This window comes from Carya illinoinensis, chromosome 2, assembly GCF_018687715.1.
Source record: "Carya illinoinensis cultivar Pawnee chromosome 2, C.illinoinensisPawnee_v1, whole genome shotgun sequence".
NCBI lineage: Eukaryota > Viridiplantae > Streptophyta > Magnoliopsida > Fagales > Juglandaceae > Carya > Carya illinoinensis.
Genome location: NC_056753.1, coordinates 16236835 through 16305794, shown reverse-complemented (window position 1 = coordinate 16305794; position 68960 = coordinate 16236835). Strand labels below are relative to the sequence as shown.

General features: G+C 36.7%; 1 protein-coding gene across 2 annotated transcripts; it reads right to left on the bottom strand.

Moving 5' to 3' along the window:
- Positions 1 to 28098: 28098 nt before the first annotated feature.
- LOC122300192 (solute carrier family 35 member F1-like) lies at positions 28099 to 39486 on the bottom strand. 2 transcript variants are annotated; one of them, XM_043110680.1, is made up of 11 exons: positions 38973 to 39486; positions 37895 to 37989; positions 36773 to 36830; positions 32627 to 32821; positions 32382 to 32458; positions 31291 to 31373; positions 30877 to 30928; positions 30021 to 30089; positions 29401 to 29487; positions 29229 to 29290; positions 28099 to 28633 (listed from the first exon to the last, which is right to left on the bottom strand). In XM_043110680.1, exons 1-11 carry the CDS (start codon positions 39088 to 39090, stop codon positions 28411 to 28413), a joined length of 1119 nt encoding a protein of 372 aa, XP_042966614.1. In that variant the 5' UTR covers positions 39091 to 39486; the 3' UTR covers positions 28099 to 28410. The 2 variants fall into 2 exon arrangements, with proteins under 2 accessions (XP_042966614.1, XP_042966615.1); XM_043110681.1 differs by having other exon boundaries at positions 32627 to 32826; positions 38973 to 39021.
- Between the last annotated feature and the right edge of the window lie 29474 nt (positions 39487 to 68960).

The window sequence follows — 68960 nt, the reverse complement described above, 5'->3', positions numbered from 1 at the left end:
GTGGGGAAAAAACTACAGTTGCAATACCGGGAGGCGCTGAATCAACTATTAATCGAACACAAGGATGTGTTCGCATGGAGCCATGAGGAGATGCCAAGCATCGATAATGAAGTCGCGGAGCACAAGTTGTGTGTCAATTCGGCAATAAAAAGAGTGTGACAAAAAAGAAGAATTTTTAGTACGGAGAAATGCGCAACCATAGCTAAGGAGATTGACTGCCTTTTAGTAGTGAGGTTTATCAGGGAGGCCCATTACCCTGAATGGCTATCCAATGTTGTACTAGTCAAGAAAGCAAATGGCAAATGGCGAATGTGTGTTGATTTTATAGATTTGAACAAAGCTTGTTTGAAAGACAACTTTCCACTACCAAGGATAGACGTTATCATGGACACCACGATGGAGCATCAAGTGCTGAGCTTCATGGATGCCTATTCGAGCTACAACCTAATATGTATGGATCCTGCAGATGAAGAGAAGACGACCTTCATCACAAATAAAGGCCTCTATTGCTATTGCGTGATGCCGTTGGGTTTAAAGAATGCAGGAGCTACCTACCAAAGGCTGGTCAACCAATGTTTAAACAGCAGATTGGGAAAACAATGGAGGTGTGTGTTGATGACCTATTGGTAAAAGGCAAGGAACCTACTTAGCATCTAGCTGACTTACAAGAATCCTTTGAAATTCTCCGAAAGTATAAGATGAAGTTGAATCCAGCAAAATGCACGTTTCGAGTATACTCAAGAAGGTTCTTAGGCTTTATAGTCTTAGAACCCAAAAAAGATCAGTGCCATATTGAACATGAAGACATCGCAGAACATCAACGACATCCAATGACTGGCAGGAAGGATAGCAGCTTTAAACATTTCAAGGTCCATAGATAAGTGCCTTCCTTTCTTCATAGTCTTAAGAGAGGTCTACACATGGAATGAAGAATGCAATAAAGCTTTTGAAGAGTTGAAACAATACCTTTCTAACCCGTTGTTGTTAAAACAACCTAGCATTGGGGAAGTCTTTTACGTGTACTTAGCAGTGTCTCCATACGCTGTCTTGGCAGTACTCGTAATGGATAATGGCACCGTGTTGTGAAATTTCACAAGTGCACGAAATCGTACTAAGTAATATAATTATAAGAAAGATGTCAAAGTCGAACCCACGAGGACTATTTACCTATTAACTATAGAAATTGTTCTAATTCTAAGTTATTTGAAAATCAAGAAAAGTGGTAAATTTTGAATTAGAAAATCAGCAACAAATTAAGGCCCCACTTGGTTAACCAAAACCAAAAATCTTATCTTATCTCATCTCAATTCATTATTACAACTTTTTAAAATCCTCGTACAAAATATAATTAACAATTTAACTTTTTAAAATCTCAATACAAAAATAATATTAAAAAATTATATTATAACAATATTTTATTTATTACTATTCAAAACATCTCATCTCATCTCATCTCATTTATTAATATTTGAGAAATGAACGTTTCCTAATAAACAAGAAAATTAAATACAAACTAGCATAAAATTAAGAATAAAAGTATGATAAAACTTATATAGAAATTAAGCACGTCACGCTGCCTAAACACCAGTGTACTATGTGAGCCGCACGCTCATAGGCATTGAGGTTATATATCCAAAAATGGAATGTTGGATTTGCTTTGGTGATAGCCGCACAAAGATTACTACCATATTTCCAAGCTCATCTAGTTAAGGTATTAACTGAGCACCTCCTTAGGAAAATAGTACGGAAACTAGACTTTGCGAGAAGAATGGTTACAAGGTCTATTGAGCTCAGTGAATATGACATTGAATATGTGCCAAAGAGTGCAATCAAGGGGCAAGCCTTGGAGAATTTCCTTATTGAGTTCACAGGATTCCCAGAAAAGATTCAGGATATACCCCATCGACGACCATGGCAGGTATTTGTTGACGAGTCAACTTGTCGAGCAGGAGGTGGGATAGGGATTTACATTATTAAGGAAGTAGGAAAGGAACATTATTATATGGCGACACTCACATTCAAAGCTACCAATAATGAAGCAGAAAATGAAGCCTTAATCGTTAAACTTTCAGTGGCCAATGCGCTTCGTGCAAAATAAGAGGCAAGAGTAGATTCTCAGATAGTTGTGAACCAAGTCAACGGAGCCTACGCCACAAAAGGGGAAAAATTGAAGCTGTATTTAAATCGAGTGTGGGAGATCCATGACCAACTCACGTACTTCAAACTAGAACAAGTACCAAGAGAGAATAACCCTGTGGCAGATAGGTTGGCAAAGGCCGCCTCCTCAAAAGAAGAGATCAGCTTCCCTTGGGAGGTGCATAGAAGGGTGATAGAAGTCCCAGCGATTGGAACTCCCATCTTTCACCTGGGGTTGACAACACCAGAATGGGCAAAAGAAATCTCTGAGTAGGTAGACTTAGGTAAGCTCCCTGATGGCAAAGAAGCAACAAGGAGGGTCAAAGGGAATGCAACATGATTCATTAGATTAGATGGCACCCTCTATAGGAGAGGGTTCACAGCCCCTTTGCTAAGATGCATCTCACCAAGAAAAGTGTAGTATGTCTTGGTAGAAATATATGAAGGCGTCTATGGAAATCATTTGGGAGGAAGGTCACTTGTGAGAAAAGTGCTACGGGTAGGCTACTACTAGCCCAAAGCCCTCAGAGATGCCAAAAAAAATGTGTCAAGTGCCACGTCTACACCTCAGTCCCACACTACCCACTAGAAAAGCTATTCTCCATCACGGCCCTATGGCCATTTGCACAATGGGGGATAGACTTGGTTGGATCCCTCCCCACGGGGAAATGAGGTGTGAAATGTATTGTATTCACCGTAAATTATTTCACAAAGTGGGCAGAGGTGGAACCACTGACGACCATATCAACAAAGGTTGTTACCAGGTTTTTGTGGAAAAATATCGTGTGCAGGTTTGGGATTCCTCATAGTATAATATCAGATAATGGAAGACAGTTTCATTTGGAACACTACAGAGGATGGTGCAAGAAATTGGAGATTCAAGCCAAATATTCATCACCTGGTCATTCGCAAGCCAACAATCAGGTGGAGCCAACCAATAAGTCCTTACTGTGCATCCTAAAGTAGAAATTAGTAGATGGGAAGGGAGAATGGGAGGTAGAACTTCCAAGGGTACTATGGGCTTACAAGACAATGGTGAAAACGTCGACAGGAGAAATGCCATTCACTCTGGTGTTTGGCAACGAAGCGGTCGCGCTAGTGGAAGTAGGCATGCTTGCACACTGAGTACTCGATTTTAATCAAAAGGAGAATGAAAAAGTGCTAGAAGAGAACCTTGATCTTTTGGAGGTAAAAAGAGCATAATCTGAAGTCCAAAGCATCTTATATAAAATGAAAACAGAGCGATACTTCAACAAGAAGATTGGCGACCTTGTTCTTAGAGAAGTAGGAGTGACAACGCAGGATGAGGGAAAGTTGGGGCCATGCTAGGAAGGGCATACGTAGTCATAACCAACCACAAGCCAAGTTGTTACTGCCTCAAAGACGTCGATGGGAAGGAACTTTAGCATCCATAGAACGCTAGGCATCTAAAGAAGTTTTTTCTTAAAAGTCTTACTTTGTGTCCTCAAAATGTATTATGCTATTTGCTTTCTTTCCCAGGTTTTCATTAATTTTACAAATAAAGCAAATTGTTGGATGCCCAACTTGCATGCCCATATGATACTCATACTTAGTCACCGGTGTTGAGTCAAAGACTCGCGGTGCAAACAAACGGGCATGGAGGTCAAAAGGACCTCACGACTTTTCCATCTCAAAGACTTGTGGTGGAAGCAACTGGGCATGGAGGTCAAAAAGACCCCACGAATTTTCCATACTTAGCCACCAGTGTCAAGTCAAAGACTTTTGGTGCAAGCAAACGGGAATGGAGGTCAAAAAGACCCCACGAATTTTCCATACTTAGCCACTAGTGTCAAGTCAAAGACTTGCGGTGCAAGCAAACAGGCGTGGAGGTCAAAAAGACCCCACGAATTTTCCATACTTAGCCACTAGTGTCAAGTCAAAGACTTGCGGTGCAAGCAAACAGGCGTGGAGGTCAAAAAGACCCGATGACTTTCACACACTTAGCCACCAGTGTTGAGTCAAAGACTTACGGTGCAAGCAACCGGGAGTGGAGATAAAAAAAGACCCCATAACTTTTCCATACTTAGCCACCAGTGTCAAGTCAAAGACTCGCGATACAAGCAAATGGGCGTGGAGATCAAAAAGACCCCATGACTTTTCCATACTTAGCCACCAATGTAGAGTCAAAAACTCGCAATGCAAGCAACCAGGCATGGAGGTCAAAATGACCCCACGACTTTTCCATTCTTAGCCACTAGTGTCGAGTCAAAGACTCCCTGTGCAAGCAAATAGGCATGGAGGTCGAAAAAACCCCATGCTTAGCCACCACAATCGATTCAAAGACTCGCGATGCAAGTAAACAAGCGTGGAGGTCAAAAAGACCCCACAACTTTTCCATGCTTAGCCACTAGAATCAAGTCAAGACTCGTAGTGCAAGCAAATAGGCATGGGGATTAAAAAAGACCCCACAACTTTCCCACACTCGACCATCATACAACAAGCTAGACCTGATAGCCTGTGAACAAGCAAGGCTTAGAACATTAGCAAATATCATAGAAAAATCAAATAGAATAGCAAACATCATTAAAAAAAAAAAAAGCAAGGCATTAAAGCATCAACAAAGTTTATCACTCGGAGCCTTACAAATAAATGTGATTCCAAAAGATTTACATGTCCAAAGTATAAAGAAAAAGCAAAAAGAAAAACTCAGGAGCTGAAGAAGGTGCAGGAGATGACGAAGATGGCGGCAGGTCACAAAAGCATCAGGCATGCTCCATGACCCAAAGAATCAATAAATTGAATAGCTGCAGTGGCAGGCTTGAACTCGTCCAATATCAGGCGCTTGAGATCAGTGCAAGGGTGGGCTAACAGATAGGTTTTTAAATGAGCCAATCGAGCGCCATACCAGTACCCAAAGGCTCGGTCCCGAACACCAACAGTAGAAACCAGCTGAGGTTGCAGGCGTACTACTTCATTCCTTGAATTGGCTAGCTCAACCTCCAACTCATCAAGCCACACCTTGTGCTCCCTCACTTTCTTATCCAAATTTATCAGGGTTTGGTTTTGCCTGTATTGCTGAGCGTTGAGAGCTTCACAATTCTGCTTATAAGTGTCGAATCTCTCTCGAAGCTCCTTATAAGATCCTTTATTGTCAAACAATTAAAGCTTGATTTCCCTTTAGGCAGCTTCATGTAACACTCTAACTCGTGAGAATTCTAGGGAGAGTTGTGTATGATGCTTTTCAGCGCTAGCGCATGTTTTGAGCAACGTAGCATAGCTACTGCCAACTGCTCTTGAGAAGAACCTAGCTCCCACGTAGCATTGCTCAGTTGGGCATGAGTTGAGTAATGCTCAAATTCTGCCAAACGTAAGGCAAAGCCTTGCTTAACATTCAGGGACTCAACACGAAACATTTTGCCTCGAAGCTCAGACACCTCCTCCTAAACGAGGTCAAGCTCACACTCAAGAGATCGAATGTACCCATCAACTTGGCTAAGGTAACAGTCTAACTCAGCTTTCTTGGCCTGTAAACTCTCGAGGTAGCAGGTAAGTCTGGTCTTCTTAGACAGCAAATGAGAGATCTCCTGCCTTGCATAGAAGGCAAACTTGCACCTTTCCTTCACCTCAAACTAGACCTCAAACTCTAGTTTGAGGTGGTCATTAACGACCCAAGCCACCAAACCATCCATGCCCTACAAAAATAACTCAGAGTTAAGAAGAATAATAGACCAATGATAGAGAAGGAAGTAGTGTAAACAGATAGGGGTCATATCGATGTAAGGAATTCTCGAAGGTGCCTTGACATCTGAACCACAACCTCATCCTGTGGAAGAGTGCATGCAGAAAAGTGGCCCTCCAACCCTTCCACCTCACTGGAGCTACCCTTGGTATAAGCTCTCCTCAGGGGCTTGAGTATGAGCATGACAGGCGTAACCACAAGTTCAACCTTTGAAGAAACTTCCACCTCTGGACAAACTTCCACCTCTTGAGTGGAAGTGGCATGAGCAAAAATAGCAACCTCGAGAGTAGGAGTGGCGCGAGCAGGAATGATAACCTTTGGACTAGGAGTGGTGTGAGCAGGGATAGTAACCTCAAGAGAAGGAGTGGCATGAGAAGGAATGGCAATAAGATCCCCTTGGTCCCCATGACCGTCAGCTTCTACTTCCCCTTCCATCTCTTCATCATTCCTCAACACTTGACTGTCACCCGATGATCCATTACCCTCCCTAATGGTTGAAGCCTCCAAATCATCACCGAAAGGAGAAGGGTTAGAGGGAATAGAAACCCGATCGTTGTCCATTGATGGTGTCACTCCCCTAGAAACAATGGATCGAGGGGTATCAGGGTTACAAGTTGGGTGGTGTCAACAGACGTCACCTCACAAATCATGGCCCCAGCCATGCCCATAGAAAAGGCATTGAAGATATCAAAATTGGTTATGCCATCAAAGGGCATAGAATCTAGGAAGGATGGAAATTCAAAGGAGTCGGCAGCTTCCAACCCACCAATGAGGGATTCATGATCCAAAGTCACGGCCAAGCCAATGAGGGCTTGACTCATAAGCCCTCAAGGTCCTGCAGATAGGGGGAACCAGGCGATGATGAGGGCATTGTAGGGTTGGGCACAGTGCTAACAACAACAGTCTCATCTAAACCGTGTCAACAACCACCCTTTCCCTGACCTCAACTAAATGGCCAGCATGCGTCCTACCCCCTTCTTCTCAGATACATTTGGCAGGGGCCTTGGAAGAAGGCGGCAAAGCTTGCCCCCTTTTAGAAGAAGCTTCTTTCATAGGTTTTAATTTTTGTCCCTTTACATGGGAACAGTCAGGTACAACAAGAAATCTATCAATATTTGGCAGCGACAATAACTTGTTGGTCCATAGGGTACTCTCTTTGGTTTTGCTATCATTTCTTGTTACCCAGTTCTGAACTGCATCTATGAGTTCTAATTCATGACCAATAAGGTCAATTAGTATCTTTTTATCATCCAGAATTATTCCCCAATTAGCTTGGATGGGGAAATCAAGGATATTTCTCTCAGAGACGGGACCGTCCCCAACATGGAAGAAAAATCTCTTATTCCATGATTTGGTTGGAATGACGAGATTCAAAAGCCACCAACCGTTGACTATTTTCCCGAACACGCAATCTAAAAATGTTACCTAGTAGGCGAGTCACAACATAGAAAGAAAAAAATTCACGAGCAGTCAAGTCAGGGTACTTTTCCCTTAAGGGCTCCAACACCATATGAAATACTATGCAAGAGCATAGTAGTGCACGCCAATCATGGGGGGAGACTTGGGCAGGAGAAATCTAGAGGAAATGGAGAACATCATGCATAAGGCAGCATAATGGAAGTTGCAATCCACAGTTCAAGGCACTAGCTGTAAGAGCTATACCCCCAGAAAAACCCTCTTCGTTAATAGCACCAGTATCAGCAAGAGGGATTATGAGTTCCACCGACCTGGGAATGTGGAAATTGGTCTATAGCATGGACAGTTCCTTAGTAGAGATGGTTGAGCACCAAGTAAAACCCTCAAAGTAAAACCCTATGAGGGGTTTCCATTAAGGAGTGATTAGGAGAAATGCCATGGTGAGCCGTTTGAAAAAGTAATGCAAAGAACCACAAAGCAAAATCTAAATCTTCCTAAAAGAAAAGCTCGCTGAGGATTTCTCCTAATAAAAACAAACCAGCAAAGAAGAGAAGGCAATAAAAAAAGAAAGCAATGATAAGGTTTTGAAAGGATTTGGGGAAGTTGAGAGGTTGCTCGAGTACTGGCGATTTGAATTCTTAGAAATGAAAAAGAATGAAAGCGGGAATGGTTATGAACACATGTCATGGCCCCATAAAAGGATGCATCCAATTAAAAGTTTGAAGAAACCAACAGGGTGAATTTTAAATTTACTACTTGTCTGAGGCTAGCGGGGTAGAAAAATTTAATTTTCCATGTATACCACAAAGAAAATTAGCAAGGTAACTGGAAGGGATCTTTGTTTCCTATGGGCCCAATACCTCAAATTGACCCATTATACTCGTAAGCCCAATAGTCTATGGTGGCCCAGCTGCAAGTCATTAGCTGGATAATACTACCATTATACAAGGAAGGGATCACTCCAACTAACAAGGAAAACTGTTGGAGATATACTCATGGAGGATGGTTATCTTTTCCTTTGATGTCTTTATAAATAGCCTATAGAAGGTAACAAATACTCACTTGATTTACTTCATCTTCTACATACACTTATCCTCATATTATTCAAGCTTTGGCATTGAAGTGTCCAAAAGACAACCAGTGCCTACCCTTTGTTCGTTGTAGGTCATCAGTGTAGTTGATGGTGTGAAACACGCCCTTAACAGGAATTTTCTTGGAAAGTTTTTGGACTCTATGTGCAGATGTACTCTGTTGATTCCAGATCAAGAGAAAAGGGATGGAAAATGAAGAAGAAGCAGTTGGCCTCAAATATAGATACAAATTTTTGAAGCTTTGGAAAACAATTTCTTTGCTATTCTTGTCTTGTAGATAATTACAAAAGCAAATGGGAAAATAACTTGCTCAAATGGAAAAATAAACCTTGCAAATGTTCGAATCAGAAGACCAAATGTTGAGGAGAACTTGGGTTGAGGAAGGCCAAATTAGGGAAAGACAACTTGAGGAGAATTGGATTTGAGAAAAGGTAGGTCACAGACTTACGACGACAGGAATAGGAACATGAAGGCAAGATGTTGGGTTTAGTCATTTCCTCTCCTGCCAGGATGGAAGTGTGGCCAGTGTGTTAAAAATGATTTCTACTCGACTTACCTTGTTGTAGAGAAGGTCATTGTAACCATGAAGAACAACAACGATGAGCAATACCTCTGTGTAATCTATTTCACCATGACTAATACCTTCAAAGCAAACACAAAGCTATCCTATTGTGTAGCTTGTTCAATCGGACCAACTGGTCACAATTCTAGCTCAATCCAATGATATGCACGCAGGTGCACTTTCAATAGGGTTGCCAATGTGTTTCAACCACTATAAGTAGCTTCCAATGGATTAGGTTCAATGAGAAGAATGAGGAATAGCTTCCATTGTGTGTTTTCGATGCCAAAGAATGTGAGAGTCTAACATTCAAGGATGCTAGTGTTGACAATGATGCTGGCTTTGAACTTGTTCGTAGGGTTGCCAAAATGGGACCGAGAATTGGTGGCTTCAGAGGACTTTTCCTTCTAGGTGACTCATACCTTGTTACAGGTACAGATGGTGTGGGAACTAAACTTAAGCTTGCATTTGAAACTGGAATCCATGAAACTACTGGGATTGATCTGGTTGTGATAAGTGTTAATGACATTGTTACTTCTAGAGCAAAATCCATTATTTTTTCTCGATTATTTTGCCACTAGCCACTTTAATCTTGACCTTGCTGAAAAGGTTAGAAAGGGTATTGTTGTTGGTTGCCAACAATCGGATTGCACTCTATTAGGAGGCGAGACCACAGAGATGCCATATTTTTCTACTGATTATAATCTCAGTGGCTACACAATTGGAATGGTAGAAATGGCTGGGAGTCAACAAACAATTTTACATATTCTTTGGTTATAAAAGCTTGTGGTCAGTGATTGATTGTTGGAGAATGTGGAACGATGCAGTCATGGAATACCTTTTTGAGAATTTATGTAGCATTCAGCATGATCGGGCTTGCAAGGTGGGCGTTCGTGTAAATGACTATGAGAGATATGGTTTCTTGAAGCTCCATGATTGCAGGATATGTTGCTTACAACTTTATATTAGAGGCTTTTAATGTGTTTCGACACATGAAGCCAACAAATGAAAAGCCACACTCAGTATCTTTGGTCAGATGTGATAGAGATTTAATAGCAAAAGCGAAAAGGCACAAAGAAGTGGTGTCAAATGCTTATGAGATGCTAAGGAAATACATACACCACACATTTTGTAACCAAATTTCCTTAATGGCTTCCCAGAATTAGATGAAAAATCGTTCTCAAAAGGTTATCACACCACAAAATAGGAGGATTAGTGAGGAAAATGCCAATTTCTTTGACTAAGGATTGTAACCATAGGATTTCATAGGATGTATTGGCAACTGATTTGTACTCGACTTCAGTGAAAGACCGAGCAATAGTGGCCTGTTTCTTTCCCCAAGACACAAGATAACTGCCAAAGTAAATACAAAACCCTCCTGTTGACCTGCAGTCATCGGGACATCTAGCCCAATCCACATCAGAAAAGGCTGAAAGTTTGAAGGAGGAGGAAAGGGAAAAGTAGAGACCAAGGGAGGGAGTATGGCAAAGGTAACGAAGGATTCATTTCACTGCTTGCCAGTGTGGAATTCTAGGACTGTGCATGTATTGGCAGACTCAGTTCACGGCAAAGGAGATGTCAGGGTGTGTAAAGGCTAGATATTGGAGACTACTAACCGCACTTTGATAGAGTTGGGGATCCTCAAATGTACAGCCCTCAAGTAAAGATAGTTTAGTCAAAGATGACATTGGACTATTAATAGGTTTGGAGTTGTGCATCCGCGTTCTATGTAACAAATCATTGATGTATTTTAAGTTATTAATACCTTTAATTTCAATGGTAGTTTGGGCAGTGGAAGAGAAACAGAGATTTCTCTTAGCTCTCTCACATGGTGTTTTCAACCTCTTGAGAACTCTTGGGTTGCCACTTATGTTCTTGCCCGGGGCTCCCATCGGCCTGGAAGCCACTCAACGGTCAGAGAAAGCCACTTGAGGGTGTGGGTCTTCCAGGGAGGATGCCATACGTGACATGCTGGGCTTATGGTTTGAGATTGTTGCATGATGGGCTCACATGATTGGTAACTGTAAAGGTTGATGGACTTAAGTCTTTGAAGCATAACTGGAGACCTATGGAGTTGGGGTTAGTCTTGTTCATGGGGCTGTTTGAAAGCAAAATGGGTCTTCAATTCTAGGAATTTATAGAAGGTGGTAGTTGGCTCTGGTTCTTGGCCCCATCACTAACCAAACTCTCCCTCTTGATGTGGTCAACATCTTCTTCATCCTGTATTGCACAGGCCTCATTCTCCAAATAGCCTAAACTTTTACGGAGGTTGTTTCTAAAATATCTTATTTTTTTATGGGATATGTTTTGGAGCTTGTTGTGATTGTTCAACCAGTTCCTTAATTTTGTATAATGAAGCAAGAATCTCTTCCATAGATTTTGATAGCCTAGAGACTGGTGTCTCTTTAATGCCAATTTGTAACACATTACAAGGGTTTGAAAAAATAATCTCATTTTGAGGGTGAGAAGCTCCGGAAGAAGAAGAAGAGAATAGAGAAGAAATTTAACTTTCTAGTACTGTTTTCTTAAAAATCCTCAGAGCAAAGTTCAGTACATATAACCCTTGTAATCAGCTTAGGCTAAAAAGCAACAAGAAGATAATAAAACAACAATATGCAACTAGTTAACGCTATGAGCCTAGGCCCCCTATTTTTTCCTTTAAATTTGTTATCAATCATTTGTGTTGATATGGTGTTGGTAACAGTATATTAGCAACATTAATCATGGAATAATCAACGTTAAATGCACAAAGAGTAGGTTCAAGAGAAATCATATTTGCAGTGGTGTGCAAGTCTTGTGCACTTCATTTGTAAAAAGAGGGCAAACCTGAGACTTACATAAATTTTTTTAATGGTAGACCCTGCTTTTTCTCAAAGGAAATATGTGGGACTTGTACACCTTAAGATTGTATCTAGCACTACTCATAGGTTTCATAATTAAATTATAAGAATCAACCTATTCGAACTTCAAACCACCCAGAATGACTATTTTAGTATTTAACTCTAATTTTAATATGAATTCTCCAATGAATTTTGATCCCATCAATGCATTTAACTTAAAAGAATATCAAATTAGAAAGTGGGAAATGAAAACTAAATTTACTTGAGCTAAACAATATCTTCCAAAGAAAATAAAACTCCTCCAAGATGTTATGAGTGCATTAAAAGTTATGTTCCTCGAGCATGGGGCATAACTCTGGTGACAAATCCTAATAAATTCAGTAATCAACTAGAAAATGTTATAAGCTAAAAATGAATTCTCTATTTGTTATAAGATAAAAATGAATGCTCTATTGAGGTAGCAATTTTGGAGAAAAAGAGTCAAATCTTCCCGTGGGTTCTTGGAATGCACTAATGTAGTATTGAAAATGGACCAATACTGGACTACTACCACATTGATGGAAGGGAAATAATTTCAAAAATAGTAGTGGGGTAAATGGTTTATGCACCAGCAGTTTTGGGAGTCAATTGTATTTACTTATCAAAACAATAGTTGTAGAGTTGACGGTTTCATGAAGCATCTGTCTCATTTGGTTACTCGTGAGCTTTCGGTCTCATTAGAAAAGAAAAAAGAAACAAGGTAGATGCCCATGAAGGAACTTCTAACAATGACTTTAATTAAAAATATGCACTTAATAGTATAATGGGTTGATGGTCAAAATCCTTGATATTGAATTTCACCTTAATGTCCATATTACTAGATAATATGATTATGCATCCAATATTTTACACCAATGTCCAAATTACTTGATATTGAATTTCATCTCACTGTCTAGATTACTTGATAATATTACACTAGGGAAATGTTTAATATGTTTATTGGCAACTATCTCTAGGGAGTAAACCTCGAAGACATGACATCCAGCAGAACCATGCATTAGGTAATACTAGAGAGTTGAGAGTAATAGTTCCTTACGTGGTCGGTGGCAGCATCATCTATTGACAATGGTCTCATGCTGGGTGGTGCGGCAACAAAGCTTTACTCTAGGAAGGAAGAGAATTGGTTTTAAAGGGATGATGAGTAGGTTGACCGAGCTAGTTGCAAAGGGATGAAGAGGAGAACTGGTGGACAGAGCTAAAGAGAAATGTTAGGAACCCATGGCATTGCAAACCCTAAGGGAGAAGTAGAGAAGAAAAATAAGTTAAGTGTTCAACTGGAGATGAAGATCTTCATCTAGTCCACATGTGGCTGACTTAAGCCCTATTAGAAACACCTTCTAGCCTATTCTAATTATGACTACAGCAAACCAACGTTCCATACTCAATCCTTCCTCATTACATCAAAGCAAATTCACAATAGGGCTCTAACAAGGGAACTCAAATGGTGGAGGGAAATTCAAGTGGTGTGATTTGATTGGAACTCGGAATAGCAGAGGTATTGTCCGAGAATGCCCTAGTAGGGGCTTTTTGGTCAATAAGCATGCGTGAGCAAAGAACATGTAAGAGATGGAGAACGAGGATTTCATTTCAGGACTATATGTAGCATGGTAGCAGTTCTCATTTGTCTCTACATACAGTCACTATACATAGTCCCTGCATCCTCCACTATTTGTCTCTTGTTCATGTTAGCATAGGTTGATGACCAAAAATCCATGCTCTCATAATTACAAAAATCTAGTGCTTTCACAAAAGATTTTAGAAGTTCAATATTTAGGATTTTGTTTTGCCACTGCCTAGTCCGCACCACCCATATTTCGTTGCGCCATTCAGGTTCCTACGTCGACCTACTTAACTCCTCCACCACTATTGGCCTGTAATGTTGACCCAAAGTAATGTCTAATTTTTCACCCAGCCTAGCCCACCCCTAATAATTCCCTCTACCTACCAATCAAGTTCACACTAGCTAATCTGTCTACCGACATCAAGGTTTCCACTAGCGTTGAGGTGCTCATCTCCTCCAACATGACGAAGCCACTAACCAGGTAGTTGCTCTGCTCTCACGCATGATTTTTGTTTTGTGGATCCAGACCATGCTCTCAAGCACCACTGCCATTTATCTGGTTTTAGTTTCATGTTTGCTCTCACGCACCACCCATGTCTAGGCTCTCACGCGCCACCCATCAACTATCTAGTGAAATTACTTGTTTTGTGAATCTAGTCCTAAGAAAACTTGACCTATGTCAAGACCCTCTGGTAGTTGCAAGTATACCTCATTAATAATGCCCATTATATGTTTGATAGTTAGTCGTTGGTTATATGTGCTTAGAATTAAACTCCGTTGAATGTTTAATGATCACCTAAATGTGGACCCTAATCATAACTTTCAAGATTTTAAAAGCCTAATGCAACACAAACTATGAGTGTATTAATAGATTTGATGTTTCAATTAAAAAAAAAGTAAAGAAGTGTTATATGAAACATAGACTATAATTGTCTTTACTACTAATGGTTCATGATACATCATTATTGATAATGAATTTGCTGAAAGCTTATAGGTTGTAAATGCAGTCAAATTAATTTCTAATCTTGAATTAGCTTAAAGTTTACATAGAGGTTGGTCCATTTTTTATGGACAAGTTGATGGAGAAAGGGGAAGAAAACACAAGGCCCACCAACAATGCTACAAGGCCTACCAACACTATTGCATTCACTCAGGTATTATTCTCCTATTCGAAAGCTATGTTATTTGTGTGATTTATAATTTTGTGATAAATCATTATTCGCTATTATTTTTGAAAATATCAAGATCATTATATCCAGATTGGTCAATGTATAGCTACATGCATGGTTAACATGGGACTATGCCACCTAAATTTTTTCCACCGTTTGCACCACGTCCAAATACTAGCCCTTATCCATGGAGAAATGAGAAGATAAATTTTATTTAGGAAGTATTTATGTCTTAAGAGATGTGTCGAGGTTACATTTATGATTTTTTATTGTAAATTGCAACAACCGGCAGTGGTACCGTTTGGACCAACGATTTCCTATTCTTTTGGACAACCAATTCCCTGATCCTAAGGAGATGACATAACCCACTTCATCTACTAGCTGATCGTTATTTTCTTCTGAAAGCAGTACTTAATAGGATACCTCAAATGTGGGAGATGAATAAATTGAAAAACATGTATACCATAAATGTTTGCAATCATGTACATATTAAACCAGCATAATATATATTCAAGTTGGGTTTATACTTTTCATTCCTTGATATTATTCTTTATGGTATAATGTAAGAGGCTGATGAGATATTATTGAGAGAAACATATAGAGACGTGTACTACAATTGATTTTGTTGTGCATTCAGGGAATACTGATGTAGATAATTCCGTGGTTGAGGAATTATCATTGATCAGCCATGGGAATGATGATGATAGTGTTATAGAGTCGAGACTGGGGATGTCATTTAAAATTGAACATGAGCTCTTTGACTTCTACAAGCAATATGAGAATTCAACTATGTTTGGCGTAATGATTAAAAGAAGTAAAAGGGAAGATGATGAGAGTGTTAAATATATAACACTTACATGTGCTCTTGCTAGTAAGGGAAGAAACCATGCTTCAAATATTTCTAAACCATGCCCGACAATAAATTGAAAATTTGTAAAGCGAAGATTAATGCAATTTTGGTTGATGGGGCATTGCATGTAATTACTATTGAGAATGCATACAAGTATGGATTAAGTTCACGAAAGGCAAGATTTTTTAGATGTAATCGAGCTATTGATGATTTCGTAAAGAGGCAGCTAGACATAAGGTAGGCATAAGTACGTCTAAAATTTTCAACTCGTTAGTTGTTAAGGTAGGTGGATTCGATAATCTTCATTTGTTGAGAAAGATGTGCAGAATTATATTGACAAAGTTTGACACCTTGGGCTTAGTAAATGAGGTGTTGATGCACTTCATTAGTATTTTGAAATAATTTTGTACAAGAATGATGGGTTCTATTCTTTAATAGATTTGAATGATGGTGGAAGAGTAAATCGTGTTTATTGGGCCGATGCATGTAGCAGAGCAACATATGGGTATTTGGGGTATGTTGTGATGTTTGATATAACATACCTAACAAATATATATGACATGTCATTCCCCCTTTTGTAGGTGTTAGCCACCACGGATAATCAATAATTTTTTGAGCAGCTTTGATTTCAAGCGAAAATACTGATACCTTTGTTTGATTATTTAAGACTTGATTGAAATGTATGAATGTGAGAGCTCCAAAAGTCATCATCTTTGAGCAGGACAGAACCATGAAAAATGCTATAAAAATAGTTTTCCTAAATACTCGACATAAATTTTTTATGGCACATTATGCGAAAACTACCAGAGAAGTTGTGTTCCCATTCTGAATGCAATTTTGGTTTGAAGAGTACATTGCACAAATGTGTTTACGACTATCAGGCTTCTAATGAGTTTGAGAAGTGTTGGAAGGTGTTTCTTGATATGTATAATTTGCAAGAGCATGTATGACTTCAAAGTCTATATAGTGAGCAAATATATCAGGTTCCTGTATATTTGAAAGATACATTTTAAGTTGAGATGAGTACAACTCGATGAGAGTATGAATGCATGTTTTGATAGTTTTGTGCATTCGAAGACCATGTTAAAAGAGTTCATTGATTAATTTGATAATACACTAAGAAAGAAAGTAGAGAATGAGATGGCAACAAGCTTTCACTAATTCACCCATTTAGCTACGGAGAAGAAATTTCTGGAAGTGTATACTAATTCTAAGTTTAAGGAAGTACAGTTCAAAGTGATGAGGATTATCTATTCTCATTGTATTCTCATCAAAACAGAAGGGGCGATTTCAACACATCAAGTTAATGACCAGTTGCAACTCAAAGAGTGCATCAAACAAGTTACATATCAAGCATAATATTGATATGCTGGTACACATAATATTGTTGGACTACTTTGAAAACATAATTACACTGCAAATTATAACATAAACATTACAGGTTAGTACTCTGGTACACAATTAAGCTACATTGAAAACACTAACAAACTTAACAAAGTTTATAAACTTATTAACAACATGCAAAGAAGTCCCTAAGACAAACATAATCTTCCTTTGATCTTGATCTTAGCAAATAACTTGAGATTAGAATTGTCAGTCTCTAATATACGCAAAGTAGCATGCATGCATGGCCAATATCTTTAACTTGACTTTCAAGCTACTCCTATCTTTTTTGGATCTCTTCCATTGCATGGAGTTCTTCCTCTCTATTTTGGACTTTTTTTTCTCTCTTTTGGACTTCTTCCTCTCTCTTTTGGATGACCAGTTCTCTTTTCCTAACAACTTTTCTTTCATTTCTTCCTTCAATATATGCTCATAAAAAGTAGTTACAGTATGGCCTTCCCTACAACAAACAGCTTGTAAAGATCATTGAAGCAAACAATAGAACACATGTATTGACAACAATATATGAAATTAAAAGTAATGACCTCTTATTGTACTTTAGACAAGAAAAAATGTCTTCCTAATTTCTTGGGGTGTTCGTGAATTTGAGAGGTGATCTCAACCTGCATGAACATATTTGAGCATGATTCCAACAACGATCAACCAAAGAAGATGATGAATGCGATGAAGACATTGCAAATCGGTGAATTTCTTCCCTTCAAACAAGCAATGGTAAGAATTACAAAATGACTATAATAAAACCTGGATTGTCCCTTCTCCCAAACTACAACTGAAAGCAATAATAAATGGTTTAGAGGCTTACGAAGAACTATGGCTCACCAAAATCCTACACAGAACACAAATGAATTTTGGTATTCAAAAATGCCTCCATAAGGATTCAATTAGACATACTTTCACATTGTTATCAATAACTCATGAGTAGTGCATGATCCCATGGCATAATATTTAAACTATGCTTTGGGTGTCCATTACCAATTAAGCTCATTTGGGGGGCACCTATGGCCATATACAAACCAAGATCGATGCATAGCACAATAAATCGAACAAAGACAACACACAAGAAGTATACAATTGTCCCACCCACAATCATAGAGCATCAATCTTTAAAAATCTTTAATAATTAAAATAATTAAAAGAAAAATTCAAGAAATATCAATTAATGGTGGGAAGATGGACAACCTATCACAAGTTTGATTGTAGTGTAAATATTGTTGGCACAAGGGAGACATCATTGATAAATGGACCTTTGCAACTCAGGAAGGTGACAATGCATGATGGCGGTGGAAGGACCTCTGTAAACATGGGAAGGGGACCGCGCATGATGGGGATGAAGGACCTCTGCAGCTTAGGAATCATATGACACATGGTGGGGAAGAAGGAGGTTAGGGCTAAGGAGGTTAAGGCTCAGAAGGATGGGGATGAATCTCGATTAGGGCATAAATGTTTCATTGCTACTTAAATGAAACATTGGGTTTCATACGAATGACCCTTTCCCACTTAAATGAAACATTATGTTTCATCATCTATGTGGGTGAGCCACGTAGGGTGTTGCGCCTAAATTTTGACTCAAATTAAGAACAAAAAATTTAGTGCAGTTTTACTTGTAAATATACAGTTGTTGTAGTACCTAACAGGGTCGAATCCATAGGGATTGAATTATGTGATAAAGAAAATAACTCAAACAATAAAAATAAATTACTAAAATGAACGTGCAATCAAATAGAAGAGAAAATTACTAAGTTGACGATTTTTAAATTAACAGAATAAAACTAAAATGATAAAATAAATTGATATGGAGAAAGACTTAAGGGCAAGTTTGGTAGATGAGAATTCTTATCTCAAACTCAAAATTTTCATCTTATCATTATAATTTTCTCAAATCCTCACACAAAATATAATAAATAATTCAACTTTTTCAAATCCCAATACAACTTTTTCAAATCCCAAAACAATAATAATACTAAAAATAATATTTTAAACTCTCATCTTAAACTCAAAATTCTCATGTTTTGAGGATCCGACTAATAATTTAGAATATTGTTTCCGATCTATTTATTTCAATTAAACTAGAATAATGATTCCATTTAATTAGATGATTTAGTATTTGAGGTCAAAAAAATAGTCACTAATGATTAAGCATGAACGATTGATGGTTAAAATATTCACAAACTCATTTGAATATCATAGGGATTTTTTCAAGCATTCATTGTATTCCAAAATCATAATGAATCAAAATAAATATATACATAATCAAAATATCCAGTAATAAAATCTTTCAATCGATCAAGCTCACAAAATAAATTCTAAAGGTGATTTGAAAATAATGTCTAAATCATTAAACTTTATGTCTAACTTTAGTATTAAAATTTAGCCAACCATGTTCATCACTAGAGTCATGGAAATCAAATAAATTTTATCCATGATAAAACTAAAATAAAACACAAGAAAATAAAAGTGGAGAGAAGATTCAACTCAAATAACTCCCCAACTGAAGTGCAGCACGTCCCTTCTATGCGAGAGAGTTGTGTCCCTTCCTTTTTCACCCGAAGCAAAATAACATGAAAACTCCTCCTCTCTCTCTCTCAAAATGATTTCCACTACCCTTAGTCCGAAACCCTCTGCCCAAAACCAGCACCTCCCAGCTCTTTCCGTTCAGTCAAGTCCACCGAAAAAAACCAGCCCTCTCTCAGTCCGTCCCACCTCGGTGTTGCGTCCCAACTCTATTTTTTTTTTTATCTGTAAGTTTTATAAGGGAACCCACATAAATCACGTCTATACGTGATTTCCTCCGTGTATATATATTTGAAGGGCTACTCTGTTTTTAGCTATACTTTCCTTAAATAGCTGTTGTATCGGTTATGATTGTATATTCCTTAAATAGCAGTATTCATGTATTATATATAGATGAATGATAATGCAGAATAAGTGTGAAGATTTTCACCAAATCATTTACGTAAACCTTATATGGTATCAGAAGGTTCTTCTCCCACGAGATCAGAAACGTCCTCCAACTCCATGTCGTCCCATGATGAATCCACACTATCTCTTGTTACTATCAACACTTCCAGTCAATTACCCCACAAACTCACATCCTCCAATTATCCTTCCTGGCGTGCAACCTTTCTCACTATTCTCATCGGCTATGATCTGATGAAATATTTGGACGGTACCTTTCGGTGTCCTCCTCTACCTACTGCACTTCCACCTCTGCTATGGCACTCTATGCACACTGGTGCCGACAGGACCAATTATTGCTGAACGCTATCTTTGCTTCTATTTTTGAAGCAATTATGCCCCTCATAGCTATGACCGCTACAAGCCGTGATGCCTGGCAACATCTCGCCCGCTTGTTTGCTAGCAAATCACGGGCATGGATAATGCAGTTGAAGAAAGACCTCACCCTTATTCAAAGGGGTTCCCGCACGGTGTCTGAGTTCCTTCATGCAGTTAAGGTAATTGCTGATGAACTCTCCTTGATTGATGCACCAGTTTCGGATGATGATTTAACGTTATATGTGCTAAATGGTCTTGACTCTGAGTTTCGAGATATGGTAGCTCCTATTCGCACCAGAGAAACTGCATTGTCTTTTGCAGAATTACATGATCTGTTAATTGGCCATGAACACTACCTCAAACGTATGGATGGAACTCCTTCAACGCTGGTTGTTACTGCTAATTCCTCTCAACGGAAACTGTCCAATCCAAGGTTCAAAAACAACAAGAATCGATCCAAACAAAATTCCTACAACAAAGCTCCTTCTAAGAAGTCCCCTATTGTGTGCCAAATATGTGATCAGCCGGGTCACTCTGCCAAGCAATGTGCAAAACTGCAGTCTCGGCCTGCAGTCAACTGCACTACTTCCTCGGCTCCCTCAAATGGCAAATGGCTTCTTGATTCCACTGCTTCCCACAATATTACGTCTGATTTGGCTAATCTCTCCATTCACTCTGAATATGATGGACAGGATGAGGTTATTCTTGGAGATGGTACAGGTTTGCAAGTTGCTAACATCGGTTCTACTTCTATTTCCTCCCCTTCATGGTCTCTTACGTTAAAAGAAACTTTGCATGTGCCGCTTATTCACACAAACTTGATTTCGGTTCACAAGTTTACACATGATAACAATGTTATTGTTGAATTTCACCCCTCTTTTTATCTTGCGAAGGATCAGATGACGGGAGTGGTGCTCATGCGCGGTAAGTGTGAAGGTGGAGTTTATCCCGTGGAACTATGTTCTTCCTTGCCTCACGCTCATACTGTCACCTTGGCTGGAACCCCGTGCTTCGTTTGATCGTTGGCATCATCGGCTGGGTCACCCTACTCCAAAACTTTTATCATCTCTTCTTTGCCGTTTAAATTTACCTGTGTCCTCTCCTAAGTCCTTAGTGTCATGTATTTCATGTCACTGCAATAAGTCGCATAAATTACCATTTAGCGTCACTTCTCTTACGAGCAATGCTCCTCTTGAATATTTGTATGCCGATATTTGGGGCCCATCCCCGGTTCCTTCGGTTGATGGCTACCGTTATTATGTACTTTTTGTTGATCATTTTACAAAGTACTGTTGGTTCTATCTTATGCGAAATAAGTCTGACGTGTCCTCTATTTTTGTTCAATTCACCACTATGGCTGAAAATCAATTTTCTGGAAAAATTAAAAATTTTTATTCTGACAACGGTGGTGAATTTCTCAAACTTAGACCTCTTTTGGCTGCTCGTGGTATTAGCCATTTTACCACTGCACTGCATACTCCCCAACAAAACGGTACTGTCGAATGTCGCCATCGACATATTGTCGAAACGGGTATGACCCTTTTACATCATGCCTCCGTTCCTTCCACTTATTGGTCATATGCTTTGGCCACGGCGGTTTATCTTATTAAGCGTCTTCCTACTCTCTTACTCTCGCGTCAAAGTCCCTTTGAAGCATTATTTGGACGGGTTCTCGACTACCATAAGTTGCATACATTTGGTTGTCAGTGCTACCCTTGGCTTGTTCCCTATCGGACAAATAAATTTCAACCCAAGTCCAAACCGTGTGTCTTTCTCGGTTATTCCTTAACTCAACATGCTTTCAAATGTTTGGACCTTCACACTGGCAAACTCTATCTCTCCCGTCATGTTACGTTTGATGAAAACATTTTTCCATTCACAAAGTCACCACCTACTGCTTCTTTGCCTGCTGCTCCACCGTGTTTAGTTGTTTCCTCACCAACTCCAGTTCCTCCGGTTTGCATTGTTACCTCTGCTCATGCTAGTAATTCCTCTAGTTCTGAGACTCCCCTGCCCATAGCACCTGCACCTCCTACCCATACTCATCCAATGGTTACTCGGGCTCAAAATAATATTTTCTGTCCTAAGCAACTTTTGGTTACTACCAAGCATCCTATTGCATCATCATTGGAACCGACTTGTGTATCTCAGGCACTCAAGGATCACCTTTGGCGTAAGGCAATGGCAGAGGAATTCACTGCCTTAGTTTCACATGGCACCTGGTCCCTAAGTCCTCTGCCTCTAATTTAATTGGCTGTAAATGGGTGTTTCGGATTAAGCGTCATCCTGATTGTACCGTTGATCGGTTTAAGGCACGCCTGGTTGCTAAAGGGTTCAATCAGTGCCCGGGTGTCGATTATACTGAGACCTTCAGTCCCGTTATAAAACCGACCACCATTCGACTTATTTTATCACTTGCATTGTCCAACAACTGGCCACTCAAGCAAATTGACGTCAATAACGCGTTCTTGCATGGTCAGTTAACTGAACAAGTATTTATGCAGCAACCCGCCGGCTTCATTGATCAGTCTCATCCTCATCATGTTTGTTCACTTCAGAAATCTATTTATGGTCTTAAGCAGGCGCCTAGGGCCTGGTTCAATGCTCTATACTCTGGTCTTCTTACGTTGGGGTTCTTTAATTCCAAATCTGATAGTTCCTTGTTCATTTACAATCGGGATGGGATCCTATTCTACCTGTTGGTGTATGTTGACGATTTAATTCTCACCGGTAATAACGGCTAGTTCTTGCAGCATGTTGTTTAGTCTTTAGGTGATAAATTTTCACTGAAGGAACTAAGTGATCTGCACTACTTTCTCAGAGTAGAAGTCATTCCGGTTTAGCAAGGTCTCTTTCTTTCTCAAAACCGTTATGTTCATGATCTCCTTACCAGACTGAAGATGGATGGTGAAAAGGAAGTTCAAACACCCATGTCTGTGTCTGCTAAGCTCTAGCTTGATGATGGTTCGGCTAACTGTGATGCTACTGAATACAGACGAACCATTGGTTCTCTTCAATACCTCTCACTCACTCACCCAGACCTTGGTTTTGCAGTGAATCGTCTTGCTCAATTCATGCACAAACCAACTGTCACGCACTGGCAACATGTTAAACGGCTTCTACGCTATCTCAAACAGACCATTAACTTTGGTCTTCTATTGCGTCGTCAAACCAACCCGGTGCTTAGGGGCTTCTCAGACGCTGACTGGGGTGGTGATCTTGATGATCGAAAGTCTACTACGGCTTATATAATTTTTCTCGAAAATAATCCTATCAGCTGGCGCACTAGGAAGCAAAAGGCAGTGGCTCGCTCATCTACGGAAGCTGAGTATCGGGCACTAGCTACTGCAGCTTCGGACATTGCCTGGATTCAATCTCTTCTTAATGAACTTGGTATCAAGTTACGTGAACCCCCACTCCTACTCTGTGATAATGTTGGCGCAACTCAGCTAAGCCTAATCCAGTTATGCATTCCCGGATGAAACACATCGCCATTGATCTTCGTTTTGTCCGTGACTTTGTTCATTGTGGTCAGTTGCGTGTTGCTCATGTTCATACGCATGACCAGCTTGCCAATCTACTGACAAAGCCCCTCGCTCAGACTCGCTTCAGCTCATTACGTGGCAAAATTAACGTTGCTGATGGCTTATTTTGAGGGGTCGTATAAGGGAACCCACATAAATCACGTCTATACGTGATTTCCTCCGTGTATATATATTTGAAGGGCTACGCTGTTTTTAGCTATACTTTCCTTAAATAGCTGTTGTATCGGTTATGATTGTATATTCCTTAAATAGCAGTATTCATGTATTATATATAGATGAATGATAATGCAGAATAAGTGTGAAGATTTTTACCAAATCATTTGCGTAAACCTTATAAGTTTCATCCCCCGAACCTGTGTTGCATCCCAGACTAGCCAACCAAGAGACCCTCTCCATTTCATTTACTAAGTCCCCTCTGAAGCTCTCTATTTTTTTTTTCCTAAAAACAGAGCACTGAAAGTCTCACCCTTTCGTTAAAAACTCCTCTCTCCGTTTCTTTCCAACCCAGCTTTTCTTTTCCGTAAACCTGCTGCCCTCCATTTCTATGAAGCTTTCTGTGCAGCCCATAAACCAGAGCAGCTTCAAAACCCACCGAAAAGCCTCTGTTTTCAACTGAAGTAAAAACGGCTCCCAAAAACCAAAACTTCCCTTTATGTCCGTAGCTCTCCTGTCTGTAACCCCAAACCAGAAGCTCAAACTCACTCCTTTTATTTTTCATCTCCTGGTCAAGTCAAAGCTTCTCCATAAAGTGTCAAAAAAAAAAAAAATCCCATTGTTTCTGCCTCTCAGTTCCCAAGCAAAGAACAGCCCCCTCCCGTCTCTCTCGTAGTCTGCGAAAGCTCTGCAGAAGGCTGCTGCGTCCCTTTTCGGGTGGAAAGCTCCAGACCTCTGAACGTTCTCCTCTCACAAAAAATAATCTTCTCCTTTTTTTCCCTAGTCTAGCATCCATCCAAAGCAAAAGCTCGCCTTTTGCTTGCCTCAAATGGTCTCTGTTCAAAAGCCTAGTCTGTTTTCTCTCAAAAAGCCAACCAGCCAAACTCCAAAAATGCAGCATAGAGACACCCCTTTCATCAAAACGCAACTCTGCTGCTTCCCCCATGAAAACCTACTGCCTTCCTGCCAAAAAGAGTCGTGTTGCGTGTGGTCCTGTTGTCTCCAAAAGTAGAGTGTTGCGTCCAAACGAGCATTTTATTTATTTAGAAACATGAAATAACATAGTAGAAAAACTAAAATAAATTGAAAGGAAAGAAATATCATAAATGCATTGTGCATGTGAGGAAATATTGTCCAATTAAATCATAGGTTATAAAATTAAGCATAAATTATGATATTAATCAATTTAAATCACAATTTAGATTTATGCCTATTAATTAATTTTTCATCTAAAACTAATAATAATATTATGAACTAATTAAAATGTATTGGTTCTAAACGTATGAAATATGTGATATTTCAACTCAATCATACGGCTTGCACAGCGAGTCTCCCATTCGGGGATTGCAATAAGAATTTCTAACGAGGGTTAAGATATTTGTGAGACATAAATTTTCACCTCAGTTCCATTCCAAAAGTATAAACAAAGAATATATTGATATCATTTCCTTGATGCTACCTAAACCTCATTGGAGTTCATATTGTATTTGCAGGCAACATTTGAAGTTGTAGCTAAGGAGCAAATTCAAGAACTTATGTTCGCACGTTCTCCGTCCATAGATGTTTGGGCTTTGGGATGTGAATTTATTTCAATTTCTTCAAGATATTGTCATAAGGATCACTTTTTAAGAAATTTCTAGTTTAACTTAACTAGGAGCTCTCTCCTTCTGTTTTCCAAATCCTTTTATTCCCCACCAAATCCTTCCTCGGTACTATTAGTCAGTGTAAGATTTTACGTTAGAAAAATGATAGACATAAAACCGTTTTACAATCATATAACTATATTTTAAATAATGGGCAGTTTTGTAAAATAACTTAAAAAAATAACTTCACTATATATAAATACCATCATTTTAAAATATAGTTTTAAAAAAACTTATAAAAAGGTAATGGGGCACATAATCTAACAAAAAGGAAAAACAGCCTAGCGTACAAAAAGGTGTAGATATAAGATTGTTCATCCGAGCTCGATTTTTTTTTTTTCGGCCCGGTTCAGAACCTGGGGTTCTGGTTACAAGTTTTGGCCCAGTACCCGCATCATCAAAACTCAGATCTATGCGGTCTAGGAACAATTTTGACACACAAGTACCGATTTTACCCGAGTTGTATAAAAATAAAAACCCTAGGCCCCGGACAATCCTCCCCCTCCCCTGTACAGACTCTCTCTCTCTCTCTCTCTCTCTCTCTCTCATTAGGAACTTCAGGCAGCAGAGAAACCCCTGACCCATTTCATTGTGACCCCATTGTCATTACCGAATCGTCGTCATCTCCTTCATTGTCGAATCTCCATCATTTGTCTCTCTCTTACTCTAGTGCTGAAACCCTAGCTCGTGCCACTCTTCCTCTGTTGTTCAAAGATCTGTTCTTCGTGGCCGTCTTCTTCTACTTTTCACTCCATTTGGCTAGATCTGTGATTTTATTTTAAAGAATTTTTTTTTTCTGTTGCCTAATTTGTAAGAAGGTCCCAAACAAATGGATGTTGGTGGCTATTGGGGAGATTTAACAACTTTGGGTGCCCTAATAGTCTAGGTATGTTTTCTGAAACCCTAGCCTCCTCTGTTTTCTGTGTAAAGGGTCAACTTCAGTTGAAACCCTTAACCGTATATTTAAGTGTTATATCTGTTTAATATTTTTATGCTTTTAAATGGTTGCTAGATCTGCCCTCTTTGTTTTTAAACTTGGGTTTTTTTAATTTTTTATTATTTGGGCCTATTTTGTTTTGTGTTGCCTACTGATTTTGGTGAGATATTTTGTTTACAATACTCATGTGTAGATTCAAGGGTTCAACGATTTTTCTCCTAGAACTCTGTTTTTTTTTTTCCGTTATCTGTATGCTACTGATTTGAGTCCATACCTGTAGTTTCTCAAAAATATCGTTTTTATTGTGAAGCTTTCCTTTTTGTTTTGTTCTAGTGCAATTACCCTGCTACTTTTGCCTCATGCTTTTTCAAATGCATTCCAACTTGTGCACAAAATTCTTGAAGCTTGCGTGTGCCCTTTTTTTAGGTCACTTTTATGGTTTGAGAATTGATAATGCAGGTAAAAGTGTATTTCTGGGTTTATTAGGAGAGAACAATAATTAAAGAACACATTTGTAGAAGTTGAAGTTAATTGGTTGATTAACTATGTATGTATGTATATACGTTGGGTGCAGGCTGACTTGCTTATATAGCCTTTTTTACTTAGCAACAATAAGATCCAAATGCTTGAAACCAAAGTTTACAACTGAAAATAGAGTGCTCAATATTAATATGAAACAAGGTCAATATTAAGGAAATTTTGGGGAAATTAACCTATGAATGATAAAGAAAGTAAATGAATTATTAGATCGGATCAAGAATAAAAAATTGGAAGTGTTCATTAATTCATGTCAAGAACAAGAAGCTCTTTGTGGCATTGGTACTACCATATTCACCAATATCATGTATGCGCGGCTATGCCTCACCCCTATCAATTATGGTAAGATATTAATTTCTTCATTTTTCTTTTGTTTCCTCATTATTTCTTTAATGAAGGTATGGTCATGTAGTCCCAGATTCAACTAATGCCACAGAGTGGTAGTTTTCACCTTTATTTTTTGGTTAATTAATGTAGCTTTAAGTCATAAGATTAGGTTTGATATCTTTACTTAAAATATCAACAGGCCAATTAATAATTTTTAATAATTCAGATGATCTATTGATTTTGTTTCAACATGTACATACATGCAGATAATCACAAAGCTTTATGTTGAATACATCTTGCAGATAAGATTGGGCCAACAATGGCTGTTCTGAGACAGGAAATTCATTAGAAACTAAATTCAATTGTGGAGGAATGCATTGATTGCATGAAGCAGACATATTATGTATTGGTGGCTCTATGTAATCCACTTTTGATATGTAATTTCATATATTGTAATTTGCGTTTTGTAATGTAATGTATAAATTCCAAATAATGAAATATGTAGTGATTGCATTATGTATTTTTAGATGCATTTAGTTAAAAAAGTAAATAGTTTTATATATGAAAGAATATCCTTTGCAACATTTTTTCTTGAAAAATTTACAATAGAATATAGGGTCCTTGATTTTTTTTAAAAAACAAATGCTTCTTCAAAGAAACTAAATAATATAGGTTTTTGTTATTAAAAAAAAAAAAAAGCCCAACTCGAGTACAGTCTGGAACCCGAATTTCGGATTTCAAAAGATCTGGATTCACTTGGGTTCCGGCCCAAGTAATAACCCGCGTATACAAGGCGGAAAACCAGCCCAGGTTTGAATTCAAGCTGGGTATACACAGATACCCGATCCGAAATCCGATGAACAGCCCTAACCATGATCTAGCAATACTAAGGAAAGTAAGACAGGATGGTTCCCGGAGTGGAACACAAGGCACAATTTCAAAAAATCAGGATATAAGCATGATGTATCATACACAAATCATAGGAATTCGATCTCCATATATTCCTCTTGAGAAAGAAAGATAAATATAATCGCACTACCAGTCATTTGCGAAAAGGGAAAAGAACCAAGAAAACAAAATTGAAAAGAATGGTTTACATTTTCCTTTTCTTCTTTCAACGCCTTGATGGGGTATTATTCAAAGTTTTGGAACCAACGAGGCCAATATGTAGGCTACCCTGATAGCATCGGCACTGCATCCCATCCCTCCGCAAATAAAGCAAATTCTTAATCATGATTTCTTCCCCTGTATATCTTTTCCCATGTTTTCACTATCTCCCCTTTCTGTAGCGCTAGTCGAAGCTGTACCGGGCTGATTGCTTTGTCCCATTTTCCAGCTCCCATCTACAGTTCCTTGGTTTCTACTTGCAGAACCAGCCTCCTCATCAAAATGCTTGCTTCTCTCATTATCTTCATCGGCAACGACAGCACGCCTTTGATCCTCCTTTTCACCCCTGCATCAACCATCAGAACATTGGGCATATAGATCTATATAATTCTGATAGCAAAGAAAGAGAAAACTATCAACGTGCCAGAAATTAGTCACTTTCAAGATTATAGGTTGTTTGTTATAGGGAATATTGAACTTGCTCAAAATGGACTAATACAAAGGATTACTTATTCTGAATTAGTATGCTCAGAAAACAATGAACGAATCAGCTATTGCATCGGCAAATCAAACCCAGCAGAATATGTTGATATTAGAGTGTCTTTGCAACTAAAAGACCAATAAAATTAAGATGAGCAAAGCGCAGCCAAGCGATTGGATTGTCACACCCTTAGCTGCTTAACAGGATGTGGGTCATCCACATCATACCATCAAGATCAATTAGCTCCGTGGTAGTTAACATCACAGACGTTACCTGATCGCAGGCATGTTTACAAGCCTACACGGTCCTAAATATTCAATCAGGCTTTTTAATAAGTTGAATCCTATTAATATTAATCACTTCCCTCAATTTTAAGTATCGAGGTTCAGGATGTTGTTTTCAAGCCCTACCTACTGACAATAGTGAGAAAATATTCAAAAGAGGATGCAAAATTACATACCCTGAATAAATAACAAGCCCAATGGTAACAGCAGCAAAGGCCACAAAGTACATCCAGTCAACCTGACAAGGATCGGTGGTTGTAGATGGCAATTACAGATTTTAAAAAACTATAGCTTAAATAAGATTGTCTATTCTACAATAAGATTGAATATATCAAGTCAGTTTCAAACCTTCTCATTGTAAGCGAAGACACGAATCAAGACAGACCACATGTCTGAGGTCAACAAAGACAAGTTCAGCATTGTGGAGCCATTACTCTGCAAGGGAAAAACAAACTTTGTATAGACGAAGTTCTTGAGACAAAATATATCTCAAGATGTTCGACATTGGGATTTTCTATGCAATTCTTGAACCTAAAATCCCTCTTATTTTACTTTTGGTATGCAATTTGAACCTCAGATATTCATCGACTCCCGAACCCTCTTTTGGAAATTTACTTCTCTAATGATATGAAGCATTCAACTAAAATGAAAGTTCACCTTTTACAATGCATGGAAGAAAGATAAGATGTAACCACACCAAGAGAAGGAAATTTGTAGTGTCCACTATGGGCTTAAAATCATCAAGAGAAAATTAGAATAAGCATAACTACAATCAAAGCTATAACTGATAAACAGCTCAAAACATACTCCATTGGTAAGGGCAGCAAGACAAACTTGTACGGCTTATCAATTACTATCCTTTTGGCTCCAATCTTTCATTCCCAATCCCGTTGTAAGGCTAAATAAAACACATTTAGGAGGAACAAGTACACAATCAAACGTACAAGCTTGGATACTTCAACTCATACCTTAAGCAAGATTGGTACTAATGAGTAAAAGAGAAACATTGCCACTGCAAATCCAACAAAAGGAAGTGCCTGACACCATAAAATGAACAAAACAATGTCAAATTAATCATGGTAAAAAATTATAAGCAAAGCCATTGCTTTATCAAATAACCATTAGGTGAAGGGAAACCTAACTGTTCACATCTATTTTAAATGAAGTTTTGCCCTCCTGATTGAATCTGATATCCTACACATTTACCAGTGCATCCATTTGAGAATATTTTGACTGGATATTTCATCAGAGTACGATTCAAAACATTTATATACTTCCTCCAAATGTGCTTTGCTGAATGTCTTAACCTAAATAACATGCCTTTGGTTTTACATCTTGATTCTTGACTAAATTTTGTGTGTCAAATTGTTATACATCTGAAACAGCAAAGATTTATGTGGGGGAGACGAGTGAAAAACAAAAGAATTATGTTAGATCTTTTTAAGTGGAGCCAATGCTACTGATAAAAAGTTTCTCCACCGCACTGGACAAATCACAACTATCAGTGGCTTCATTGAGGGCAACAATTCAATTATTAGAAACCAAAGGGAGGACAGGAAAATTTATACTCCAAAGATAACTCTATATGGCATAAAGATACATTATTGAGCTTCTTTTCATAACATTTTATGATGTATATGTTTTGTCCGCATAAGCTATCTTGTCACTTAACATAATGTGCTTCATAGTTTTAATCGAAGTCATATATACAAGGCAATTAGATGCCTCGCCAAGAGTAATGAATGTTGTGTAGGAGGGTGTCTGTGTGTATGTGAGGGGGCGAGAGAGAGAGAGAGAGAGAGAGAGAGAGAGAGAGTTACTTACTGCCCCAGCTGACCAGTTAATAGATTTGAGCTCACTGCGCTCGAGTATGCTTCTACAGGAATCTTTAAGGGCCACAACTTTAAAAATGAATCACATATATAATACAGCACAACTTGAGACTGTAATTTCTTCGCATTACAACATATAAAAGTCGTGTAAAGTGGTAAGAATAAGCAATATAATTCATTTGACCTGATATATAACTTCCTTTGCACACATGTATGTCCAGAAAATCGATTACCTCAAGGAAGAAGGGAAAAAAGAAAAAAACAAAAAAAAAAAAAAAACAAAAAACAAAAAAAACAAAAAAACGAAAACAAAAACAAAAAAGAAGAAGCAGAAGTAACAAATTACAAAAAATCAACCAACACAAGAACTTATAACAATCAATTATTAGCTCTGAATCAAGGATACATTTGGATAGCACTGATGATGGCACCAAAAAGACCCAGCATTGCTAAGAGTTCAACTCTATCAGCATTCTTCACGAGAAATTCCTGCATTGAAAAAAGAATATCAAGGCTTGACTGTGAGAAATTTTAAATAACCACTACCATTACAACAACAACAAAAAGAAAAACAAGAAACAACAATAAATTCAGAACCACATTGGACTTCAAGACAAGTATAGTTGTGTGTGCACCCACGTGCAAGAGCGATGAATAGTAATGGTAGAGCATCAGGCATAATTTACTGCTCTTATGACATTTCATTTCCACTCTAAAGCAACTTCAAATAAGCAAAAAATCACACAAAATGGGAGGAAAATGAATCAGTTGAATGGCTCCTAGTGTCAAACACATGGAGGGAAAAGAACAAAGAAAGAGAAGGGGAAAGAGAATGACTATAAGAATAAACAAAGAACTGTCATGAAAAAGTTGAGGACCAAAACAATATTAACAATAATATAAAGAAAAAAGTGTTTGGGAAGAAGGAAGAAGGTAATTTTTTTATACTGAAGATAATGATTTTATTCATACTTAAAAAAGGTTGTTTCCCCGTGCACACGAAGTATACAAAAAATACCCCGAACCATAAAAAGGAAATAGTGCTAGGAAATCTAGAAAGTAGAAAATGAAAAGACAACTTTGGACAACTGTCCAATAAGAGAGGGTGCTAAGGATGCTTTGGGTTCCAACGACTTTTCATAGTCTTTAATGCTGCACTCACCTCTCTCCAAATACACCACAACAAGCATGAAGAATCATATTCCACAATAGCACACACCAGACTTTGTACAAAGCAGGTACTGAGGAGCAAAGAGAGGCAAACCACAGGAAAATAAAGAAAAAGGAAGGAGGAGGAGGAGGGGGGGGGGACCGGATCTAGTCTACCATATTGGACAAAGAAAGACAACGGTTTCCCACAACAATAATTTTCCACCTGATTTCCCATAGTAACTACGTGCATGAAAAAATCAGCATTCCACACCATCATTTTCATACTACAAAAATACTTTTTAAGAACACCTGCAACCAGAAAAAGGATCTGCAGTATTAGCGTACCTCACTGACATTACTGATAGCATATAGCGTAGCACCAGCAATTACAAGTGCATCCCCTTTAAGGGGGTTGCTCCCTCCTATAAGCCATGAAAGTGCACGTGACATCAGAATAACTACTTAATAATAGATATATAAAGATATTAGCCATAGCATACTGTCTATGAAATTAGAGTTGAGCATCACCAGCTAATAAAATAGAGGAAAAAAATAAGAATGAATATTTGACTACAGAAGATGATGCTTACCTGCTCGATCACCAGCGTGAACATCTGAGAAAATAACAACTACAAGGCCAGCAACACAAACGAGTACACCAACTATCTTTCGGAATCTATATTTTGTTTTCAAGAAAATCCAGGTCAGCACCATGACTGATGGTATTGACCAACAATCTAGAAGCATGACACTTGTCAGAGATGTGTACTGATAGGCCTTCACCACTGCACTTCAAACATAGAGTAGATCAGTTACAGCTATTGCAATCATATAGACAGATACAGCCATGTTTGGTTCCCTGGTTTTTTAAATAAATTACAAAAAAATAAAATTCAGCTTCAATCCAAACAATTATATAATATTTTTTTTTTAAAACAAAAGTTAATTAAACTTTTCAACATTTCATCCAATCATTTGCCTAGATTTCAGTGCAAAGTAAAAAGATATAAAAACCAAAACAAAAGCACCCTAAAAAAAATTCCATCTTTAGTTTCTAGTTTATTCTTTCTTTTTTTGGAAGTAAATTATTTTCTAGCTAATTTAGCAAAGTATGCATTAAGATTGATATTATTGTCCACCAATAAGGGTAATTTGGGTTGTGAAGTATCCTCCACATTTGATAATTGCACAATTACATGCTGCATTGATCTGTTTATTCAGCACTTTCACAATTTGTTTCTTTGTTATTTAAGAAACCTAACTTCTGTACACTGGCAGAAATAAACAGATCACCACCAAAAAAAAAACCCTTGGAAAGGGAAACATTCTTATATTATGAATTAAGTCCCTCCTCCTTACTAACTCTGAAATGAAAAGAAGAGAGAGTCGCCCCCCTCCTCTCTCCTACTCTCTAAACACCCATATATTTTTGGTCTCATTAAATTGGATATAGCTTGAAAGATTAAGCGCCTTGCAGTCCAATTTAAAATATAAAAATTTGACAGAAACCCATGCAATGACCATCAACAGTTTTGTAAGTGTAAAACCAAATCCGCTCTATCACATATGTACTCAATACCTTATTTAAGCCTAATTTTTTAAAATTTCAAGTTGTCAATTATATGAAAATCTTCCCGAAAACTGAGAACATTTACTAGATAATTCTTTCATTAAAGAAAGTTTACTTCCAAATAAAAAAAGAATTTGAATTTTCTTTTCTCCCTTTCAAATTTAAATACTTTTAGATACTGTCAAACTTTCACAATTGTAACCATTCTCCCTTGGTTTTTCTCACCAATTTTTTTTTATAATTAATAAGAATTTTATTACCATGAATAGGCATAGCCCGAGTACACAAGAAGTATACAAGAGGAAATACCTACACACAATGACTAAAAAGATAGATTAAACTAGATTAACTCCAACACATCATCACCGTTCATTACATTAGCCTTAGCCCATAGACATAGAGTTTTAAAGTAAAATTCCCAAATTTCTTCCATCGATCATTTTTTGTCTTCAAAACATCTCCCATTCTTTTCTAGCCATAAACACCACATCAAGCACGAAGGAATAATTTCCCAAATGGCTGCAATAGGTAGGTTCCACCCAGCATACCTCCAACAAGCTAGTAAATTCACCTCATGCTTTGGAATCACCCAAGAAATACCCATCCTTCCAAAAATGACATTCCACAAACTATCAGCCACCTCACAATGGAGAAACAAGTGATTAACTGATTCGTCATCTTTCTTTCACACAGAACACCAATCAACAATACAAAGACCACACTTAGATTTTTTATAGTCAGAATTTTATCATGAGACACTAGCCAACAGAAGAAAGCTTCCTTACTTGGCATTTTAACTTTCCAAATACTTTTCCAGGGGTAATCACTTACACTTTGGCAGGTTAAAGCATTATAATAGGAGTGTACTGAGAATCTGAAATTTCTTTCATGAATCCACAACAATCTGTCTACACTTCCTTGGACAATCTCCAACTCATATAATCTGCTGAGAAATCTGAAATTACTTTAACTTCCCAGTCATTTACATTTCTCACAAAGTCAACAGTCCATTGAATGCTATTATTCAAAAAAAGAGAAAGAATCAGCCACAGTTGCATCTTGCTGCCTTGCAATCTGAAAAAGTGAAGAAAATTCATCCTTGAGGGTTAACTCTCCATACCAATTATCATGCCAAAAGTGAATTCTTGATCCATACCCCACCTTAAATTTGACATGTTTAACAAACTCCCCCCAACCCATTCGAATTGACTTCCATAATCCCATCCCATAAGCTCCTTTTACCTCATTTGAACACCAACTACCCCACATACCCCCATATTTAACATCTATCATATTTTTCCATAATGCATCTTTTTCTAAATGATATCTCCATAACCATTTCCCACAAAGAGCTTTATTAAAAAGCCTCAAGTTACGCACACCCAAACCACCATTTGAAATCGGTTGACATACCTTATCCCAACTCATCAAATGATATTTTTTTTCCTCCCCTTTACCTCCCCACAAGAAATTCCTATAGATCTTTTCAATTTTCATAGAAACCCCAACTGGTAAAGGAAAGAGAGAAAGGAAATATGTTGGGAGATTGGACAGCGTACACTTGATTAAAGTGATTCTACGCCCTTAAGACATATATATATATATATATATAATTATTTCCAGCTAGCTAACCTCCTCTCAATCTTCTCAATCACTCTGTCCTAAATCGAAACAGATTTATGTGAGGCACCCAGGGGAAGACCAAGATATGTCATAGGCAGTAACAATATTTTACACCCCAAAATATTAGCCAGATCTGAAATATTTGACGCTCAGCCCACCAGTACTATTTCAGACTTGATTAAGTTAATTCTCAATCCCGACACAGCTTCAACAATTATATTGGCTTTCTTTCACCCTGTAGTTGCCACCGAAACCAACTTGTGTGATAGACAAAAATAAAATAAAATAAAACAAGAAAGAGGTAACATTTTCTTCCCTAGGGGTTGGCTCAAGTAGTAAAGGCCTTGGGATTGGGGGTATATGCCCCCAATGTCTACGGTTCAAATCCCTTTGGGTGCAAACAATCTCTAGGGGCCCTCGGATTGGGGTATTTTTCCCTTGAATTACCCGAGGTGCACTTGCGAGAAACTCCTTGCCGAGAGACTGTGCAGCCACGAGATCAGTCGGGATGCTGTTCTTGGACACCCGGTGCCAATATAAAAAAAAAAAAGAAAAAAAAGAAAAAGAAAAAGAGGTAACGTTTTCTTCTTCCTTTCACCACTTTTCCTTCTATTTACGTATTATTTCCTATAAAAAAAATTTCTTTACAAATTCATGAATCATATTATAGGCTCACACATACATTGTTGCCTATTAGTCAATACTTAAAAATATTCTATAAATTGTTAAAAGTGTATTATATTGTGTGCACTTAGAGAATATACATCTGCTCAAACCACTGAAAGTAATTTAATTTACTTTTCAAAGTTAGACATCTTGTATATGTGTTAACATTGTGGAGGGGGGTGGAAAGCAAAGCAGGGGTTCCCTGGCTCATTGATGAGGAGAGGGTGTCGGTGGATGGGATTCCCTTCCAGGGGTAGATGAGTAGTATATCTGCAGAAAAACCAAAGGGAGAAAAGAGATTTTTCTTTTTCCTGCTATGAGATCTCTGTTATTTGGTTCTGGGTCCAACTATCACACATTTACAACATAAGTTTGTAAATCACATTACTCAGGTAACTTCTAGAAATATAAAGAAAAATTGAATTTCAAGGAAAATTGGGTCCACTAGCAATTTATAATACAAGCCATGAAGAAGATAGGGAGCTTTAAAGAGCCCTAAAAGGTTGCATTTTAATTTAAATCCAACATAGAAAAAAAAAACAAATGAACAATGAACATATATACAAGTGAAAAGCTACTATGCCGCTAGTTAGTGACCACTCCATTTGACCACTCAGTGAAAATATATATATTTTTTTACTTAATGATTAAAGAAGTGATTTTTAGTGTATTAATGTATTTAGTTTATTTTTTAAAAGTATTTAAAAATGAAAAAAAAATGGGATAAAAATAAAAGATGAATTTTACACTTGCGGTCACTTGCAGCGGTAAACTGCAAGTGGCACACTGGCCCGAATCTATATACAATGTATCAGACTAAACAACAAAACTTCAGACTAAATAAATTCAACATGGAGAACAATATAGAGATCCTCACCAAGAAAATTGCCTTCTACATCTACCAATCCAAGGGGTATGTAGTAATACCATTTTGCCTGCACAGGGTTTTTTTTAAAAGGATAACATTGCCAGCACTTAAAGATTTGGCATAAGAAAAAATAAGTAAAGACAACCATGAAAGGAGGAAAAAAGTATTGGGCCCTTTCACTTCATCTTGCACTAAAATATCTTGTAAGTACCAATACCGTTAATCTATTTCACTGTATCATCAACCAGGGTCAGTTGACCAAGATTTATTCTACTCATCCACCCCAAAAATCATTAAAACAACAATTTTTATGTCATGACTCTTGTCATTTCTTTTTTTATAATTTCTGTCATTTCATTGAGCAAAAATGCTGTTCCCTTAAGAAAGGCTCAAATTTTGGCAATTTCATATCACACGCATTGGACCTTGGTAGGATGCTACCAAAGACAGTCTTTCCTGCATATATCACACACATTGGACCATGACTTCCATATAGAATTCCAATTTTCTATATTTTAAATTCAATAGTTGTTCCATATTAAGAGATAAAATCGGTGAAGGGTTGAAACAACATGATCACATGAGATTTCCAGACTAACCTCTACCAGAAACCTGACTGTTATTTTACAGACTCTAATGTTCTATTACTCAACAGCTTGGTGCTGATTCTTTTATTTTATTGTTTTTCCTTATTTGTATATTGGCCAGTAAAATCATGATTGCAGGAACTGATTTAGCACTTGACTTGGTTCAATTAGGAAACCCTTTTAAGATGAAACCCATATTTGGTTTTCAAACCAGAAAGTCTCATGCCCAAATAACACAAAGCAACATCATGGCTTCCAACCATTACAATTAGTCATCTCTCTGTAGCAGTCAGAGCTAGTGGACTCTAATTTATATTCCATCAAAATAAGTTCTATGCTATATACTTTAAGGATTGGCTTCAAGAATTATTTAAGCATATCCATGGCAAACACCTTGCTTGGCTTAATAAATCATCTCAGCATCTCTTCTAGGCTACACGTATCCTATGCTTATATTGCAATCTACTAATTGGATAACATTGGAATGCTGGTGTCTCAGACATGAAAATGAAATTAAATAGTAAATAAAAGCCAAGACGATAACCTTGAGTGCTTTCTTCCGATACAGCATGATACTTCCATAGATAATCGCCAAGAACACATAGTTTAGGAAAGACTGTGAAGTTGGGGCATTAATTCCTACAAGCCATTACAGAATATTATCAAAAAGGGGAGTTCGTTTTGGGGGCCAAATTATGAAAGATGATGGAATACATTTCCAGAAAAAGAGAGTAAACAATCTGTTATCTGAAATATATATCAGACATCTGTATCAATAACAAAAATGCTCCCTTTCTTTCTTTATTCTTCCTGTTATTTTTTTGTGGGGGTAAAAATCAACAGATATAGACACACACACATTTACATACATACATGTAAGAAACTTAAAAAAAATACCACACTCAAACCAACTAAGCAACAGTTCATCTTGAATATAAAATTAATTATTCAATAAAATTTGAGCAAAAAAGCATATCCTTCGGTGTATGTTTGGGATTGCGGTGGGTAATATAACTTTAGCTTAAGACTTATAGTTGTAGGGTTTAAGTAATAAGCTCTACTATCAAAAAGCTATTTATTATTTGGTAACCATATGTCTAAAATACTTTCAAACATGTTATATTGTTTGGAATATAAAAAAGTATTTTTTGAGGTAGAAATGACATAAAAGTTCATTTGAAAGCAGTAGTTGCCTGTCATAAGATCTATGGGCAAAGCTGTAATTATCTAAAATAAACCGCAATACACATTTTACATATGATATAATCCATCAATGCATAAACATAGGCATATTGGCTTCCTCGGGGAAAATCAGAAAAATAAAATACACGTTTAAGTAAAATCTTAATTCCTAAACGGATATCTAAAAGAAACAATAACTTCAACAAAATTTAAAACGGCAAAGAACAAATGCACACTCCAAAATGTTTGGAAACTACAAAAGTATCAAAATAATTCTCGAAATCTACTTAATTTTCAATAAATTATCAACATGATTATTCTGAGTCCTTACGATCAGAATGTAAACAGGGGACAACTTTGCCAGTGGAATCATATTAAAATATAGCTCTGGTTGAGACAGCAAATGAAAGAAGATGTAACATGCATGAAAGAAGCCATACCTCTTTTAGAGAGCTCCGAAGACGTGAAGCCAGTGGAAGTAATCAAAAGCGAGAGAAACTGTCCCAACCCAAGACCTATCAACGTTTTCTTGGTCCAAAACTCATTAAAGTTAATCATTTTCTTCTATTCCTCCACCGAACACAAAACAAACAAGCAACCAAGACGAAATATTCATCAAACACCCAAGTCAAAGAATAAGAAGAATATTCAGGTATCCATTCGTAGAAGCTATATTTCTTAAGCGTATATAGGCTTCAGGGGTCTGAAATTCAGCACTTCAGTATCAAATACCAACTTTCGAGTTTTTCTCGGTATTGAGCCCGGAAAGGGCTCCTGATAAAATGCGAACAGAAGTGACAGCGTGATGTTTTATCTGAGATGACAAAGTGAATACACGGATGTGGGAGTTTCCAAAATCCTACGAAAAAGAGTTTGCAGCCGTTGAATTGTGAGAAGTGGTGGCAAAAATGACGCGAGCTATTTCCTTTTGCACTGTTTCGCTTTCTGCGCCGTTATCAATGACGAAAACAATGAGTAAAAAACAAACGAAAGGAATCTATTAATTATTAATAATAATTGAGCTGGCCTGTGCCCTCCTCTCCGGTCCCCAAACCTTGTAATTATTTCTTTGAAAGAAAGAAATAAATAAATTATATGTAAACTATCAATGTATTGGATTAAGTGAAATTATATTTGCAATCGTGATTGTGTAAGTGGCGTGCAGTTATTTTAAAAAAAATGAATTAATATGAAATTCACAAAAAAAAAATTAACTTTTTAATCGTAGACCCCATTCTTTTTTCAAAGCGATTGCGTGACATTTATAATTTTACGACTATATGTAGCATTGCTCTTGGATTAATTTCATTTAGGATTGTTTAGGATATTAGATCATGTGTTAAAGGCTTGTAGTTTGATTTGTATAATTTCTAATCTCTCAAATAGAGTTTAAGAGTTCAAAATCTCCCTCTCCTAATAAATAATAATAATAAAAAATGGTAGATGATGTTTATCTCATTATTTCTTTTTAAAAAATTACTTAAATATAAAATATTTTTTAAATTAAAATTTTTAATATTTTTATTTAATAATTTCTAATCATTATAATTTTTCAAAATTTTTAAATAAAATAAAAATAATAATACAAGTTGTATGGTACATATATTATTTGTTTTCTCGACAACCGTGACATCAAGCACCATGATGGTTGGTGGAGTTAAGTTGGTCAAATACTTTATTTTTATTTTTCTAATGAGTTCAAAACTCTCAAACCTCAAATGTACATTAAAAAAAAAAAAAAAAGATAGATAATGTTTATCTCATTATTTCTTTTTTTAAGTATAACTTGAATATAGAATATTTTTTAAATTCAAATTTTTAATAATTTCATCTAATAATTATCTAATTATTATAATTTTTCAAAATTTAAAAAAAAAATAATAATAATAATACATCCTGTATGGCAAATATATTATTTATTTTCTCGACAACCGTGACATCAAGCACCATGATGGTTGGTGGAGTTAAGTTGGTCAAATACTTTATTTTTATTTTTCTAATGAGTTCAAAACTCTCAAACCTCAAATGTACATTAAAAAAAAAAAAAAAGATAGATAATGTTTATCTCATTATTTCTTTTTTTAAGTATAACTTGAATATAGAATATTTTTTAAATTCAAATTTTTAATAATTTCATCTAATAATTATCTAATTATTATAATTTTTCAAAATTTAAAAAAAAAAATAATAATAATACATCCTGTATGGCAAATATATTATTTATTTTCTCGACACCCGTGACACCAAGCAGCATGCTGGTTGGTGGGGTTAAGTTGTTCAAATACTTTATTTATGTTTCTAATGAGTTCAAACCCCCCCTCCCCTAAATGTATATTAAAAAAAATATATGGTAGATGATGTTTATCTCATTAATTTTTTTTAAATATTACTTAAATATAAATTATTTTTTAAATTGAAAATTTTAATATATTCATCTAATAATTATCAAATAATTATAATTTTTCAAAACTTTCAAATAAAATAAAAATAATAATATAACTTATATGGTACATATGTTATTTGTTTTCTCGACGACTGTGACATCAAGCACAATGCTAGTTGGTGGAGTTAAGTTGTTCAAATACTTTATTTATGTTTCTAATTAGATCTTGATTGTTTCAATGACCTTCTCATTGCGGTTAGAAGCTGTTTTTTGCTTTTTGCTCCAGCATTGCCTAGAGTTTATTAATTCAAAATTTTTGAGTGTAAAGTAGTATCTTCTGATTCCATGTATTGATTGCTAGGAAACTTGCTAGCACCTCATAAATATTGCTTGGTTGCTTTTGCTGCACCATATGTGCCTCTTAGGTCCCATTTGTTTACAAGATTCAGATAAGATCAACTCAGATCAGTCTAATTTTAAACTGAGTCTAATATCTAAAAACACAACTTTTAAATTACTAAACTTATTTAGAACCCATAACTTTTTTCAACTCAACACATATTTATATGTGGAACTTACAACATTTTTTAATTTTTCATAAAAACTCATCTTAATATCCAAATACATTTGAACTTAATTTAGACGAACTCTATATAACTCACTCCACCTACTCAATTCACTAATATTCATAAATAATTCAGCTCAGCTCAACATCCAAACACAAGTTTGAGCTGTGGTGTGTTAAAGGAATAATGGGGGGGAAGAAGATCTTGTTTTATTGAAGAAAACATCATGTAAACATGTATTTTGTCATTTACAAACATCATTTCTAAGTTGTGCTTTTAAGCTTCATTTCAAAACCATGCTATGTTAGGTCTCAGTGACAAGTGATGGCTGTCAAGCTTTTGTTCCTCCATTTTTTGCACAATTCCAAAACTGTGGTTGTTTGATAATAGGTGTAGGGTGTGGCCCATGGACTCCTATTGGGCAATGAGGAAAATCTATGGGTTGAAGTTAAGTTGATGGACTTTTCAACTGCACTGCCTTTTTTAATGCTCACACTGATATGCTATGGCACTTTGATCAGGTAAGTTTTATTCACTATACTCTCTCTCTCTCTCATAATCCAAATTTTTTAGGCCCAACCCAAGATTTATTGTCCTTATACTCAACCCAACCCAGTTTCAAAAATTAAATTAAAAAGAATCCACAACAGTATCGTTTTGGAACAAACCTTAAGACCTCATTTGGATGCAGAGAACAACTGAGAGCAGCTGAGTGTGTTTATTTTTAGGTTGCCTTGAACATCCAAACACACATTTTATTGACAAGTGAGTGCAGTCCAATTTTGAACTCATTGGTTGGGCCCCACAACTGACAAACACATGTTTCCCTTTTTCTTCCATGTTTCCATCTCTCTCACTTTCTCTTTCCCATTTCCCCTCAACAACCCATCTCCTTTCCTAGTGTCAAAACCCACAGAAGTTGATGGGAACCAAGACAGACCTACTCTGAAAGATCCTTTGTAAATTTCAGATGGGCCAATTACAAGATCGAGAGTCAAGAAGATCAAGGAAGCAATGCAAGGATTAGTATGAACTACTTGAGAAGAAGCTAGCAAGAGCCCAACACTCAAGATGGGATTGAAAGAAGAAGAACCAGCTTTAATCCACTTGATCCAATATGTGGAAAACTTGACTTGGATATATGGCCTTTAGATATTAAGGCTTTCAATTTGTTTTAAGAATTTTTATTATTAGTTTTGAATAAGTGGGCTTGAGGATGCTTAACCCACATATGTCTTACTTATTTGAACTAGGGTTTAGAAGTATTGTAGCATGACACTGTTCACGCTACGGTACTCGCGGTTACTGTTCACTAAGGACATTTTTTAGAGAAAGGGTCTCAAATTTTAGTCTAGGGTTTTATCATGTTTTGGCGAGGGTATTTAAAGGATGTAACCAGCCATTTCAAGGTAGATATTTTATTTCAAATTTTAATTGTGAGTGAGTTTTCTCCTCTTGTTCTTGATTGAACTCTTAAATTTATCAAAAGTAAATCACAACCTTTGTGGCGTTTCTCCTTGTAATTTAGGTTCTTGAGACGGGATTTCAACGGGTCTAGATTTTAATATAATCTAGGTTCTTGAAACGAATTCTTAAGGGTCTAAATTTTCCATCCATAGACTTAATTTTGGCTTTCTTGGGTTAGTTTTCCAATATTGTTGTTGGATCTCAAAACGAGTCGATTGAGGTTCATATCAGAAGTAGCCTACGAAAAATTGACAAAAATAATACTGGTTCAACGGAAGCCATGTTGGGTTTTCCTCATATGCTGGACCTCTCTCTCATTTTTGTCTATTTTTCCGTTACTTGGCACCGATGGCTGTAAGTGCAGCTTGTACAAAATTTTCTTTCTTTTGTAGGTTAGGCGCCGGTAGTGAGAATAGAATGTCAGGTGAACAATGGAATTTAATGGTGGGGACCTATTTGTTTTACAACTTCTTATACATATATCTAAACTCATCTTAACATCCAAATACATATAAACTCATTTTAAGTGGACCTCACAAAACTTATTCAACCATCTCAACTCATTGCTATTCATAAAAAACTCAGCTTAACTCAATATCCAAATGCAGCCTAAAATCTCTTTTTTTCTTGCCTTTTCCGTCTAGCGCCCCATGTTTATTTCATTTTCTCCCCCCACCCTCTCTCTCTCTCTCTCTCTCTCTCTCTCTCTCTCTCTCTCTCTCTCTCTCTCTCTCTCTCTCTCTCTCTCTCTCTCTCTCTCTCCCCATCTATGTTTGTTTCCTCTCTATTTCATTTTCTCCATCTTTCTCCTTCTTTTCCCATGATTTACGTCTTCTGCTTCACTCCACCAATCAAAGCTGACAGTCTCGCCATGAGATCTCATCGTGGGTGTGATTTCCACACCCAAGCCTCATGGTTTACCACCGATTGAAAACCTCCCTCTCCGTGCAACCATTTCTTCCTCTCTCTCTCTCTCTCTCTCTCTCTCTCTCTCTCTCTCTCTCTCAGATTTCATTGTAGCCTAAGCTTGATTTGCCACCGTTACTCTCTATTTGGAAACAGTAAGCCTCTATTGACTTCCTCTCCCTCTCTTTCTCTCTCCCTAAATCTTGGTTTCTCATAAATTCCCTTCACATTCTCTCTGTTTTGATAAGAGGGCAAGTTCAGGAGAATGAATGAAGAAAATCTATATTAATTTCAGTAAAAGTTACATAAGACTCTGTTTCTTTATATATACACAGAATAGAAGTGGGAAAATGAAAAATGCAAATACATAATCATAACTAACTTCTCTACTATGAACTAAGTACACTAATTACAATGACTATAGTTAATACTCCCCCTCAAGATGGAAAATGAACGTTGATTATACCCATCTTGGATAACAAAGTTGAGAAAGAATTAAACGTTAAGGGTTTGGTTAATAAATCTGCAAACTGATGAGCAGATGGAACATGTAAAGTGCGAATAAGCCCAACTTGTAGTTGACCACAAACAAGATGACAATCTAGTTCAATATGCTTCCTATGTTTGTGGAAGACAAGATTTGCTGCAATATGAAGTGCAACCTTATTGTCACAGAACAGCAATGTAGGTTTTGAGTGTGAAGTATGAAGATCTTGAAGCAAATGTCTAATCCATGTGAACTCACAAACAATAGTAGCCATGGTATGGTACTCAGCTTCGGCAGAGGATCTAGATATAGTTTGTTGTTTCTTGGACTTCCAAGAGATGAGAAAGTCTCCAAGAAAGACAAAATTTGGTAATAGATCATCGAGTATCAGGGCAAGATGCCCAATCAGGATCAGCAAAGGCCTTGAGTTGAAGAGTAGATGTTGTAGGAAACAACAAATCATGTCCAGGAGTGGCTTTGATGTGCTACATGAAGATGAGGTTCATAGGGAGCTTCTAGATACTGACTAAGTGCATGTATAGAGAATGTGATATTTGGACATGTGAGTGTTAAATCCAGCAATCAACCAATCAATCTTTGATATATGGATGGGTCAGAAAGCAAAGAACTTTCAAATTTACTAAGCTTTAAATGTTGTTCCATAGGAGAGTAAATAGGCTTAGCACCCAAAAAAGCAATGTCTTCCAAAATATCAAAAACATATTTCCTTTGACATAAGAAAATACCCTTGGCTGATCGAACCACTTCTAACCCAAGAAAAAAATTTAAATGTCCAAGATCTTGGTGATACCTAGTATTTATTGTGTTTTACTTATATAACTATTTAATTTATTAGTAATATCGGTTCTCTTGTTTTAAATTTAGTGTGATTTTCGTTGTATTATTTTATAATTTCTAAGTTGTAAAATTTATTTTGATGTGATTCCTTGATATTAATTCTTGTTTATCATTTAAATTGCTCTTTACCTTAAATTATTTTATTGTTGGGTTTAATCATTTTATGCTATTTTATTAATATCTAGCTGTAGTATTTTTAATTTCCTTGTATCTATTTTATTGTATCATTTTTATTTTATTGGACCTTTATTTTTCAAACTGGGCTTGTTTTGAGGGTATTTTTCTTCTATTTTGGGCCTAGCCCAGTCGGCTTTGGAAGCCCAACCCATTGCCTTTAGCCCAACCCTCTCTTTTCCCTCAAATGACATCGTTTGGCTTCATGCCCTTAGGGCTTAATTCCTTCCTTCTTCTCCTCAGCTGCATGCTACTTCTTCTCTTCTTCTTCTTCTTCTTATTCTTTTTGGTTTATTTCCTTTTCTTTAGCAATCTATGTGCTACCACTTCCTCTCTTCTTCTTCTTCTTTTCATTTTTTTTTCCTCTTCCGCAAGTCTAGGTTGTGCCGCAACCTTCATCTTCATTTTCGATTCTTCTTCCTTTGGCAAAACCAGTACGTGCAGTCGTTGCTCCTCCATTTTCGAATGGGTATTTTCTTGCATGTTAATCTCTTTGATCTTGCTTCTTTTTTTCTCCAAACCAAACCCTCTTTTCTTCTTTTTTGCATTTTATTTCCTCTGTTTTCTTTTCTCCATTTTTGTAGCTCAAACAGTGAGCCTCCATGCCCTTTTCTCTCTCTGTGATTTTCCTTGGTATTTTTGTGTTCCAGTTTGTGAAATCCCCTTGCATTTCCATTTGTTTTGGCCTTACCCATGCCCTGCCTTTAGCTCCATTTTCGTACTCTGTTTTGGCCCCTTACCATATCATGTTTTGATCCTAAGCAATGAGCTCCATCTTGGTCTGTGTGGTTATTTTTCTCTTGCCATGAACACCACATTTTCCAGCTACCATCTTTTAGATTTTTATCCTGTAAATCAACCTACTTTCTTCCTCAGATTTCACGTTGAATTTCCTTATTTTCAAGTCTCATTTTCATCTCAAAATTGTGTTTGTTGAGGATTTTATTTCGGGTCGCTTTTGGCGTTAAACCAGGTGCTTTGCGCTTGATCTTCCAAAGTCTTACCTTTTCATCATTTTAAGTAATTTTTCAAAGAATTTTATGAGATTTAAATATATTTTTACACTAATATATTTTCTGCAATCTGGTTGGTTGTGCCGAGCCTTGTGTTCGAGGAGTGTATAGGTTGGGTCAGATTGGAGGATGAGACTGTTTGTGGAATTGAATTCTACTTGAGTGTTTTTATATTGCGTTTGGTGTCATTATATTCATTGCATGCATGTTCATGTGATGTAAATAAAAACTGGGTTTTCATGTGAGAAAGGATTTTTGAGTGCGTGCGTATCATAATCCCAAGCCAAGATGGGGTATTATCTCAGTAGAGCTCCTCTAGTCACTCGAGAGAGTAATATACTGAGTGACATCCCATGAATTGTTGTTTGGCTACAATGGGATTGAAAGAGATGGTAACACTCACGTTCCGATTCCTTGGCCCCTCTTACTGACAGGAGTTAGAGGATGCTTAGCCAAGAACGTGTGGGGTACAGAACTGGATATCACACTTTATGAAGTCATATGCACGGTTATTATCCATGATGTGACGAAGGGAGTCAGGATGTGCAAATGGTCCTTAGGAAGAGATCATGGTGTATACAAGATAATTTGGATAATGGGCTATTTTATGGGAAAATGGTAGATTTTGATAAATGGATTTTTGGACCATTTGCTCGGAAAATTATGGTTTTATATTTGGCCATTTTTGTGAAAATGGTGGTTGTTTTCCATTTTCTGGGAAAATGACAAATTTTGATAAATGGATTTCTGGACCATTTTCTGAGAAAATAGTGGTTTTATATTTGGGCTATTTCTGTGAAAATGTCAGTTGTTTATTTTAATGGACTTGTTTTGGGTCAAATGAGATTTTTGGCGTGCATTAAAAAAATGATCATTTTCAAGAGAAATGATGTTTTGTTCTCATGCATGTTGGTGTGTAAATGTGTTTTTATCACTTGGATTGTTTGGTTGGTTATTTACTGAAATTCATAATCTCACTTGGTATTCTTCCCTACGATTCTGTTTTATGGAATCATAGATTTTGATCCAGATGAGGATGTCGAGGTTGAGGTTTTGGCTCCTTTAAAGGAGTGACCTAGGGCCGCTTTTTGTGTCTTGAGATTGTTTCCCGCTTTTGATCATGTATTTTGGTTTGTATTATATTTTTATTGGATAACTGTATAACTTTTTAAAGCAATTTTAGTTAGGGAAATATGTGTTTCAAATTTCTGTACTTAGTTGACTATCTTTTATTTACCCGTTGTGATCTTTGTTGTACACTTTCTTGCATGTGCACATACTGTCGTTTGGGGTGTGTAACCCATATTATCATCATCCTGATATCACGATTTCCGCGTTTCTGTACATAGGAGTCAAGGGCGTCACAATCTTTAAGCTGGAACTCATTGTGCAACAATGCTTTAAATACATAAACAGATTCTTCATTATTACTAGCAATCAATATGTCATCGACATATACTAATAATGCAATGAAAGAATCTCCTTATAAACTTGTAAAAAGAGAATAATCAGATTTTGATTGAACAAAACCACGTTTTAGGAGGCATAAAGAAAACTTAGCAAGCCATTGTCGAGATGCTTGTTTTAATCCATATAAAGACTTTTGCAACTTGCATACCTGAGACTCCCCTTTAGAGCCAAATCCAGGTGGCAAAGCCATGTACTTTCTCATTGAGCTCATCATGTAGAAAAGCGTTATTAACATCGAATTGAATTAAACACCAACCATGCACAGCAGCTAAAGAAAGTAAGCATCTAATTGTTACCATTTTAGCAACTGGTGATAAGGTTTCCAAGTAATCTAAGCCCTATTGTTGTGTATAGCCTTCTGCAACCAATCAGGTTTTGCATCTTTCAATAGCCCCATCAGATTTAAACTTGACACAGTAAACCCATTTACATCCTATGGCAGTCTTACCAGTAAGCAGATGAGTTAACACCCAAGTGTTGTTTTTCTCCAATGCCAGTAGCCATAACCTCACACCAATGAGGAATTTTAATGGTTTAGTGGAAGAATTTGGGTTAAAGTGAGTAGAAATAGCTAGAGCAAAGTTTTTGTGAATGGATGACAATTTTTTAAGGCTTACCTGGACCATTGCTGTGAGAAGACTGAATAGGCATAGGCATGGAAGAAGAGACCATATGATAATTATAGTCATACAAGTATCCAGGAACTTTTCAAGGTATAGAGGGTTTTCTTATTATAGGTATAGAGTCAATGGAAGACTGTAGAGGATTTTTTTGATTGTAGTGGATTTCCTGATTGTAGTGAATTTTCTAATTATAGAGAATTGGAGGTAGGTTCAACATTTGACAAACATGAGTAATGAAGACCAAGATCAGAAATAATGTGAGGTAAAACAACAATACGAGATTGGTAAGAATAAGAAGATGTATGATCGGAGAAGGAATGGAATGGAAAATTGTGTTCATGAAAATGAACATCACAAGATACAAAAGTGTCTAAATCAAGAAGTTTGTAGCCTTTGACACCGAAATGGTAGCCAATGAAAACACAATGTCTTGCTCGAGGAATAAACTTAGAACGATGGGAAGCCAATGTGGATGCAAAACAAAGGCAACCAAATACATGTAAATGATTAGAAGAATGTGTTTGATTGAAGAGAAGTTCATCAAGAGATTTATGATTTAATAAAGGAGAAGGTAATCTGTTAATGAGATAAGGAGCAGTTAATAAACAATCTCCCCAGTAAGATAGAGGTAAATTGGACTGAAATCTGGGGGCACAAGCAATGTTAAGCAAGTGTTGATGCTTATGTTCCACAATAGAGTTTTGTTGGGGAGTTTCAACACAACTAGTTTGGTGAATAACTCCCGTAGTGCATAGAACTCAGTCATGGCAAACTCAACACCATTATCAATATGGAAATTTTAATTTTTGTACTGAATTGAGTTTCTACCATGCTAAAAAAAGATTGAACTAATAGCACTCACAATGGCTCATGTATAATACAAAAAATGTAAAATATTTGAAGGAATGTTCATAAAATGAGCTCCATCTGATTAGGTAAAATATTTTATAAAATATAAGTTGCTATAATAACTCGCTACATGTAGCGGGTACTGTTCATCATTCAAATAATTTTTTTATTATTTATATTTCATTTACTCCCTCATTTCCTTTTACTGTTTCTACATTTCAAACCTTATGTGGTCTGAAAACCAGGAGGATATCCATGGAGTTTATAGCATTTGTCAACAACGTGGCTAAGAATTCCACAATGAGAAAATCCAGCAGAAAAGAAATTAGAGGATCCTATTTCTCTTTGACTCTCTTCTTGCAACACAAGAGAAAAAACCTTGTTGATAGATGGTAGTGGATCCATCAACAAGATTTGACCACGGACATGCAAGAAATTATCATTTAATCCCATTAGAAATTGAAGGACACATTAATGTTGGCGGTAGGAAATCAAAGTGTTTAAAGCACCACAAGTGCAATTAGAGAATGGACAATAGTTCTGAAGTTCATCCTAGAGAGTCTTGAGATGAGTGTAATAAACACTCATAGACAATTGATCTTGAGATAGGGAAGAAATAGCTTTTTGTAGATGAAAGATCCGTGGACCATTACGTTTCCTAAAGTGCTCTCTCAGGTCATGCCACATCTCAAATGCAGAACTAGCATAAATCACGCTAGAAGCAATCTATTTGGAAATAGAGTTCAAGATCCAAGAAAGAATCATGCTATTGCAGCCATTCCAAGCAGTGAATAAAGGATCATTAGAACCAGAGGGTTGTAAAATGGTGTCATTGACAAATCTAACTTTTTCCTTGGCTGTCAATGCCATCATCATTGAGTGACTCTAGGTATGATAGTTCTCATGTGTAAGAGGATGTGTAACAAGAATGGAATCAGGATTGTCACTGTGATGAAGATAATAAGGACTGGAAATGTCCTCTATGACAAGGGTGGTAGGAGAATTAGTGGTGGAATTAGATGAAGAGTTCGTCATGAGAGATTAATTTGATACAATGATAAGAGGGCAAGCTCAGGAGCATGAATGAAGAAAATCTATATTACTTTCAGTAAAAGTTATATAACACTCTGTTTCTTTATATATACACAGAACGAGGTGGGAAAATGAAAAATACAAATACATAATCATAACTAACTTATCTACTATGAACTAAGTACACTAGTTACAATGACTACATTTAATATGTTTCTCAATCAATCTCTCCATCTATATCAAACATGGCTAATCACCACCACATGACACCGTCAGATGCCTCTGCGACCCAAACCACCCCCATGCATTCTTCTTTAGTTGTAGATGCCCAAGCCAAGAAGTAGGGACCCACCTTCGTCCACTAAAATAATAGCTCTGTCGCACCATACGAGATGAACACTGAACCATCATGCAACAACTACTTAGTTTGGGTATGCCTCTCATCCTTCGTTAATCTGAATAATACTATTAATTAAGATCGAGGTGTGTATAAAGGTGTATGATGTTGTATTGAACATGTAGAAAAATTTTATGTTTATGTATATATGGATGTTTATATATATATGGAGGTATATGGACAAATCAATCCCAACACTTCACATTGATTTGTATTACTTGTTGTGAATCTATGTAGTAGCTGCGGGCCCTTATGAAATGTTAGGATTAAAATGTTGTGATGTAGTTGTTGTGCCCTGTGAAATGTTGAGATAAAATAGGTAATCATGACGTGGTTGGTGGGTTGTGCGAAGTGTTGGGATAAAATCTGTGTTGTGATTGGATGTTGTATATAGTGATGCGATAAGTGTGAATGCCTCTAATGGGCAAGGTTCAGAAAGTTATTTTATGGGTTGGAGTTTAGTAGTAACCAGCTTAGAAGAATCGGAACCATGTGAATTATTGTCGTAGAGTTGTTTAGTTGTGTCGGTTATTTTAGATGTGCCAATTAGTTTTATTAATTTATATTATGTTTAATTATGTCTAGGTGACGATCAATTTTGCTTAACACTGTTATGAGTAATTTTTAGAAAAGCTGAAGAGTTAGGTAAGTGAGGCTCTTATGCTAGACTTTGCATAAAAAGAAATTGACTGAGGTTGATTTTATGAAAAACATGCATATTTTTTAATGTGAAGAGTTACTTAAGCAAGGCTCCTTTATCTCTAGTGCACCTACTCTTGAAACAAAGTGATTTTTTTTTTTTGCATGGTCTTTCCTGTATGAACACTCTGAACTTTGAGAATAATAAGGTATAGATTTCATATTTTATTTATGCTCGATTGGCTGCTTGGGTTTGCACAACCCTACCACGAGAGGTAAATGAGGTCTCTATTCTGATATGATATTCAATTATGGCATGCCAAATGATTTTTAAATATGAATACTTATAAACAATCGCTCTGATATTTTTGATAAGATGTTATGTTCTGCATTTTGTTATTGGCTCATGTTTACCCACTGATATATGTTCATTTTTTATTGAGTTGTTAATAATCCACCCCTTATCTCCATAATATTTTTTAGATGATTTGTATGTTTCAACTAAGGCTCAAGAATATGAAGTATGGGCGAGACTATTTGAGTATAGTGGAATAAGTACAAAGAGGGGACTTTGATTTTGGAGAGTTTTGGTTATATTGATTTGTTATTTAGAATGCTGACGTTTACTTTGAGACTTTGTGGAGTTCTAGAGTAATTATATTAGAGTAGTCGTTTTGAATCAATGAGATTTATGTTTTATAGTGACTTTGGAGTTTGTTCTGTAAACTTGAGATATGATTTTTAAGTGTTAGGAAGTAACTCTTTAGACCTCTGTGTACGGTTGTTACACTCCCCCCACCCCCTCGAGGGCACTTTCCAAAAATTGCAGTTAGTTTTCATATGCATTTGCTACTTGGACAGGTCATGCTTGTGCATGGTTCAATCAAGTCATTATTTATGTCGTGTTCACAAAGCAGCTAAGTTGAACAAGTTACTTGAGGAGTGTAACTTCCCCTCTATTTGCATCCATTCAGGAATGGCTTTGGGGGAAAGGTATATATTCAGTTGCTTTGTTAGCTAGAAATTGATAATGAAAGTGACAAACTATTTGCTTATTAAAGAAAATTACACATTCAAGTGGTGGCTTAATCCTAAACAATTTGTGGTTAGTCTACTTTGTTGGTTAAAAAGTTGGAAGACTTGACGGAAGCAGTAATGAAAGGTGAAAACGGCAATGAAAATGCAAGGGGATCATTTGAGCCTGAGAAGAGCACATTGATGCATACTTGCTTGAGTTAATGTCAAAATATAGAATATTTAAGATGTACAAACTTAGGGTGCTTACTAAAGCATTTTGTATTTTGTAATGTAATGGCTAAATACCAAACGATGTAAATTTAATATGTAGTGGACTACACTGTGTATTGCATGCATTTTACATTTTACATAAAGAATATTTATTTATTTATTTATTTTTTACATTCATTTACTTAAAAAGGTAATTAATTTTTTCTAACTTTATTTATTTTCACATAAAATTTAGTTTTCCATTTTGATATATATTTATTATTAAGGACAATGTTTGATGCATTAATATTATGGTTTTCAACATCACTTTTTTCTTGAAAAGACTTTAATGAACTATAGGCTTTTATATAATAAAAAATTATGCTTTCCAACATCCTTTTTTCTTGAAATAAGTTTAATAAAATATAGCCTTTTATATAAAATAAAAAATAAAAAAATCTGGATATAACCCGACACCGAGATTTCTGGATTTTAAAAATCCAATTTCCCTCAAGTATTGGATTGGATCATGATAACTCGGTCTGGAACCTAGCCAGGGTTTCCAATTCAATACCTAGGTATGCCCAGGTAACTGTCACAGTCCAAGAAAGTGTACAAGGCCCCAATAATATGGTTAGAGCTGATATGATTGTTTGGGCTAGAGACCATCTTATTATTTTCTTTACTCATTGGGCTCTCTTTGTTTTAATTGGATTTTAGTGGTAGTGGGTTAATGGGTTGGACCCTTTAGGAGATTAGATTGAGAAATACTCTTAACCTATCTTATCTCATCTTATTATTATAATTTTTTAAATTTCTATACAAAATATAATAAACAATTCAACTTTTTTAAATTTCACTTCAAAATTTTCAAATCTCAAAACAATAATAATATTAAAAATAAGATTCTAAAAATATTTTATTTAATTTTAAATTTGTATTTAAAATTATCTCATGTCATTTCACTATCCAAATAACGTCTTAGAGTAGTTCTCATTAAAAATGATTGTTTTAGTGTGCTTTTAATCTAGGCCATATGTGGTTCAGCCTGTTCAAGTCTGCACATTATATGTAAGGAGCCGGGGCTTTACAAAAATTATTCTGAAATGTTAAAAAACTTTTCTCTATCTTTCTCACGTGGTAGTTGCAGAAAGCCACTGCTGCACCAACCTCTAGTTTCACGCTATATTTTTAGATTTGAGAGTTTGACCCCAGTGGAATTGATTTTCAGTTTCTCCACTCCTCACCATCACAACAAAAAACCATCCAGACTATATTCGAACCCGCAAATCTCTCTCACTCTCATCTCTCTACGTCTCTTCGAAGAGAAAACCCTCATAAAACGCAATCTTTCCTAAGTGTCTCAGTCTCTCCCCACATCTCACTCTTGGTCAAATTGAGACAAAACTATGTAGAATGTTGTCAACAAAGAGTGAAACAATGGTTTTCGTGTTGTCAAATAGTTGAACAATAAAAATAGATGACGAGTGCCTGACCAAATGGATCAGGTAGCTAAATATAGGCAAGCTCGCTCAATCTCTCAAGGGCTTGAGCCCTAAGTCCTCCCTAGTGAAGTAGGTGAAGTGGCCTAGGCAGCACCAATATTTTCTTTCTTTATCAATGGCATTGAGTTCAGCTCCAACCTCCTTCAAGATTGTTACACTTGCTTTTGTGATCTTGATTCGACGATTTCACCCATGTTCGGACATCAATTCAACTTCCTTGAATCATTCTCACTAGAGCTTCATTCTTGTTTCTTGTCCTTCGGACATTCTCATGAGGTTTTTACGGAGGCAAAATCATAGCTACTGGTGGAAGCTCCCATTCTCTCCACTTAGCTAAAGCTCAATGACCCTACTTTCCTCATCTCTTTGACCAGAGCAAGCCCAAAATTCAACTGTTCCTTAGCACTTCATCACCTAGCGCATAGGCTAAGGCCAAAGAAACCTATGGCCATGGTGTCCTTGACTTACCATCTCCTCCTTCTCCAGTTGGTCATCCTCTTAGATCATGAAGGTGGAAGTGGAGATAGTCACCATACCATGGCTTTGAGCTCCATCCAAAAAATTTGTTATGGGAATAATATCGAGATAGTGGCCCAAATGGCAACTCTGAAGGTGTATGTTCTTTGCTTTTATTTTGGAGTTTCCTTTGATATTGATTGCGTTGTTCTTTGTGGATGCGATGCCATGAAAGGGTCTCTACAAGCTTTGAGAGGAGTGTATGGTGAATCTCATGTTGTCTTGGTGCTTCACATGAAAGAGGTAGTAACTATGCCTCAGTTGTTTATGGAAATGTCAATGAGGAGTGGTGTGGTTCTGATCTTTATGCGTACGGTGTTGGATGTTTGGTGTTTTGGTACTCTAGTTAGCCAAGAGGAGTACTCAAATTTCAATCGATATCCAAATGAAGATTTAGATATTGGTTGAGAGATTTTGTCAAAATCATTTTGCTAATGTTGGAAATACTTTTGAGAAATTTGAGATTATTGTGTTTCTCCTGTACTCTTTGGTGGTGAAGAGTGGAGAAATCTTATGTGGTTTCAAATTCTAGAAAATAGGAAAATTGAACCTCAGATCCTCGATGAAATGTCACTTAGGGGGTGTTTTGAGATATTTCTTAAAATTTGGGGATTCTCAAGTAGTTCTTGTTTTTGCCCTAAAGTTGCCTATAATATCACCCCCATTGGCCCTTTGATAGAGGAAGAAAAATAGACTCTTTTGATTTAGCTCTCTCGACATGTACCATCAATCTAAACTATTAATGTTTTGTTGAAGATCGTGAAGGTGCTTAAAGGAGCTCCTAATATGTGTTGAGCCAATAGATAATGCTAATGATTTGGAGAAACGTGGGGCTCTTGATGTGGATATACAAGAGCTTAATCATAGTGACCCAAATATAAGGAGACTTGCCGCTGGGTTCTTAGGAAAGCTAGTCAAAAGAATATGGTAAAATCTAGTTTGACAGAAGTTAGCTCTCTTGTTGGTGGTGTTTGGAAGCAAATGGCTCAAATTTGTGAGTTAGTGGAGCCACTCTTAGCTTTTTAAATCAATTGGTGTGAAGCCACCTAAAGGAATTTTGCTTTATGGACACTCGGGGATATGGAAAAAATGGGCTTTCTTTTTCTGTATTAATGGGCAAGAGATAACATCCAAATTGGTTGGAGAGAGTAAGAGCAATCTCTGGAAGGCATTTGAAGAAGATGAGAAGAATGCTCCATCTATTATTTTGTTAAATAAAAATTAATTCGAATTACTTCAAGGACAAAAATTCCTACAAATCTAAATCTTTGCTTATCTTACAGCCAATGTCATTTTGTTGTGATTGCACCTGTAAGTCACTTTGGAGGTTATTAGAGACTCCTAAATAATTCAACGCTTCAAGATCAAGAATTGATCAAGATGGTTATTCTAAGAAATTGTAAAGAGAGAGGAGAGCCTTTTTGTATGTTCACTTTTTCACTCTTCTTTTTTTTAATATACGTAAAACTCTTATTTAAAGAATTTTCTTATTCAGTGGTTATTAACTTCCCTGAAATTAAGTGGTATTGGTGTGAAGTTAATTAATAACTTCCCCACCAATGTGGATACAATATGGGTCATGGGGCACCCACTACTAACATCTCTCAATAGGTACTATTCCCATTAACAATCTCTTTATGATCTCTCAATCAATTACCCGTTATATAGAAAATAAAGCGTGAGACCTAACGAGAAGGTAAAGGGTAGGAGTACTATATTAAGTCACAATCTTACTAACATAGTAAATCATTCATAATATCTCATCTATGCCCCAAACTATTTGATCTTACTAAGTCAAGGGTTTATAATTCCTCAAGAGTTTATAACTAAGAGCAATTCTTGACCTCACATTATATAATATGCTCATGATTATATCGAGTCAAAACGGCATAATCGTCCGAGCTATAGGACATAAAATAACAAGTAAGAATTCAAATAATCTTCCCTGGATACTCATGTCAATTCAATTAGAGTTGACTATTTTCCTAGACATACTCCGTGTGATCATATCATTCATGGCCTTAAAAACACATGCTAAAGTAGCAATATCAACTTTTTACCTCATGACATAGTTCTAGGTTCAAGGGCATTGGAATAGATCATCTGTTGGTCCATTTATGCTCACATAGTGATGGAGCAGGGACCCATCCAATCACTCCCTCATATGGTCATCTATAGCACATACAGTATGAAATGTATGTTACAGCAGAACTCACACTCAATTGGGTTTGTCATGTTCAAACGTTGTAGGAATCTTAGTTTAGTCACCATAAGGCACTTTAACTTGAGTTTCTTAGCACAGTACACATCTAACACATGTCTAAGGTCTCACATTCTACTTTAATTAGGTTTCATGAAATTGTGTAAATACTTTATATATGACTCTTGTAAATCTCATCTTAGTTAAGCTAAGACAATATTTTTTAAAGTTATCTTGATTGCACCCAGAAGCACTGAGAGCATTAAGATGTTTATTTTCTTGCTTTCAAAGCACCAAAGTAATTGATTGGTCTCATCTTGATAGCTATTCAAGTGTGAAAGTGATCATCCATGTGAGTGGACTATTTTTGCCTAGTGTCATTTTTATAATGTGTGCTTTCACGTAGTATCAATTCAATTATAATATGAGATAAATACGATAATGTCACTTGTGCAATAGATACTAATAGTGTCAAATGTAAAATAAAGTGTAAGATATCCTTAATACAATATATATAAAATCCAATGAAGTCTCAAACTCCTAACATGAGTTCGTAAAAAATTTCTAATAGTAGCCTTAGTAGGAGGATCGACTACTATCTTCCTTGTAGAGATATTGTTGCCTGGATGATTAACCCAAGATAGGGGGTTAAATTGGATTGTTTTAAAAATTAACAGTTATAAATGAACTACGTGATGTAAAATGTGAATCGAGTAATAAGTGGTAGTAAATAAAAATAGTAAGAGTAAGAAAAAAGCAAACTCAGTATTTTGATGAGGTTCAGCCACTCCCTATGTCATCGTCTCAATCTGCCCCTTAAGAGTTTTCAAATTTACTATTCAACCTCTTTCAGATGGAGATAGAAATCTTATTACACTTTTAAGTAATACCACTTCAAAGAAACAATGTAGAACATCTTCTACATTTATAATCAGCTTACAAGTGGTGATTCAACTATTTCCCATGTAGAAGTACTACTACACTCACAAAGGTTACACACACACACTCTTACTATTTATATAAGAATTGATAGTATGTTGGTTATAAGAATACAACCTTTAATGAGTGAAATGAAAATAGTAAAATACAAACTATATATTTCTCAAAATAAACAAGTGTTAAGGCTCAATACTTAGAGGAAAGAGATTGAAAGTTTTTAATGAATGAATGTGATAAATGCTGTAGTTGATGTGTTGTGTCGTGATTATGAAGACCTTAAGTGAACTATTTATAGACATATAATATTTACCTTTCAAATTTCAAAATATTCAAATGTCAAAAATGAGTATCATTCACTTTTCAAAAAGGAGCATCAAATAAAAGTTTATCATTTTATAGTTGTCAAAGACAATATCATTTACTTTTTAAACTTTTCAAATAAAAGAAATTACTTTTTGTATATATCAAAAAGAGTATCAATCACTTTTCAAAATTTTCTAACAAGAGCAACTACCCTTTGCATATGTCAAAAAGAGTATCAATCACTTTTCAAAATTTTCAAATTTACCATGCACATATGAGATGCAATCAATCATCTTTCAAATTTTTAAAATTCAAATTTTTAATCATGTCATGCACATGTGAAAAATGTAACTTGATGCTTTATGAGAAAAGATTGTTTTTTAGCCTTAACAATTTTTTGAATTTTGAAAAATATGTACAAAATTTACTCTTAAGAGATTTATTTGTAAGCTTATTTCTTTTCTTGCTCATGCTTGATATGTTGATGTGCTTGGCTCCATTGTGTGTACAAGTTAAGCTTGAGACTTATTTATGCTTAAACTTGTTTGTTATCATCAAAATCTATATGTAGATATATAATTATATGATACTTAAAACATTGGCTTTAATAGATAGGTTTTAGGATCACCTCACCTTGTGCAACAACATCTCGAATGCAATGAAAATGAATATCTATATGTTTGGTTTTGCCATGGTATTTGGGATTCTTGGCATATGCCAAAGCTGGCATACTATCATTCTATAGCTTAACCTTCATTTGCAAGAACCATAACCTCTAGGCACTGAAAAAATCTCCTTAACCAAACAACCTATTGTATAGTTGCTGAACAAGCAACATACTTCGACTCCATCGTGGATAAAGCAATACATGATTATTTTTTACGACACCAAGAAATAGCTCCCCCACTAAGCATAAATGAGTAACCCATCAAGAACTTACACTCACCTTTATCACTAGCCCAAACAGAATCATTATAACCCTTCAGTCTCACGTCTCCACCCTAATAGCAAAGAATGAGGTATGCTGTCCCACGAAGATAAAATCCTCTTCACTACTTGACAATGAACAAGTCCTGGGTTACTCTAATAACGACTAACCAATCCAACTGTAAAGCAAATGTCAAGTTGTGTACACAATATAACGTACATTAGACTTCCAATTGCAATTACATAAGGAACTCTAGACATTTCTTCTTTCCTTCATCATTCGTGGGGAAAATGTTCTAAGATCAATGTATAATCCTTCTCCATTGGAGTGTCTATGGGTTTGGAGTTGTGCACATAGAATCATTGTAGAATTTGTTTAACGTAAGTCTCTTGAGACAAACTAAGAAGTTTCCTAGATTGATCCCTTGAAATTTTAACTCCCAGTACATGATTTGATTCAAACATATCCTTCATCTTAAAAGTAGAGGATAACCACACTTTTGTGGCAACAATTATCTCCATATCATTTATAGCTAAGAAGATGCCATCCATGTACGCAGAAAAAATTAGAAAACTCTTACATGTATGTTTGAAATACATACAATGGTCTTCTAGCATCTCAAATCCAATTAAAGTAATGGCCTCATCAAATATGAAGTATCATTGTCTAGATGATTGTTTAAGGCCATAAATAGAATGTTTTAGTTGGCATACTTTACACTCTTGCTCCTCAACCTCAAGGCCAACAGGTTGATCCATATAGATATCCTTGTCTAGTTCTCCATTGAAAGATGCAGTTTTCACATCCATTTGTAAAAGTACCAAATCTAGATATGTTACTATAGCTAAAATGAGGTGAATGGAAGCAAATCTCACCATAGGGGAGAATGTTTCTTCATACTCTATACCCTCTCTTTGGGTAGTCGAGCCTTATACTTGACAATTGATCCATCTGCCTAGATATTAATTTTTAAAACCCATTTCTTTTGAATAGATTTAAGCCCAGGTGAAATATCAACTAACGCCCAAACTTAGTTCTTTTCTTAAAACTTATCTCATCTCTCATAGTAGCCGGCCATTTAGTTGAAGCATGTGAGCTTAATGCTTCCTCAGATAAGAAAGCTCATCAAAGTCACACGGAGTACATATAAAAGATTATCCTACAATCTCAAAACAACAATGAGGAATGGTTCCATGTTCACTTCTATGTAGGTAAGACTCTTGTGAGTTACTTTCTAGTGGTCCACTCTTATTAGGAGAAAATTCACTCCCACTATCTTTTACGGTATTAGAATGTGATAATTCTCCACCCTCGCCAAAAGATATTGTGACTCCCACAAGTTCTTGTAACTCAAAAAGTTTCTTTCTTTGCTTTGCAAATATTAGGAAAAGCATTCTAAGTATATTTGACATCACGCAACTCTATTTCTATCATTCCTCTATTAGGATGTTCACTATACATTACTTAGTCCTTTGATCTTTCTAACTATCTTATGAAGATATACTTATTTGCTCTAGGGCCAAGTTTATCATATTTATGAAAACTGCTATGATCAAAACCTGCAGAACCCTAAGGCCACAAATGTTCCAAACTTGGTTTTGCGCCATTCCATAATTCATATGAGATTGAACGAATAGATTTAGAAGGCACATGGTTGAAAATGTAGGTAGTAGCTATAAGAGCATCTCCCCAAAATGATATTGATAGGTTAGCTTGCTCTAACATTGATCGAACCATTTCCAATAAGGTATGACTCCTCCTTTTGCCACACCATTTTGTTGTGGTGTGCCAAGGATCATTAATTGCCTGCGTATCACCTTTTGGTCAAATAGTCCCTGAAAGTCTCTAGAAAAGTACTCTTGATCCTGATCGGTTCGTAGAATTTTTAAATTCATTTATTTATGATTCTCATCTCAACCACAAAGCACTTGAAGCAGTCCAATGCTTCAAAGTGATGAGAAACAAAATAGACATTACTGAAATGTGAGTAGTCGTCTATAAAGGTGAGAAAATAAAAGGCGTCATGGCATGCATTCACATTCATAGGTCCGCAAATATCCAAATGAACTAGCTCTAAAAGATAAGATGCCCTAGGAGTCTTTCCAAAAGGCTTCTTGCAGGCTTTCCCAACTAAACAAGGCTCACGCACAATTAGGCTTACGTTAGCGAGAGACTCCAATAGGCCTTCTCTAGCTAGTCTATTCTATCTTACCCTATGTAGCTTTGTCTAGCATGTCATTTCAATGAATTAGAAACAAGATTATCATCATTTGAAAGCATAAAAGAAAGTGAGAAATTATCTAAACCCAACATAAAGAAACCATTCTAAAGAAAACTATGTTTATACAAAGCCTTATTCAAATAAAAGTCCAGCTGATGGCCATTAAAATAAAAAGTAAAACCAAGTTCCAACATAGAAATAATTGAAAATAGATTACATTGAATACCAGATTTATAAAGTAGATCATGAAGAAGTAACAAGTGCCCAAACACATCTTCAGTTGGTAGGTGCCAACTCTAAGTACTTCCTCCCCAGTTTTGCTACCCAATATAACATACTATCTACCAGCTAGTATTCTTCAAAATCCATGAACCCAATTCGATCTCAAGCTACATGTGTGTCAACAATCTATTAAGGGATTGAGTGAGCAAAAAAAATATGTGAACAAATATAAGTAATGAGTGAGTTGAATCTAGTGGATACCTTCTTTGCCTCAGTGCACTCACGAGCAAAGTGTACCATTTTCTACAGTTATAGTACTTCAATTTGGACTTGTTCTTGCTAGCACGCTTGCCTCTGTGGTGCTTCTCTATCTTTCCATCTCTTGACCTAAAACTATTTGTTGTCCTAGCAGATCTCCCATATTGCTTGCACTTAGGCCTAAATGCCTTGCACTTCCCAACTTGGGCAACAAGAAGAGTATTAAGATCCATGCATCTATGTGCTTCGCCTCTAGTTCCAAATAGCAAGATATATCAGTAAAAGTCTTAATATTCTCATTGTGTGTCAAAAAGAGCTTCATTTGCCCCAATGTTGAGTCAGGAAAAGATTGTATCACAGCAGTAACTTGTTGTTCTTCAGTGAGATTATTGCCATTAGCCTTTAGATCACGAATCAAGACAGATATCAACCTCAAATGCTCAGTCATGGTATGTTTAGGGTCCATAACATACTGCTCAAATCTCAAAATTAGAGCACAAAGACTAGTAGCTAATGTTTCCCATGGCAATTTTTGGCTAGTTCCACTTATCTTAGGCGGTTGGGCAGTTCGTAAACTCCACAATAAAATCATTGTGTATGTTGCCAAGTATGGTAAAGCGCGTGCACCGATCTTTCTATGCACAAGCCTGATATGCTTCCATATCAGGACTTCGTTGGGAAGTATTCCCTTCCTCAAGTTAAATCATAGGATTGGATAAATTTTCTATGACCTTTTGTTCATTAAGTAGATATTAGATTTTCATATAACACATGTCCTAGTTGGTCAAATCCAGTTTCTCTCCTTTGGTAAGGTCAACAATTACGTTATTAGTGGCTATTATCACTACATATTCATTGCACAAGATTGACATTAGCATAAATTTAATTTCATTCCAAAATCAAACTAGACTGTGGAATTTATTCCTACATAGTGAGATTGAAAATTTTGCAAAAGGTTAGTAATTATCTCTGACTATATAATTCAAAATGTCATATCTAATTAATTTTGAATATTAAAAAAGACTCATTACTCATGCATATATAATTTATTCATGAAATATGAAAGACCCATAATTACTATGCTAAACACATTGTGCATAGGCTCCTCTTGAAATATCATTTATAATTTGGTGCATTATGCTAAGGTAATCTTAAAATGTATCGATAGGCGTGAAATTCATTCCTTTACGTAGCCTCAATAATAAAATTACATTCTCCATATTACGTTTCCAAAGAAAATCCTACTACAAAACTTCTAGGAAAATAATAAATAAATAGGGATGCTATGTCATCGATATACTTATAAGCTACAGCTTATCCATTCACATAAAATAAATACATACATTACCAATGTCAACTCTTAAAAATAACAATTAACTCAAATATCCAATCATAAAGGTATGCATGATGGTTAAATGGATAAAAATTCCACATTCTCAACTAATGAGAATGGTTTAATAGGTCATCAAATCAAGGGACACATATTCAATATGGACATGTATTTATCAATATCAATTCAATACCTATATCCAACAATAATCCATATAAATGTTCATATAACATAGAAAAATTGGGCTTGAGGAAGTATAACAAGTGTCCCAAAAATAATTTTTATTATTATCAATGTTTTTAAAAGTATTTTAATAAAAATGATTTAAAAAATATTTTTTCAGCTCTCGGTCTCAACAGAGAAAAAAATATATGAATCAACTTTGGACACCAAAAAAAGAGTACATGTGCCACACATGATAATAAATGGACACTAGAAGCCGTTGCATGTGCCCCCACAAGCCTCCTATGCTTGTGAGTTTTGTTTTGGCTCTAGAGGCTATCTTGCCTCTGCAACAATTTCCATGGTAGAGTGTAATATCATCTCTATCATTCTCAATTTTTTCTGATGTCCAAATACAAAATCCAATCATCTTAATGCGTATTTGTGTCTATACATAATTAAAAATTCACCTGTAGTAAAAGGGTGGAGTACACTCTCTATGGCTGAAAATGGAATTGGTAAAAAAGTTACTGTTCAATGTCTTCTTCCTCAACTCAAATTTCTGGTTTTTTCCAATTTTGACCACCCATTTTTAATTGGTCATAACATACTCATATTAATTCCAAATTAAGTGTATGATTTGTGAAATTAAAGCTTATAAACCCAAATTTTTAACCATATAAGATTTTTTGTTTTTAGAAAATAACATTTGGTTAGTTAAAAGTTGACTCAAAGTCACAGTCCAAACTTAAACTTTAAAATTAGGGTTTTGAATTTTTCTTTTACATGCAATGCAACTTCACCAAATGTAAGGGGCATGCTAATGATATTATAAGAAATGTTTTCATGTAGAGAATTCAACCTTAAACATGTCATACTATAGCCTTTAATGAAAAATCTTAAATACAAACAATCATGGCATATAATCAAATTACATGCTTTTAAACCCATTTCAAAGCATCAATTAACAAGTAATCATGTTCATAGGGGAAAAAGCAAGTAGCATAGACTCTAAAACTAATGTTAAGTAAGGTTAATTCAAATTACCTCAATGAGCGAAATTCCCACAAGCTCAGATCTTTACTCTTTTTACAGCCCACGTCAATTTGTTGTGATTGCAATTGTACGTTGCTTAGGAGGCTACTAGAGTCTCTTAAATAATTCTACACCTCAAAATCAAGATTTGAACTAGACGTTTGCTTTAGAAAATTTTAGAGAGAGAGAGATAGAAGAGCCTTTTTGTATGTTCACTTTTTCACTCTTCTTTTATAGCGTACGTAAAAGTCTTATTTAAAATTTTTTTCTCATTGGATGGTTAATTAACTTCCCTAAAGTTAAGTGGTAGTGGTGGAGAGTTAATTAATTCCTAATGGCAAGGAGTTAATGAATAACTTCCTCTCCAATACAACATGGGTCATGGGGTACACACTACTAACAATTTTCATTGATGAGATTGATTCTATTGCTCCTAATAGGGAGAAGACACATGGCAAGGTTGAAAGGAAAATTGTTTCACAAATCGAATTGTTAAACATATCGAGGATAAACATCTCAAATATCTCCATGCTTCCTTTGGAGTAAATATCTTTGATTGACATTAGTTACCATATTAATTCTCTTAGGTGGTATGGTCCCATGGTAACAAGCATAAGGTACAGCTGTAGCTTCCTAACACATTGACCCATCATATGGGCCTGTTACCTGGAGTTGAGCCCATCTAGTGGAGATAAAAAAAGCCTATCAAATTACCCCACAAATCTAGCGTGGCAGAAATTGAAAGATTATGAATAGTTCTTGCCCGTCACATCATTGGTTTTGATTGACTGTTCGTGTTTTTGTGCCAAGGGATGTTGCAATGGCTCTACGTTTGCACCTAGTCACATAACTAGATCATGGGATCTATACTTAGTGATCACACTGTCAAATCGCTCGCATTATCCTTGGTGCATTTCAACCGTTGCATTTCTTCTTATAAATATTTTTGCCCTTCTTCCTGTTACGTCTTTCACTCTTGCTTACTCATCTTCTTCATTGCCTGTGTTTTCTGTTGAAAACCCAGCTTCTTTTCCTTAGAATCACTTATTTGCATCAATGGCTAACTAAGAAGGTGGCCCTCATGGCCTATGCCCTTTCTCATGGTTTGTCATAGGTTACAACTCCCTTTTTGTCTATCGGTGCATGACGTCCTCAACTACTTAAGGTTGGCACCAGGTCAACTTCACTACAATGCCTGGAGAATTGTTTTGGAACCCACCAGAGAGGGGTATCCTGATTTGACTACCCACGAGTTCCTTGCTACCCATGCAGTTAGGGAGTTGGAAGGCAACATTTGTAATTTTTGTTCATGCCCTCGATATTGCCTTGCTCAATTCAAGGGCCGTTACTCTAATGCCAAACAGTGGCAGAAGAAGTTCTTCTTTATTTCTTGCCAAGAATGGGAATACCCTGGTAGGGAAGCTGACAAAGCTAACTTCCCAGTTCGTGCCATTTGGGGAAAAGCCCTTGCTGACAAAGCCATAGTAATCACTCCCTCTCAACAAGAGCAAGCTCGCATTGAGAGAGTTCACTCCTGGGTCAAGCATAACCATGCACCTAGTAAAGGAGCTGGAGGCTTCCCACTACAAGAAAAGGCCCGTTGCAGCCTTGCTAGAAAAGGAAGGAAAATAGTCTAATTGTGAGGCCAAGGAGGTGTTTGGGCCTCTTAAGGCCCTACCATCTTCAGGAGAAAATTTAGAGTCCACTCACTCACCAGTCGATCGTACCAGATCAGCTCAAGTTCCTGTAGGGTGGTCCCCTATTCTAGAAGGTTCCCTAGACTCGAATGATCTAGGCTATTTGATGGGGAAGGCCCTTTCAGATTTGACCACAACCCTTAAGTTCGAGCTCACTTCCAAGGAACTCGAATTTGCCCAGTAGCCCAACTTCGCTCTTCCATTGACCCCTATTAGTCAATCAGAAGTTGGTTGATGAAGATGAGGATGTAGACATTGACACTGCTTTCCCTCATAGTCTTCTAGATTCTACAAATGTTCACCCTGACACAACCTCGACAGCGGGAGTCAAGATCAGAGTTTCGACTAATGAGCCTCAGGTCGAGCTTGGCTCTCAGAGGGAGATAGGGGAAAGGGAACCTACTCCAAACTCTCCTCCTCGACTATGTCCAGTGGTGAAACCCCAGTACTCCCCCATAACCTGGAGTCGAACAAGGAAGGGTTTCAATTCCCTTTTTGCCTTTTAGTGCCTTGTCTTTTCCTATCCGAGGTGGGGGCATCATCTTTCCCTGTCTAGGAGCATGAGCTTGGGCAAATTCACAATGTGTCGAGGGGTAAGTTGAGTTGCAATCACTGCCTGTCGACCCTGTGATAGTAGGTTCATCTTTGCCTACTACTAAGGTAAGGTCGGGCGCCCCTAAGGGTGCTTCTAGCCCTTTTCTCCTTGGGTCTTTTTGCATCATGGGGCCTATTCCTCAAGGTAAGGTGCAGCTCATTCATCTCGGCCCATGAATGTGACGGGGTCCCAGGTGAGGGGTGATTCTGTTTTCACCATGGTGGACTAGTTGAGAGATTTCTTTACCTCAGTGGGTAGTTTGTTTAGTTTGGCCTCTAGCTTTCTTTCCTTTGGATTTGGATCTTTATGTTTGGTCTTGGTAGGGCATGGATTAGCTGGCTGCCTGGATCATTGAAGAGTGGGCTGACCTAGAGAATGTATTCAGGGCCAAGAGTATGTTCACCTTCTGGGCATGAAAGGAGGTCACACGTCTAGAGATTGAGAAGGTTGAACTGGAGGTGATCCTCAACCAAGCTAACAAATACATACAGTCATTGGAGGTTGACCTTGATAGTCTACACAAAGAAATGATGGTCCCTGGTGAAGAGCTTACCAGGCAAGGGGAAAGGCCACTTGCGCCCATTTTGAGTTGCGAGTGCTTCTGGAGAAAAAAGCTTCAAGAGAGGGACAAATGTCCCATCTGGAGGTGGAAGTGGAGGAGACCAGCTGATGCTGCTATGAGCTATCTAAGATCATAGTGAAGAGCAAGGAAGCCTGTCTCTACCTAGGGCTCTGAACTTGGATGAAACAAAGGGGGCCTTGGAGGAGTTATCCAATCGCCATTTGGCAATGAAGACGGATTACAATGGGATGAACAATAAACAGAGTGAACTAATGGATTCCATGCAGCGTCTTGACCAGAGGATAAAAGCCTGCAACAAGCATTTCAAGGAATTGGAGTTTGAGCTAGCTGCTTCAAGCGAGGAAGTTGTTCAACCTTCCCCTCAACTCTTAGTGGCCAATTTTGTCTGCACCAAGGCTTTCAGCTATGGGTATGGGGCTAGCTTGGAAAGGTTGAGGACCTTCTTATTGCGAGCCCTTAGACAGGCCTAAAGACCTTGGACCTTGAGCCCGTTGAACCTATATGTGCTTCCCACCAGTACATTGATTCTCTAGGAAGAAATACCATGCCTAACACATTCCTAGCTCTGAGTCCTCCAGCTCCTCTTGCTTGAGCAATGCGCTTTTCTTTCTTGGTTGCAATGGATAATTTTGTTTTTTTATTTTTCTTAGGCTAGTATTTTGTTTAGATGGACACTTCCTCCGATGTAAATTGATTGTAACAATTGTCTCTTCACCTTTGTAAATTGATATTTTACTTTGGATATTCTTCATGCTTGAATTATGTTGATACTTGTGTTCTAGATGTCGTGATTGTGTGGGTGCCCAATTATCACCACAAGTCTAAGGACTTAACCTTGGTGGGTAAGGGTCACACAATCTAAGGATTCATGCCCGTTTCATTACCGCCAGTCTAAGGACTTGGCCTCGGTGGGCAAGGGTTGTGCAATCTAAGGATTTGCACGCCTATTTCATCACCGTGAGTCTAAGAACTTGGCCTCGATGGGCAAGGGTCACATAGTCAAAGGATTTGTCCCATTTCATCACCACAAGTCTAAGGACTCAGCCCTGATGGGTGAAGGTCGTGCAATCTAAGGATTTGCATGCTCGTTTCATCACTACAAGTCTAAATACTCAACCTTAGTGAGAGCTGAGATTCTAATTGAGAGATGCAAGAGAGGGAAACAATCAACTTTATTCATTGTTCTTCACTGCTTATTGATACAAAGTCAAGAGTAGAAAATCAAGGATAATATCTCTCTAGATGCTCAGCGTTGCATGAATTTTATAGTTCTTTTCTCTGGATGTCTTTTAAGTGGTATGAACCCAAATGGTTGTTGGCGATCATGAAGTATTCCCAATAGGGGCCAAGTTTTCCTTCCTCTTACATGGTTATTCCTGTTTCTCTTAAGACCAAGTACACCTATCTTGAAGATTCTAGGCTTGACTCTTTGGTTGAATTAGTGTTCAGTTCTTTTGTTGAGGGTCATTTGGGCCTCAGCTTTGTGTCGTTGTTCATCCAACAAGTTGAGGTGCTCTTCCAATGCTCTGTTATTCTATCTTTGATCAAAATGCTATACATAGTAGCTTGGTAACCCAATCTCTACAAGGGCCACAACTCGTTTCCGTATGTTAAGGCAAATTTATCGAAGTTTTGATTGTGGTTTTGTACAACCATAAGATGCATGGGAGCTCTTCCACCTACTCTCCTTTTTTGTCTGCAAGCTTCTTCTTTAGGATACCGAGCAGGGATTTGTTGGTTGTTTCCACTTGTACGTTGGCCTGGGAGTGTCTTGGAGACGAGTACCTGAACTAAATTCTGAGTCAAATTACCTTCCATTGTCTAAGATGATGCTTTTGGGGAT

Coding starts and splice junctions, on each gene's coding strand:
- LOC122300192 (XM_043110680.1), bottom strand. CDS start 39,090: ATGATTAACTTTAATGAGTTTTGGACCAAGAAAACGTTGATAGGTCTT. Junction 31,374..32,381: donor CTATCAGTAATGTCAGTGAG/GTACGCTAATAC, acceptor TTTTCAATGCAG/GAATTTCTCGTGAAGAATGC. Junction 29,488..30,020: donor TAGTACCAATCTTGCTTAAG/GTATGAGTTGAA, acceptor TTTCCCTTGCAG/AGTAATGGCTCCACAATGCT.